Source organism: Gymnodraco acuticeps, unplaced genomic scaffold, assembly GCF_902827175.1.
Source record: "Gymnodraco acuticeps unplaced genomic scaffold, fGymAcu1.1, whole genome shotgun sequence".
NCBI lineage: Eukaryota > Metazoa > Chordata > Actinopteri > Perciformes > Bathydraconidae > Gymnodraco > Gymnodraco acuticeps.
In genome coordinates, this window is record NW_022990906.1 from 33,396 (window position 1) to 105,484 (window position 72,089).

A 72,089-nucleotide genomic window follows, 5' to 3' on the forward strand; every position below is an offset into this window, starting at 1 on the left:
TAAGGGTCATTACCAAGTGAAATAAAAAAACACACAGACATCTTTAACTACTAAAATCAAGATAATTCCCTTTTTACATTTGTGGCAGAAGTTGATGTCATGTGAGCAAAGGTTAAGAATTATAGTAAAAGGAAGCTCATAAGCTCAAAACGTCAGGTCTTGGCTTATGTTTGCCATGTCTGCAATCCTAGTTTAGCATGCAAGTATGCTAACGTTTTTAAATGAGTAATACACATCCAGTACAGCTGAGCGAGGCCAATGGGAATGTCCTTAGTTTTCGAGCTCTTTGGGAAAATATCAAAGTATAGGACCAATCAAAGTGTTGGCCTGATGAATGAGCTTTAGGAAAAGTCTGATATCAACGCAAGTGATTAAAATGTATTGTTAGGGGTCATGAATGTGTGCACCAAATGTCATGGCAATACATTCAACTAGCTGTGAAGAAACCATAGATGTCAACCTCATGTCGACCTTTAAAGTAAATGTCTAGGTATCAAGAAAGTTGGTAGGAATACCTATCTTGGGCTCAGGAGAACTGTTGCAAATATTATGGCAATTAATCCATGTTTAAAATAATTGTTCTGTCTGTCCGAAGCACATGATGAAACGTTATCACGTTTTTGACCCGTTACTAGTTGTTATCAGTTTCATTGTGTTGCTACAGAAGAGGCAGATTGGGAAGACTGCAGCTACTGCAGGTTGTTAAAATAAGAGTGAAGCTTAACAATCACAGTTCTATTTTGTCCCTACTGACCGCCAGAGGCGGTGCTTTTAGCACTGGATATGTCCATCGCACGCATGCACAGTTCGAGTACCTAATAACAACAAAGTCACCTGTGACCCACGTGACTACGGCTACATAGGCCGGCGTCACTAGTGGATCGGTTCCTTTTCATCTTCTCGCTCCGTGAGAGTACCGCGGCTACATTCTTGAGAAAATGAGAATCCTATACAGAAACTAAATCCATTAGCTCTTACTATCTTACACATGCAGAGACATTGACAAAGTTACACACATGTGTTGAAGGATTAACACAAATGTGTTAGTTAACACATATCTTTAAACTAATGAAAGCAAAATAACAACCTCTGACACAGATTTTTCTATCCTGATCTTTATAATGTTCAGCTGTTTTAACTAAATGTTTTAACATTTATGAAGGGAAAATTAGCTTCGGTATTTCCATTTTGACTGCATATTTTTTTAGTTTGTTGTATGCCACACAACTGTCAGAGAAGAAAAACATACTCCTTTACCTAAAATAAGCCTCAAAAGTGACCTTTGGATGTACATTAACAAACAAGGAGCTTCATGTGAAATGTAATATTTGTTTTTACCAGTAATTGGATGAAACCACTGACCTTTTCAGTTGTATTGTCCGACCCTGTGTGTCCTCATGTGTTCTCACAAAAACACAGGCTGTTACCATGGGTAGATATATACTCTTATTTAGGCGAGTGACATCGCTCAATTTCATTCTGGGTTTATCAACTAACAAGCTTATTTGCAGCCCCACCCATGCACTGGGCTGCTGATAGCTTCATGTTTAACCAGATTTATTATAGTAATAACATGCTTCTGTTTCCACCATGTTTATTTACATAATGGGGATTTTTTTACTGGGGGGACGCTATTTTAGTTAGGTCATCCCAAACAATGCCACACAAGTGCGCACGCGCACAGTGCACTCACAAAACGGGCAGACAGGTCCACAGAAACTACCGGTATGCTTAGTCCTACTTTAGTTACTGTACTGCAAAAAGCAGACGGCGGTGCGCTCAACACACACACAGACTCAAAACCATGGACAAACTGGCACATAAGTTACATAAACAATGTATAGGCCTAAATTGCATAAATGCTTGAGCTACAGTATTGCAACTAAGCAGACAGCGCTGCTTCTCTCTCTCTCTCCACTTTCAAAATCTATTTAAAACTCATAACAAACAAACACAATTCCCAAAGTTTTACTGAAATTAACTTATTAAAGGGATAGTGGAAATGGAACCTCAAATAGTTTCGTTTTAACTTATATACAAGCATAATTACGTACCAAAACAATCACACCTGATTAAAAAAATATAATAATTGCCTTACGCATGTTAGAAGCACTTTATTGCAGCTTCCCCGAAGTTTTTTAGAAACGAAATGTTCGACTCAGCCAAACTGGAAGTGACGAAAACGTAGGAAGACGATACGATAACAAACCATGGCGTCTATGCAGAATGAACGTGGAAGGGCAAATATACCAGACAAAGAAGAAGGATTGTACGAGGTATCCAGTGATGATAGCGAGTCAGAAACATCCTCTCGGCTTTCCTACGAAAATGTCGTTTTAGGAACTGAATCTGAATCCGGTTCAGTAAGCAACGATGGTGACAATATTGAGCCAGACGATGGACCATTACGTCCTTATTTGTTCGAGTCCGAGCCCGAGGTGATAGTTCACGGCATGGGCAATGGCGAGGATGACCAGGACCAGGCGCCAGATGATGCACCCCTACGCACAAATAATCTTGACTGGTAGGTCCCTAAGCATAGCTCACGCATCTTAAGATCACCTGTAGCCTTTACAAATATTAATCATTGTTAACCAGTTAAGCCCGAAGGTCCCCCCGGTGGACCCCTCCCACCGTTTTTTTTCTCTCACATGTCTCAGGGCTTCTTAACATTTATGAAACTATTAATGTTTCATACCCTTTTAAAGGTAAGAAACTCCGCTAACTGACAATAAGAACAATTGTTAGCTAGAAAAAACACAAGAGTAATACCAAGCCTTTGAATTAGCATTGAGCGAAACAATGCTAACGCTTTTTTACACACAACACACGGTAGAAATGCCCTTATTACTATCTTAAAAATGGTTTATTATGCTTATTTTTAATAAAAATACATAAGTTAAACCCAAAATTCGCGGATTTCCACTATCCCTTTAAATAAACAAAATGAAAAATATAGCCTACTTATGCAAACAATAGTGAATCTGGACTTGAAATTATGCTGATGAGGCCTAGCCTACATTGCAAATAAGCAGACAGCGCTGCTTTTCACACACACACACACACACACACACACACATCACACACACACACACACACACACACACCACACACCAACACACACACACACACACACACACACACACAGCACACACCCACCACACACACACACCACACACACAACACACACCACACACACACACACACACACACACACACAGCACCACACACACACACACACACACACACACACACACACCACACACACACACACACACACACACACACACACACACACACACACCACACACCACACCTTGCGTTTTGAAGACTGATACATCCAAAATGGATGAACAAACTTTGCAGCCCAGTTTCCCAGCTTTGCAGTGTTTCCACGGGTATTCCTCTTGTTTCCTCCGCCGCATCTCCTCCGTCCATGCATCTGGGAAAGGTGAGCTTGAGCTAGCTAGGGCAACGTTGCTAGCATAGCTAACGTTGACGTTAGTGATGGCATTATCCACATCTTTAGGCGGCTCTTCTGATGATGTACTAGTAGCAGCTTCACTTGTAGCTTCGGTGCTGCTAGCCTCTTTCTTTTTGTGAATGATATTCTTTTTAGAAAATAAGTCAAGTATAGAATGTTTGCCTGCCATTGTCGAGCTTTCTCGTTAGCGTTCTTGAGGGAAAGAGCTACCGCCAAATCACTGACACACCCCCAGCTAGCCACGGGGTCACAAGCGTGATGACGAATCATCATTTTTTAAGGAAATCGTTTTTATTTTTTATTATAATTACTGTGAAATGTATTATGTTTTTGTCATTATTACAACAAATACACACTTGCAACTGATAACACTGGCAATGATTTTATATTTATTAGACTATTAAAAAAAAGAACATGCTCCAAATAAGTGGGGGTACGGCGTACCCCCGCGTCCGACGCCCACTACACCACTGGTCCCTACTGACCGCCAGAGGCGGTGCTTTTAGCACTGGATATGTCCATCGCACGCATGCGCAGTTCGAGTACCTAATAGCAACAAAGTCACCTGTGACCCACGTGATTACAGCTACATAGGCCGGCGTCACTAGTGGATCGGTTCCTTTTCATCTTCTCGCTCCGCGAGAGTACCGCGGCTACATTCTTGTAGCCTACAGCGTTCAGGTTTGAACGTTTGATCTGAGGGATTTCTCTGCAAGCAGCTGGACGCGTGCAGCTTCGCGACTGACAGTCGGAGAAACGGGTTGTTAACGCGTCCTCCAGGAGCTGTGGCCGGCTGTGCGCTGTGCAGAGCCTCGACGGACAGGTTTGTGTCAACTTGTTGCTGGTGATGGCTGTGTCCCCGCACCCTCTCCCAGCTAAGTTGTCCTGATTGCTGTCTTATTTATTGTTTGGCTTAGACTTTCTGGTGACGACAGTGTTCCTACTTCCTCTCCCATAAAGTTGCCCTTATTATGTTCTTTTGAAAGTTCTGCTTGTGGCGTTGTGCCCAAGCTATCATTAGCATTTGAGTTCCAGCTTTAGCTGCGTCTCTCATTTAATTTAGTATGGAAAGCCCAGTGTGCCATATTTTGCCCGTTTTTGTTTAGATTCAGAGAGTAAGGTAAGTACTGGCCATAGTTACTACTGTAACTACGGTCCTAGGCCATGTAAGCACTGGCCATGGTTACTACTGTGACCATGGCCTATGGTTTTATGCGGGCTGTTCTATTCCATAGAAGCTAATTATCTGGTCTTAACATTTTGTTTTGACTTGGTTGCTTGATTGTTAGCAGCAGCCGCTTGGCTAACACCTTGCATGTACTGTTAAGCTTAATTATTTAACTCAGCCGGTGAGGGCAGTGCTCTCGCTCCCGCTCCCGGTAATGTATGGTTTTGATTGCAGTAGTACTATATCGTGGTATTTACTGCTCCTAGTACTATACTCTAGTCTACTACTACTGTACTAGGATGATATGCAGAGAACAATCTTCACTGTGTGTGCTGTGTGCTCTGCATGTGTGGCCATTAAAGAGGATTTCATCCTCCCAATATTATATTATCTAGGGTGCAGCCGTTGGCTGACACTTTTAGGCACCGGCCACAGTTACTACTGTAACTACGGTTCTAAGCTGTGTAAGTACTGGCCAGAGTTACTACTGTAACTACGGTTCTAAGCCGTGTAAGCACTGACCATTGTTACTGCTGTAACTACGGCTCTGTGCTGTTCTCTTCTTTGGAAGCTAGTTATCTGGTCTTAAACATTTGTGTTTGACTTGATCTCGCTTGATTGTTATTAGCAGCCGCTTGGCTAACGTCTTGCGTGTACTGTTAAGCTTCATTATTAACTAGCTGGTGAAGGCAGTGCTCTCGCTCCCGCTCCCGGTAACGTATTGTTTTGATTGTTAGCAGCAGCCGCTTGGCTAACATCTTGCATGTTTTATTAAAGCTTCTTATTTAAACTCAGCTGGTGAAGGCAGTGCTCTCGCTCTCGCTCCCGCTCCCGGTAAACGTATTGTTTTGATTGTTAGCAGCAGCCGCTTGGCTAACATCTTGCATGTTTTGTTACAGCTTCTTTATTTAAACTCAGCTGGTGAAGGCAGTGCTCTCGCTCCCGCTCCCGGTAAACGTATTGTTTTGATTGTTAGCAGCAGCTGCTTGGCTAACATCTTGCATGTTTTGTTAAAGCTTCTTTATTTAACCTCAGCTGGTGAAGGCAGTGCTCTCGCTCCCGCTCCCGCTCCCTGTAACGTATTGCTCTGATTGTTAGCAGCGGCCGCTTGGCTAACATCTGGCGTGTTCTGTTGAGCTTCGTTGTTTAAATCATCCAGTGAAGGCAGTGTTTTTCGCCCCCGCTCCTGGTAGACGTGCTGCTTGATTCTTAGCAGCAGCCGCCTGGCTAAGCTGCCCCGTTAAGCTTCTTTATTTGATCCAGCTAGGTGAAGGCACTGCTCTCGCTCCCCGCTCCCTCTGCCGGTAACATGGGTGTAGTTACATCCCTCTCTGTGTTCGGCGAGTAGGAGCATCGCTCTACTCTTTCCGTTCAGCAGGTAGCCGGTGAAGGCTGTGTTCTCGCACCCGCTCCCGGGTATGCTGCACCTGGCATTCGTTATGAACTCAACCAGTGAAGGCAGTATTCTCGCCCCCGCTTCTGGTAGACGTGTTGCTTGATTCTAGCAGCAGCCGCCCGGCTAAGCTGTCCTGTTAAACGTCTTTATTTAATCCAGCTAGGTGAAGGCAGTGCTCTCGCTCCCGCTCCCTCTGCCGGTAACGTGGGTGTAGTTACATCCTTCTTTGTTTTCGGCGAGTAGGAGCATTGCTCTACTCTTTCCGTTCAGCAGGTAGCTGGGGAAGGCTGTGTTCTCACGCCCACTCCCGGTTACGCTGCATCTGGCTACCTATAGACTGGCTCATTCATGTAGCGCCTGTATGGCTTCTCTTGAGCCCGAGGACGGCCATGATCGCTGCCCCCCTCTGCCTTGGCCTCGAGCATTTGAGGGAGGGTCTCACACAAAGCGCCTGCATGAGCTGTAGATTCATGTCTCGGGCGCTCAGAGTGGCTAGAGTCGCAGAGGTGGCACCTCTCCTCATCACAACTTCCTCCAGCTCAGTCTGACCGTTCCCGCGACTTGATGGAGGGATGGCTATGGGTTCACCCTCAGGTAGAGGGCTAGAAACAGGCTGTCCTCTAAGGTGGGTCGGTTAGCTGCCGTCATGGAGCAGACGAAGTCGCTCCTGTTGGCCCTTCAGCCAGGGGCCGGTGCGGGGGCTACTAGCTTGCCGTCTGGCCCTCCTTCGGTTGCCACACCTCTACTTGAGGATGCCATGTCGCTAGCGGATCCGGACAAACCTCTTCTATGAAGGCGGGGGGCGGGGCCCCGCTCACCCCCGAGGAGGCTTCCCACTCCTCTGCTCAGAGCTCTCTGCAGGGCACGGAGGACGCCTTCATGGCGGCCATTATTCGTGCGGCCCTGGTACGCTTGCAGCTTCAGGTTCCGCAGGCCGACTCGGCTCAGGCTAGCGCCTTTTTCAGGCATAACCCTGCCCCTTTTCACTCCCACTGTTCCTCCTTCAGAGGAGTACCTGAGGGAGCTCCATGCAGGCTGGAGAGACACCAGGGCCCTCTCCCACTCTGCTGCCAGGCAGGATCCGGCGAGGGTGGGGCTGGGTCGCTTGCCATCCATTGAGCCTGCCATCGGCTCCCCGATTCGGGCTCCTGATGCCAGGTGCCCTCGGCCTCAGTGCAGGGTCACAAACGAGCTGCTCTGTAGGGCCTACGACACAGCGGCACGGGAACTCCCTCTCCCATCTGATACTTGCTTTCTCTACCTCTCGGCAGCAGGCTCCGGCTGAGCCTTCTTTGCTGGGCCTCAGTGATGCATCACTGTAAGCCTTTGCCCTAATGTCTAGGCTAGGGAATGGGGACGAGTTATGTCCTTATTGGTGCAGACTCGTTGCCAGGTTTGGCATACTCAGTCACCACTGTCGGAGACATGTCCTCCGTAGTGAGCCAGGGGAGCTGTTTGGGGCAGCTGTCCTGTAGGCACTGGAGCGTGCTGCCTAAGCTAGGCAGACCAGGCAGCAGCTCTCGGGTCTTTATAGGCCTGTGCCCACTCCCAGCAGGCCCAGGGGCCCCTCTAGCAGCCGCTCTCATCCACCAGCTTACAGTGGTGGTCTGCACAGGTCCCAGCGCCCCACTCATCCACCTCCCAGGGGCTTTCGTGCTGCCGGCCTTCTAGGCGGCCTCGTGCCTCAGAGCCTTACCGGTGCCCCCCAGGGTGGTTTTCACCTTAACCCAGGGGTACGAAACGCAGTACCCCTGGGCCTTCGGCCAGGGGTACTGCCGGGCCAAAATGACAGTCGTCAGCGATCCGGCAGAGGCCCTAGCTTCTGGCCCAAGAGTTGTCCGTCCTTCTGTCCAAAGACGCAATCGAGCCAGTAGACCCTCTGCTTATCCCAGGGTGTTCTACTCGGCGTACTTTCTCGTGAGCAAGAAAGTCGGCGGATTTCCCCTGATCTTGGACCTCAGAGGAATCAACAGATTCCTGAAGGTGCTGCCACTCTATATGCTGACCACAGCATATGCACAGCCGTGGACTTGAGGGAAGCCTACTTCCACGTGGGCCGGGCAACATGGTGCCTTATATTCAGTTCCTTTGGCCCTTGGGCAGGATGCCTCGGCCATTGGGCCCGCTGGCGTTGCGCCCCATGCAGATGTGGCTGAACAGCCTTCACTTGGATGCCAAGTGGCACAGGCGCAGGGAAGTCAGGGTGTCGCAGCGTTGCCTCCACTCTCGGTCACACTGGAGGGGCAGGGCCTATCTCCTGATGGGCGTGCCCATGGGCGCCATCCCATCCCGCCAGGAGACCGTCACCATAGGTGCAGGTCTCTCAGGGTGGGGTGCAGTACGGCAGGGCAGGACCGTTCAGGGTCAGTGGTCTGCCCAGGAGGCTGCACGCCATGCCAACGTGCTAGAGCTTCGGGCTGTGCAGCGTGCACTCACGCACTTTCTACCCCTACTGGGGGGCAAGAATGTGCGTGTTCCTTGGGACAGTATGTACGCTGTTGCCCAGACAGCAGTCCCTTCTAAACAGTGGGTGTTCTCACTCCACTCTGAATTTATGTGGCTGCTATTTCTGCCCGACATATTCGGGTCGATGGCGCCATGGCGGGGTGCCACAGGTTGGTGTCCCTCTTCCTGAGAGGGGCTTTACGGCAGCATCCCCCTAGCACCCCGAGGGCTCCGGCTTGGGACCTGCCCCGGCTGCCGGATGCCCTATCATCTCCTCCCTTCGAGCCCCTGGCCCAGGTGGAGCTTAAGTGGCTGTCCTTAAATGCAGCATTTCTGCTTTCCATGACCTCAGGGAAACGAGTTGGAGAGCTACATGCCCTCTCCGTGAGCGATACATGCCTGAGGTGGAACTCCGATGGCTCGGTTGTTGCTCTCTGGCCGAACGTGGCGTTCCTGCCCAAGGTGCTTTCACTAGCCCACTACAATCGGCCTATCCAGCTGGCGCGCTTTAACGTCCCACAGGAGAACGGCACGCCTGAGTTGCTGTGCGCTGTGCGTGCCCTAGAGGCGTATATTGGTGCTACGGCCCATATACGACAGTCAGAGCAGCTCTTCATTTGCCATGGCGGCACGAGAAGGGGCTGTGCTCTCTCCAAGCAGCGGCTGTCCCACTGGGTTGTGGATACAATCTCACATGCCTATGGGGCCAGTGGCCGCCCCCCGCCATCAGGGGTGAGATGTCACTCTACAAGGAGCATTTCAACATATTGGGCTGCCCTGAGAGGGGTGTCCCTGGAGACCATCTGCGCTGCGGCGTCGTGGGCATCGTCTGGCACATTCTCCAGGTTCTACCGGGTCAATGTCGCTACTCCCCATCCTTTGGGCGTGGTCCTGTTGCAGAGCTCCGCTGCTTCCAGCTAGGTAAGCAAGTGTTCGGATTCTTCATGACATGGTTGGTATAGTCATCCAGTGCTCTGGCGGTCAGTAGGGACGAAATAGAACGATAGTTACGGCTGTAACTACGGTTCTATGAGTCCCGGATGACCGCCAGAGTTTCCGGTCACTCAGAATTCTTGTGTGCTCGCGAGAAGATTCTGGGAACCGATCCACTAGTGACGCCGGCCTATGTAGCCGTAGTCACGTGGGTCACAGGTGACTTTGTTGTTATTAGGTACTCGAACTGCGCATGCGTGCGATGGACATATCCAGTGCTAAAAGCACCGCCTCTGGTGGTCATCCGGGACTCATAGAACCGTAGTTACAGTCGTAACGATCGTTTTAAGCACCTGGTCAACATTGTGAATTCAAACAGAATAACGTGTTTAAGGTTTTTGCAGCAAAAAACGACTTGGTTAGGTTAAGCCGTCAAAGGCCCTGTCACACTGTCCCGAAATTGACACCCGATGGACACACGAATATGGAATTGTGAATTTCGCACGATGATGGCCCCGAACCACACACGAAGGCAACATTTACATTACATTTAAGACATACAACTGCAATGAAAGTACCAAAAACAATTGTGTTACAGTACTATGATACTGTACTGATATCTTCAGACTTTGTTCTTTACTTTATCCGTCGTTATATGTAGACTGTCCTTCAAAATAATATATTATATCCTTTTTAGTTTCACAGAACACAAATTGGGTTATTTACATAATATATTTACATGATTTTGTTGTGCAATAAAACAACCCGATGGACACACGATAAAGGAAATGTTCAAATTCGGCTGTGATCGTAACAACATCGGGCCATTCGTGAGGGCATCTTAAGCCTTCGTATGACCGCCGGTGGAGTTTCTCACGCTCCGGCAGCAACTTCGTGAGCGGTGGCAAAATCTTTGGCATGCCAAAAAATTGCCGAAGGACCTTGCGAAGGTTCATTTTCGTGTTGAATTCGTGTGTCAATTGTGCCCTTCGTAAGGCCATCGTGAGGGCATCATGTTATCATCGGTGCCATCGGGCATTCGCCCCGATCAGAGTGAGGGCGAATGCCCGATGGCACCGATGATAACACGAAGATGACACGATTTGACAAGATGTCCTCACGAGTGCCTTACGAAGTTGCTGCCGGAGCCTGAGAAACTCCACCGGCGGTCATACGATGGCTTAAGATGGCCTCACGAATGGCCCGATGTTGCTACGATCACAGCCGAATTTGAACATTTTCTTTATCGTGTGTCCATCGGGTGTCAATTTCGGGACAGTGTGACAGGGCCTTAAGGAAAGGATCCTGGCTTGGGTTACATTGGTATGTTTTTTTACGTATTACGTGACTTATAATAAGTCAATGTATTCAGTTATGTCTTCACACATGACACCGACAGCTGTCTCCTGGGTAAAATGTATGTCTTATTCGACCCGTCCATACATCCACCCATTAACCACCCATACACCCCACATACCCTTTGTCTGCATGGACTTGTGGCTCCTTTCACCACATTATTTTACATAATTTCCTCCTTCGCTACGTCATTATTAGACCACTATAGATCCACATTGTATTTGTATCGGTGGGCAAACATGTGAATAAATAACAAAGGCTTTCTGAACCTACTAGAAGGTAAAGCAGACCCTTTCTAACCCATATCCATGAGGCAGCTGACGTCAGCATACCTACAGGCATGCTGCTTGCATAATTGACAACACCAGAAGTCCTATAAAAAAACGTAACTGCTGTTCTGGAAGTCATTCAAGATACCTGAAATACTCTTTTAACCATCTGGATGAAAAGTTCAAGATATGTTTGTTGCAAGTAAAAAGATCACTGGGTTCTTTAATGTTGTTGAAATTGTTTTATGCTGAGCTCTGTGGCCCAAATAATATGGTTATAAATGGGTTGTAAAAATATAATGGTTATACATGAGAGGCAGGACTTGGGGCCGACTAACAGTCAGTTCATCCTCAATTCATTTTTGTTCAGTTTTGATCAGAATTTTTTTTCAGTGCAAGATAAAGCTTGATATTGAATTGCAGAACTGTAACTTTCACCTCACGATCCAATACTGATACAAAAATACAGAAATACACAATTCCTGTATGACTTTACAGTGAACTGAAACTGATAACATGATGACATGCACCATGTCGGCATTGCATTCATGTTCATGTGCAACCCAGTCTCACGGCATTTCGTGTTATAGTCACGACATTTGATCTATTGATTCGTGTTCACCAACACAATCTTCCCCTTTTTTCCGTGTCACACAGAACGATTTTAAAAGCAATGTATTTATATTGGTAGTGTGTTTCGGCCCTGCAACACGTCTTTTTGTCCGTTCGGGTCTTGGAAGACCGGAAGCTGTGGGGTTCATAAAAACATCTTATTACTCAATATCAAGCCACGATTATTGTTTTTATTTTAAATTGTATAATGTCGGACTTTTTTTGTCGTCTGTGAGGAAAATAAATGGGGCTTAGAGGCTCAAAATACTTAAATCTGTATTTTTTAAAATCTTTTTTTCCTTCTAATTTGTTATTCTTTTCTAAATAACACACTGTTATTTACTCAACAATAACACACAATTATCCTTGTTTTTATTTATTTGTTTGATTCCATAATCTCGGGATTTTTTGGCGTCCGTCAGGAACTGAATTTCAAAATAAAAATAACCGGAAACAGACGTAGGCCTATAAGGGACATTTCGAGTATCATCGAGTTTAGGATGGCCGAAGACACTACACTACCCATAATCCCCAGCTATCGTTTAGGACTACAGTCCCCGTGATGAATCTTCAAGCTCTGGGATTGGATGTTGGAGTGGCAGTGCGCCAAGGTTACGCAGAGCGTAAACAGCTCTTTGAAATGGAACGAAACCACGGCAGACTATCCAAAGCTGGAATCAAACGCCCCCCCCCCCCCCCCCAGAACTACACATGCTGGCTATTGTGTTTCGCAAAATGTTCTATGGGACGTCTCTATTGGGAACGTTTTGGTTTTTCCAACAATTACAAGTTGCCAGTATTAAACACATTGGTGTTATCAAATGTAAAACATATAATTAATAAATGGTTGAATGGGTGCGCAGTACAGATCGGGCAGGTGGGCAGATTGGGTAGTGACAGTGACAATCGCAATTATGCTCGAAATGTCCCTTATAGGCCTACGTCTGTTTCCGGTTATTTTTATTTTGAAATTCAGTTCCTGACGGACGCCAAAAAAGCCAGAGATTATGGAATTAAACAAAAACATAAAAACAAGGATCATTGTGTGTTATTGTTGAGTAAATAACAGTGTGTTATTTAGAAAAGAATAACAAATTATAAGGAAAAAAAGATTAAAAGAAATTCAGATTTCAGTATCCTGAGGCTCAGAGCCCCATTTATTTTCCTCACAGACGACAAAAAAAGTCCGACATTATACGATTTAAAATAAAAACAATAATCGTGGCTTGATATTGAGTAAGGAGATGTTTTTATGAACCCCACAGCTTCCGGTCTTCCAAGACCCGAACGGACAAAAAGACGTGTTGCAGGGACGAAACATACTACCAATATAAATACATTGCTTTTAAAATCGTTCTGTGTGACACGAAAAAAAGGGGAAAATCGTGTTGGTGAACACGAATCAATAGATCAAATGTTGTGACTAAAACACAAAACGCCGTGAGACTGGGTTGGCATATGCGTGTATTTTTTTTTAAAGACACAAATTATGAAAATAACTAGACAGCAATCAGTAATCTCTGCAGCACTTTTATTACAGATCATTTAGGGATATGATGACGGTCATATAATCTGCCGTTTGAACATTTGAAGAACAGTGAAATATTTGATGTTGATTCCATACGTCACAGTGTTTTTTGATTAATTACAGGGAAAACAAAGCAGAAAAAGTACGATTTTTTTTTTTGGCATTTTTCATCAGCATTGTTATTAGCAACGGTAGAGCTTGTTGATCCTCATGATGTCCCCGCGGGACATGCCCCTCCTCTGGCCGATCTGGACGTTGGGGTTTGGGATGGGGGTGATGGAGTCCTTCCCCCGCTGGATGGAGAAGGCTGTTCTTCCATAGTGCATGATGGAGCTGTAGTCGTAGGGGGTGTTCAGGTTGTTGGTGTCGTGCCTTTTGAAGTTGTAGGCCATCTGCGGGTTGATGTTCTGCCAGTTGATCCTGACGTGTGAGTCGCGGTCGCTCCTGGTCTGTTCGTGATGGAAGCCCAGAGCGTGGTTGATCTCGTGCTGGACGGTGCCGTGGTGGACGCAGCCCTGCCTGTTGAGAGAGAGCACCTGTCTGCCTCCTGTTCTGCCCAGAGAGGAGTAACATCCGCCCTTGTTCTCAATGCTGATGTAGTCGTACTGGTTCCGACGGGGGACGAAGCGGAGGCAGGTCTTGCTGTGGAAGGTATTCATAGCGTTGGTGATCTTCTGTCTCTCCGAGCTGGTGAATTGACTGCTCGTGGTGAAGGGGATCGTCACTAAGCCTCTGGAGCCTTTCTTCCACAGGCAGCTCTGGGACCAGCACTTCATGGCGTTTCTAGTTTTGGGAGCCAGCAGGTCTCCTTCCAGCAGGATCTCATCTGTGGCGTTGTTGGAGGTCAAAATCCTGGTGGTGATGTCGACAGTGTCCTCTTCGTCTACTTCTTCTTCTTCATCTTCTTCGATTCCTTCCTCCTGGAGAGGAAGTGCCTGAGAGAGGCCGAGCAGGAGCAGCAGCAGCAGGCTGGCAGAGGGAGTCATCTTCAGGGTCGGTCTGGAGGCTGTGGAGCTGCTGTGGAGAGACTCCTTGAAGCTTGATGTATGACTCAGTTCAGTCCAGGGTCTTTATACTCTCCTCTACAGGTGTGTCTGCAGGAGGATTATGGGTTGGTGTCTACACTGCTAGGCCTGAACAAACATCTGAAGGGAGGACTCCACAGACAAACCTGCTTTTTAAACATGTTTGTTATTTCTGGTCATTAGATGGATCGCCTCAGCTTTATGTTGGATTTATTTAAGGAGACACCTTTCATGTTCCTCAGACAATAAGCCCTCACATTAGAACCTCTTTGCCAAACTAACCTTAAGAAGGGTAATGTAAGTTTAAAACTTGCAAGTGAGATTTTTTCCCCAAACATTTCTATTGATTGTATTATTTCAAATTCGCTTTTTATACTAATAGACATACACTATTTGGACAGGAACAGATCATTTATGCCAAACAAATACAAACAGCATCTGAATATTTGGAGACTGATCTGTCACTGGGTCGACACTTTATATACAGTAAGGGTCATTACCAAGTGAAATAAAAAAACACACAGACATCTTTAACTACTAAAATCAAGATAATTCCCTTTTTACATTTGTGGCAGAAGTTGATGTCATGTGAGCAAAGGTTAAGAATTATAGTAAAAGGAAGCTCATAAACTCAAAACGTCAGGTCTTGGCTTATGTTTGCCATGTCTGCAATCCTAGTTTAGCATGCAAGTATGCTAACGTTTTTAAATGAGTAATACACATCCAGTACAGCTGAGCGAGGCCAATGGGAATGTCATTAGTTTTCGAGCTCTTTGGGAAAATATCAAAGTATAGGACCAATCAAAGTGTTGGCCTGATGAATGAGCTTTAGGAAAAGTCTGATATCAACGCAAGTGATTAAAATGTATTGTTAGGGGTCATGAATGTGTGCACCAAATGTCATGGCAATACATTCAACTAGCTGTGAAGAAACCATAGATGTCAACCTCATGTCGACTTTAAAGTAAATGTCTAGGTATCAAGAAAGTTGGTAGGAATACCTATCTTGGGCTCAGGAGAACTGTTGCAAATATTATGGCAATTAATCCATGTTTAAAATAATTGTTCTGTCTGTCCGAAGCACATGATGAAACGTTATCACGTTTTTGACCCGTTACTAGTTGTTATCAGTTTCATTGTGTTGCTACAGAAGAGGCAGATTGGGAAGACTGCAGCTACTGCAGGTTGTTAAAATAAGAGTGAAGCTTAACAATCACAGTTCTATTTCGTCCCTACTGACCGCCAGAGGCGGTGCTTTTAGCACTGGATATGTCCATCGCACGCATGCACAGTTCGAGTACCTAATAACAACAAAGTCACCTGTGACCCACGTGACTACGGCTACATAGGCCGGCGTCACTAGTGGATCGGTTCCTTTTCATCTTCTCGCTCCGTGAGAGTACCAGCGGCTACATTCTTGAGAAAATGAGAATCCTATACAGAAACTAAATCCATTAGCTCTTACTATCTTACACATGCAGAGACATTGACAAAGTTACACACATGTGTTGAAGGATTAACACAAATGTGTTAGTTAACACATATCTTTAAACTAATGAAAGCAAAATAACAACCTCTGACACAGATTTTTCTATCCTGATCTTTATAATGTTCAGCTGTTTTAACTAAATGTTTTAACATTTATGAAGGGAAAATTAGCTTCGGTATTTCCATTTTGACTGCATATGTTTTTAGTTTGTTGTATGCCACACAACTGTCAGAGAAGAAAAACATACTCCTTTACCTAAAATAAGCCTCAAAAGTGACCTTTGGATGTACATTAACAAACAAGGAGCTTCATGTGAAATGTAATATTTGTTTTTACCAGTAATTGGATGAAACCACTGACCTTTTCAGTTGTATTGTCCGACCCTGTGTGTCCTCATCAATCAATCAATCAATCAATGTTTATTTATATAGCCCAATATCACAAATGTTACATTTGTCTCAGTGGACTTTACAGTTTGTACAAAATATCAGTATGACAATACGACACCCTCTGTCCTTAGACCCTCACATCGTACAAGGAAAAACTTCCGGAGAAAACCCACAGTTTAAAGGGAAAAATGGGAGAAACCTCAGGGAGAGCAACAGAGGAGGGATCCCTCTCCCAGGACGGACAGACGTGCAATAGATGCCGTGTGTAAATTGAAAAGATAATACATTTGCAACATAGGTAGTCCAAATTTTTGGAAATGCATGTGTGTATAATAGGAAGATGAATCCACGAGGATATCCATCCAGGACCTATGATCCAGGACCACAGCCACGACTCAAGATCCAGGGCTCGCGATCCAGGACAGAGGAGCGCAGGATCATCCATGACTCCGGATCCCGGCGTATATAGACACCAAAAAGAAAGACATTTGGGGAAGCTGGGTTAATCGGAACATGAGAGTACACAGGTATAGACAGAGAGAAGGAAGAAGTAAGATGTCCCCCGACAAACTAAGCCTATATCAGCAAAACTAGGGGCTGGATCTAATCAGCCCTAACTATAAGCTTTATCAAAAAGGAAGGTCTTAAGCGCACTCTTAAAAACGGATAGGGTGTCTGCCGCCCGAACACAAACTGGAAGCTGATTCCACAAATGTGGAGCTTGATAAGAAAAGGCTCTGGCTCCCATTGTACTTTTAGAGACTCTAGGAACAACCAACAACCCTGCATTCTTGGAACGCAATGCCCTAGTAGGACAGTAGGGTATAATGAGTTCTTTAAGGTAAGATGGCGCCTGCCCATTAAGGGCTTTGTAGGCGAGAAGAAGAATTTTAAATTCTATCCTGTGTTCTATAGGGAGCCAGTGTAAGGCAGCCAGAACAGGAGTAATGTGGTCCCTTTTCCTAACTCTGGTTAGTACACGAGCCGCAGCATTTTGAATCAGCTGAAGCGACTTGACTGACTTCTTGGTACACCCTGATAATAAAGAGTTACAATAATCCAGCCTTGAAGTAACAAATGCATGGACTAGTTTCTCTGCATCGTTTTGAGGCAAGATATGCCTGATTTTTGCAATGTTACGTAGATGGAAGTAGGGCGGTCCTTGAAATTGATTTTATGTGGGCGTTAAAGGATAAATCCTGATCAAATATAACACCAAGATTCCTTACAGTCTCACTGGAGGCCAAATTAATGCCATCCATAGTTAGTATATCCTTAGATAATTTGTTTCGTAGATTCTTCGGGCCAAGTACAATAACTTCAGTTTTGGTCGTGTTTAACATCAAAAAGTTTAAGGTCATCCACGTTTTTAAGTCCTTAAGGCAGTCTTGAATTTTATTTAGATGATTAATTTCATCAGGCTTGATTGATAAATATAGTTGAGTATCATCCGCATAACAATGAAAGTTTACAGAATGATTCCTTATAATATTGCCTAACGGAAGCATATATAATGTGAACAAAATAGGTCCGAGCACTGAGCCCTGTGGCACTCCATGGCTAACTTTGGTTTGCGTGGAAGATTCATCATTGACACGTACAAACAGAGCGTTCAGATAGATAGGACCTAAACCAGTCTAAAGCAGTTCCCTGTATGCCAACTAAGTGCTCTAGTCTTTGCAATAAGATATCATGGTCGATAGTATCAAATGCAGCACTGAGATCGAGCAAAACAAGAATAGAGACACGTCCCTTGTCAGAGGCTATTAGAATGTCATTTGTGACTTTAACCAGAGCTGTCTCTGTGCTATGATGTGTTCTAAAGCCAGACTGAAAAGCTTCAAATAAATCATTGTTTTTTAAGTAATCACACAACTGTTTTGCGACCGCTTTCTCAAGAATTTTTGAGAGGAACGGAAGATTAGAAATAGGTCTATAGTTGGCTAAAACCTCTGGATCGAGGTTGTGCTTTTTAAGAAGCGGTTTTATCACTGCTACTTTGAATGATTGTGGAACATAGCCTGATAATAAAGACATATTCATAATATTTAATAAATAAGTGCTAATTAATGGAAAAACTTCCTTCAACAGCTTAGTTGGAATTGGGTCTAACATGCACGTTGATGGTTTAGAAGAGAGAATCATTGAATTTAATTGTTCAAGGTTTATGGCTGAAAAGCATTCTAGTTTACTATCTAGTGTAATATTAGAACTTACGTTTCCCGGAGCTGTTGATAACACTATACTGGTCAAAGGCAAGAGGTCATTAATTTTGTTTCTAAGAGTAACAATTTTATCGTTAAAAAAGCACATAAAATCATTACTACTGAGTGCTATGGGAATAGAAGGCTCAATCGAGCTGTGGCTTTCTGTCAGCCTGGCTACAGTGCTGAAAAGAAATCTTGCATTATTCTTATTCTCATCTATTAATGAAGAGTAGTAAGCTGCTCTCGCTTTACGCAATGCTTTCTTATATTCATTGAGAGTAATATGCCAAATTAAACGAGATTCTTCAAGTTTAGTAGAACGCCATATCCTTTCAAGTTGTCTCGACTTTTGCTTTATTTTGCGGGTTTCGGCATTATGCCATGGAGCTAGTCTATGTTGTTTTATTTTCTTCTTTTTCAAAGGAGCAACAGAGTCTAATTTTATTCGCAGCGCATCTGTAGCACTATCAACAACATGATCAATTTGGGGTGGTGTACATTTTGTATAAGTTTCCTCCCTTACATGCAGACATGCTAACGAGTTAAGTATTGGTGGAATCTCTTCCTTAAATTTGGCTATAGCACTAACAGATAGGTTTCTGCTGCAGGAGCTTTTGACTAATGCTTTGTAGTCTCGTAACAGTACTTCAAAAGTTACTAAGAAATGGTCGGATAAAGCAGGATTATGCGGTTCGACTAATAGTTGCTCAATTTCAATACCATAAGTCAGAACAAGGTCGAGAGTGTGATTATAGCAGTGGGTTCGTTTATTTACACTCTGACAAAAACCAACAGAATCTAATATAGAGTTAAATGCAACAGTAAGGCTATTTTTATCATCGTCAACATGAATATTAAAGTCACCTACGATAATTACTTTATCTGTTTTAAGAACCAAAGTTGATAAAAACTCAGAGAATTCAGATAAGAATTCTGAATAAGGACCTGGTGCACGGTACACTGTAACAAATAAGATTGGCTGCAAAGTTTTCCAGGTCGGATGCGTAAGACTAAAAACGAGACTTTCAAAGGAGGTATAATTTAATTTTGGTTTAGTATTGATAAGTAAACTTGAGTCAAAGATGGCTGCAACTCCACCTCCTCGGCCCGTGCCTCGGGCAATATGAGTATTGATATGGCTGGGTGGAGTGGCCTCATTTATGCTGACATATTCTTCATGTCTCAACCAAGTTTCAGTGAGACAGCATATATCAATATTATAATCTGATATTAAATCATTTACCAATATTGCTTTAGATGCTAGAGATCTTATGTTTAAGAGACCACATTTAATATTCCTGTTTTGTTGCACTGTAGTAGTTGTTACATTTACTTTGATTAGGTTATTATGTATGACACCTCTATTAGGTTTTACCTTAACTTGTCCTTGGGCAGACACACACACCGCTAATATTGGGTATTTTATTGGGTTCGGGATTCCTATGGATGACTGCCTAGGAGAGAGCGCAGAGAAGCGTGTAAGACTGCGACTCCGCCTCCTGGTCTCAACTCCAGTTTGTCATGGATTAAGTCCACAAAGCCCTGAGATGTTTGCCGAAATGAGATCGGCACCTTCCAAAGTAGGATGAATGCCGTCTCTCTTAATCAGACCAGGTTTTCCCCAGAAGGCTGTCCAATTATTTACGAAGCCCACATTGTTTGCTGGGCACCACCAAGACAACCAGCGCTGAAATGATGACATGCGGCTATACATGTCATCATTGATCAGATTGGGGAGGGGACCAGAGAAGATTACGGTGTCCGACATTGTTTTAGCATAACTACACACCGACTCCACATTAAGTTTGGTGCATTCTGATCGGCGTATACGAACATCATTACCACCGACGTGAATAACAATCCTACTGTATTTACGTTTATTTTTAGCCAGCAGTTTAAGATGCGCCTCAACGTCGCCCGCTCTGGCCCCCGGAATGCATGTGACTGTGGAGGCTTCGGTCTCTAATTTCACGTGTCTCATAATAGAGCTACCAATAACCAGAGTTGGCTTCTCAGCGGGTGTCTCGCTGAGTGGGGAATATCTGTTAGATACGTGAACGGGTTGGTGGGGACCTGCGGGTTTCGCGTTATGCCCCTTCTGAACAGTCACCCAGTCTCCCTGCTGCTCGGGAGTTGCCGGGGGACGGCTAATAGGAGCTACCTTTTGCCGATCCGCACCGGCTAACATGGGCTTTACTGTAGCTGAGTTTCTTTCTAAGATGCGGAGGAGGGCTTCTATGGCTATGATTCCCGCCTCCAACCTAACAACTATACTACATTTAACACATGTACCGGTACCAGTAAAGGAGGTAGGGAAGTAACCAAACATGAGACAGTTAGAGCAGGAAATAGAACCCGAGGGTGGGGAAAGAGCCATGGCTAGCTATCAAGCTAAAGTAGCTACCGTTAGCAAACCCGAAAAGAGTGTAGGCAACTGTGGAGTTACAGTCGCTAAGAGAAGGAGAGTTGTGAGAGCTTAAGTTATAGTAACGTGTGATTACAACGTCAGGCAGTTGCCGTGATCAAGAGTTTTAAAACGATCGATTAAGTTAAGATAATAAGCTATCAGCAACAGAACGGGCACACGGGATACCCGGAGATGACAACAACCGGAAGTTACAACATGCTTACCGCAATAGTGGTCCGTGTAGAAACTGAGATATATCCCTGTTTTTAATGAGCATACATTATAGTATTGTGTTCTCACAAAAACACAGGCTGTTACCATGGGTAGATATATACTCTTATTTAGGCGAGTGACATCGCTCAATTTCATTCTGGGTTTATCAACTAACAAGCTTATTTGCAGCCCCACCCATGCACTGGGCTGCTGATAGCTTCATGTTTAACCAGATTTATTATAGTAATAACATGCTTCTGTTTCCACCATGTTTATTTACATAATGGGGATTTTTTTTACTGGGGGGACGCTATTTTAGTTAGGTCATCCCAAACAATGCCACACAAGTGCGCACGCGCACAGTGCACTCACAAAACGGGCAGACAGGTCCACAGAAACTACCGGTATGCTTAGTCCTACTTTAGTTACTGTACTGCAAAAAGCAGATGGCGGTGCGCTCAACACACACACAGACTCAAAACCATGGACAAACTGGCACATAAGTTACATAAACAATGTATAGGCCTAAATTGCATAAATGCTTGAGCTACAGTATTGCAACTAAGCAGACAGCGCTGCTTCTCTCTCTCTCTCTCCACTTTCAAAATATATTTAAAACTCATAACAAACAAACACAATTCCCAAAGTTTTACTGAAATTAACTTATTAAAGGGATAGTGGAAATGGAACCTCAAATAGTTTCGTTTTAACTTATATACAAGCATAATTACGTACCAAAACAATCACACCTGATTAAAAAAATATAATAATTGCCTTACGCATGTTAGAAGCACTTTATTGCAGCTTCCCCGAAGTTTTTTAGAAACGAAATGTTCGACTCAGCCAAACTGGAAGTGACGAAAACGTAGGAAGACGATACGATAACAAACCATGGCGTCTATGCAGAATGAACGTGGAAGGGCAAATATACCAGACAAAGAAGAAGGATTGTACGAGGTATCCAGTGATGATAGCGAGTCAGAAACATCCTCTCGGCTTTCCTACGAAAATGTCGTTTTAGGAACTGAATCTGAATCCGGTTCAGTAAGCGACGATGGTGACAATATTGAGCCAGACGATGGACCATTACGTCCTTATTTGTTCGAGCCCGAGCCCGAGGTGATAGTTCACGGCATGGGCAATGGCGAGGATGACCAGGACCAGGCGCCAGATGATGCACCCCTACGCACAAATAATCTTGACTGGTAGGTCCCTAAGCATAGCTCACGCATCTTAAGATCACCTGTAGCCTTTACAAATATTAATCATTGTTAACCAGTTAAGCCCGAAGGTCCCCCCGGTGGACCCCTCCCACCGTTTTTTTTCTCTCACATGTCTCAGGGCTTCTTAACATTTATGAAACTATTAATGTTTCATACCCTTTTAAAGGTAAGAAACTCCGCTAACTGACAATAAGAACAATTGTTAGCTAGAAAAAAACACAAGAGTAATACCAAGCCTTTGAATTAGCATTGAGCGAAACAATGCTAACTAATGCTAACGCTTTTTTACACACAACACACGGTAGAAATGCCCTTATTACTATCTTAACTGCACAAACAAGATATACGATTTAAAGCTGAGACTCCACAGATTCCACACATGTAATGTCATCACTGTAAGACCTCAAATTCCTGGAGCTATCAGCCAGAAAAGAGAAAGTAAACAACATCCGGTTCCAAAAATATTACAATAATTACGTCTTACCTTTTTTGATTTGTGATCAAAAGTTGTGTTCAACGGAATAAAAACGCATCTCAAGGTTAATCCAATGTCGTTGTGTCACGTAGAATTTTTTACTGATAATCATCATATTTATGGCAATATACTCGGTATAAAGTATTGCCGTCTTACAGTCTTATAGTATTACCTATAGTGAAAATTCTAAGTAATAAAATGATGTTTACAGTGAAAAAGGTCAAATGGAACTGTTGGTTCCCAAATTACCCAGAGGTGATACGTCGATACGCCATTCTCTGCATTTGCTGTCGCACTACAGCCATACAAAACACATCTATTCACCATAATAAAGGTCAGCTATTCACATGCAAATGCTATTGAATGTCCGCCATTGTTTGTGCCCGTCTTCCTATGCTCTCGTCATCACCCGAAGATTCCCGACGATTCCCGAAGTATTTCATTTCATTGAGAGGGCGCAGTAAAATTGAAAATAAAATGAAACTAGGCACATGAAATTAAAAAAAATGGTTTATTATGCTTATTTTTAATAAAAATACATAAGTTAAACCCAAAATTCGCGGATTTCCACTATCCCTTTAAATAAACGAAATGAAAAATATAGCCTACTTATGCAAACAATATTGAATCTGGACTTGAAATTATTCTGATGAGGCCTAGCCTACATTGCAAATAAGCAGACAGCGCTGCTTTTCACACACACACACACACACACACACACACACACACACACACACACACACACACACACACACACACACACACACACACACACACACACACACACACACACACCTTGCGTTTTGAAGACTGATACATCCAAAATGGATGAACAAACTTTGCAGCCCAGTTTCCCAGCTTTGCAGTGTTTCCACGGGTATTCCTCTTGTTTCCTCCGCCGCATCTCCTCCGTCTATGCATCTGGGAAAGGTGAGCTTGAGCTAGCTAGGGCAACGTTGCTAGCATAGCTAACGTTGACGTTAGTGATGGCATTATCCACATCTTTAGGCGGCTCTTCTGATGATGTACTAGTAGCAGCTTCACTTGTAGCTTCGGTGCTGCTAGCCTCTTTCTTTTTGTGAATGATATTCTTTTTAGAAAATAAGTCAAGTATAGAATGTTTGCCTGCCATTGTCGAGCTTTCTCGTTAGCGTTCTTGAGGGAAAGAGCTACCGCCAAATCACTGACACACCCCCAGCTCGCCACGGGGTCACAAGCGTGATGACGAATCATCATTTTTTAAGGAAATCGTTTTTATTTTTTATTATAATTACTGTGAAATGTATTATGTTTTTGTCATTATTACAACAAATACACACTTGCAACTGATAACACTGGCAATGATTTTATATTTATTAGACTATTAAAAAAAAGAACATGCTCCAAATAAGTGGGGGTACGGCGTACCCCCGCGTCCGACGCCCACTACACCACTGGTCCCTACTGACCGCCAGAGGCGGTGCTTTTAGCACTGGATATGTCCATCGCACGCATGCGCAGTTCGAGTACCTAATAGCAACAAAGTCACCTGTGACCCACGTGATTACAGCTACATAGGCCGGCGTCACTAGTGGATCGGTTCCTTTCATCTTCTCGCTCCGCGAGAGTACCGCGGCTACATTCTTGTAGCCTACAGCGTTCAGGTTTGAACGTTTGATCTGAGGGATTTCTCTGCAAGCAGCTGGACGCGTGCAGCTTCGCGACTGACAGTCGGAGAAACGGGTTGTTAACGCGTCCTCCAGGAGCTGTGGCCGGCTGTGCGCTGTGCAGAGCCTCGACGGACAGGTTTGTGTCAACTTGTTGCTGGTGATGGCTGTGTCCCCGCACCCTCTCCCAGCTAAGTTGTCCTGATTGCTGTCTTATTTATTGTTTGGCTTAGACTTTCTGGTGACGACAGTGTTCCTACTTCCTCTCCCATAAAGTTGCCCTTATTATGTTCTTTTGAAAGTTCTGCTTGTGGCGTTGTGCCCAAGCTATCATTAGCATTTGAGTTCCAGCTTTAGCTGCGTCTCTCATTTAATTTAGTATGGAAAGCCCAGTGTGCCATATTTTGTCCGTTTTTTGTTTAGATTCAGAGAGTAAGGTAAGTACTGGCCATAGTTACTACTGTAACTACGGTCCTAGGCCATGTAAGCACTGGCCATGGTTACTACTGTGACCATGGCCTATGGTTTTATGCGGGCTGTTCTATTCCATAGAAGCTAATTATCTGGTCTTAACATTTTGTTTTGACTTGGTTGCTTGATTGTTAGCAGCAGCCGCTTGGCTAACACCTTGCATGTACTGTTAAGCTTAATTATTTAACTCAGCCGGTGAGGGCAGTGCTCTCGCTCCCGCTCCCGGTAATGTATGGTTTTGATTGCAGTAGCAATGGTATGGTATTTACTGCTCCTAGTACTATACTCTAGTCTACTACTACTGTACTAGGATGATATGCAGAGAACAATCTTCACTGTGTGTGCTGTGTGCTCTGCATGTGTGGCCATTAAAGAGGATTTCATCCTCCCAATATTATATTATCTAGGGTGCAGCCGTTGGCTGACACTTTTAGGCACCGGCCACAGTTACTACTGTAACTACGGTTCTAAGCTGTGTAAGTACTGGCCAGAGTTACTACTGTAACTACGGTTCTAAGCCGTGTAAGCACTGACCATTGTTACTGCTGTAACTACGGCTCTGTGCTGTTCTCTTCTTTGGAAGCTAGTTATCTGGTCTTAAACATTTGTGTTTGACTTGATCTCGCTTGATTGTTATTAGCAGCCGCTTGGCTAACATCTTGCGTGTACTGTTAAGCTTCATTATTAACTAGCTGGTGAAGGCAGTGCTCTCGCTCCCGCTCCCGGTAACGTATTGTTTTGATTGTTTAGCAGCAGCCGCTTGGCTAACATCTTGCATGTTTTATTAAAGCTTCTTATTTAAACTCAGCTGGTGAAGGCAGTGCTCTCGCTCCCGCTCCCGGTAAACGTATTGTTTTGATTGTTAGCAGCAGCCGCTTGGCTAACATCTTGCATGTTTTGTTACAGCTTCTTTATTTAAACTCAGCTGGTGAAGGCAGTGCTCTCGCTCCCGCTCCCGGTAACGTATTGTTTTGATTGTTAGCAGCAGCTGCTTGGCTAACATCTTGCATGTTTTGTTAAAGCTTCTTTATTTAACCTCAGCTGGTGAAGGCAGTGCTCTCGCTCCCGCTCCCGCTCCCTGTAACGTATTGCTCTGATTGTTAGCAGCGGCCGCTTGGCTAACATCTGGCGTGTTCTGTTGAGCTTCGTTGTTTAAATCATCCAGTGAAGGCAGTGTTTTTCGCCCCCGCTCCTGGTAGACGTGCTGCTTGATTCTTAGCAGCAGCCGCCTGGCTAAGCTGCCCCGTTAAGCTTCTTTATTTGATCCAGCTAGGTGAAGGCACTGCTCTCGCTCCCGCTCCCTCTGCCGGTAACATGGGTGTAGTTACATCCCTCTCTGTGTTCGGCGAGTAGGAGCATCGCTCTACTCTTTCCGTTCAGCAGGTAGCCGGTGAAGGCTGTGTTCTCGCACCCGCTCCCGGGTATGCTGCACCTGGCATTCGTTATGAACTCAACCAGTGAAGGCAGTGTTCTCGCCCCCGCTTCTGGTAGACGTGTTGCTTGATTCTAGCAGCAGCCGCCCGGCTAAGCTGTCCTGTTAAACGTCTTTATTTAATCCAGCTAGGTGAAGGCAGTGCTCTCGCTCCCGCTCCCTCTGCCGGTAACGTGGGTGTAGTTACATCCTTCTTTGTTTTCGGCGAGTAGGAGCATTGCTCTACTCTTTCCGTTCAGCAGGTAGCTGGGGAAGGCTGTGTTCTCACGCCCACTCCCGGTTACGCTGCATCTGGCTACCTATAGACTGGCTCATTCATGTAGCGCCTGTATGGCTTCTCTTGAGCCCGAGGACGGCCATGACCGCTGCCCCCCTCTGCCTTGGCCTCGAGCATTTGAGGGAGGGTCTCACACAAAGCGCCTGCATGAGCTGTAGATTCATGTCTCGGGCGCTCAGAGTGGCTAGAGTCGCAGAGGTGGCACCTCTCCTCATCACAACTTCCTCCAGCTCAGTCTGACCGTTCCCGCGACTTGATGGAGGGATGGCTATGGGTTCACCCTCAGGTAGAGGGCTAGAAACAGGCTGTCCTCTAAGGTGGGTCGGTTAGCTGCCGTCATGGAGCAGACGAAGTCGCTCCTGTTGGCCCTTCAGCCAGGGGCCGGTGCGGAGGCTACTAGCTTGCCGTCTGGCCCTCCTTCGGTTGCCACACCTCTACTTGAGGATGCCATGTCGCTAGCGGATCCGGACAAACCTCTTCTATGAAGGCGGGGGGCGGGGCCCCGCTCACCCCCGAGGAGGCTTCCCACTCCTCTGCTCAGAGCTCTCTGCAGGGCACGGAGGACGCCTTCATGGCGGCCATTATTCGTGCGGCCCTGGTACGCTTGCAGCTTCAGGTTCCGCAGGCCGACTCGGCTCAGGCTAGCGCCTTTTTCAGGCATAACCCTGCCCCTTTTCACTCCCACTGTTCCTCCTTCAGAGGAGTACCTGAGGGAGCTCCATACAGGCTGGAGAGACTCCCTCTCCCATCTAATACTGGCTTTCTCTACCTCTCGGCAGCAGGCTCCGGCTGAGCCTTCTTTGCTGGGCCTCAGTGATGCATCACTGTAAGCCTTTGCCCTAATGTCTAGGCTAGGGAATGGGGACGAGTTATGTCCTTATTGGTGCAGACTCGTCGCCAGGTTTGGCCTACTCAGTCACCACTGTCGGAGACATGTCCTCCGTAGTGAGCCAGGGGAGCTGTTTGGGGCAGCTGCCCTGTAGGCACTGGAGCGTGCTGCCTAAGCTAGGCAGACCAGGCAGCAGCTCTCGGGTCTTTATAGGCCTGTGTCCACTCCCAGCAGGCCCAGGGGCCCCTCTAGCAGCCGCTCTCATCCACCAGCTTACAGTGGTGGTCTGCACAGGTCCCAGCGCCCCACTCATCCACCTCCCAGGGGCTTTCGTGCTGCCGGCCTTCTAGGCGGCCTCGTGCCTCAGAGCCTTACCGGTGCCCCCCAGGGTGGTTTTCACCTTAACCCAGGGGTACGAAACGCAGTACCCCTGGGCCTTCGGCCAGGGGTACTGCCGGGCCAAAATGACAGTCGTCAGCGATCCGGCAGAGGCCCTAGCTTCTGGCCCAAGAGTTGTCCGTCCTTCTGTCCAAAGACGCAATCGAGCCAGTAGACCCTCTGCTTATCCCAGGGTGTTCTACTCGGCGTACTTTCTCGTGAGCAAGAAAGTCGGCGGATTTCCCCTGATCTGGACCTCAGAGGAATCAACAGATTCCTGAAGGTGCTGCCACTCTATATGCTGACCACAGCATATGCACAGCCGTGGACTTGAGGGAAGCCTACTTCCACGTGGGCCGGGCAACATGGTGCCTTATATTCAGTTCCTTCGGCCCTTGGGCAGGATGCCTCGGCCATTGGGCCCGCTGGCGTTGCGCCCCATGCAGATGTGGCTGAACAGCCTTCACTTGGATGCCAAGTGGCACAGGCGCAGGGAAGTCAGGGTGTCGCAGCGTTGCCTCCACTCTCGGTCACACTGGAGGGGGCAGGGCCTATCTCCTGATGGGCGTGCCCATGGGCGCCATCCCATCCCGCCAGGAGACCGTCACCATAGGTGCAGGTCTCTCAGGGTGGGGTGCAGTACGGCAGGGCAGGACCGTTCAGGGTCAGTGGTCTGCTCAGGAGGGTGCACGCCATGCCAACGTGCTAGAGCTTCGGGCTGTGCAGCGTGCACTCACGCACTTTCTACCCCTACTGGGGGGCAAGAATGTGCGTGTTCCTTGGGACAGTATGTACGCTGTTGCCCAGACAGCAGTCCCTTCTAAACAGTGGGTGTTCTCACTCCACTCTGAATTTATGTGGCTGCTATTTCTGCCCGACATATTCGGGTCGATGGCGCCATGGCGGGGTGCCACAGGTTGGTGTCCCTCTTCCTGAGAGGGGCTTTACGGCAGCATCCCCCTAGCACCCCGAGGGCTCCGGCTTGGGACCTGCCCCTGCTGCCGGATGCCCTATCATCTCCTCCCTTCGAGCCCCTGGCCCAGGTGGAGCTTAAGTGGCTGTTCTTAAAGGCAGCATTGCTGCTTTCCATGACCTCAGAGAAACGAGTTGGAGAGCTACATGCCCTCTCCGTGAGCGATACATGCCTGAGGTGGAACTCCGATGGCTCGGTTGTTGCTCTCTGGCCGAACGTGGCGTTCCTGCCCAAGGTGCTTTCACTAGCCCACTACAATCGGCCTATCCAGCTGGCGCGCTTTAACGTCCCACAGGAGAACGGCACGCCTGAGTTGCTGTGCCCTGTGCGTGCCCTAGAGATGTATATTGGTGCTACGGCCCATATACGACAGTCAGAGCAGCTCTTCATTTGCCATGGCGGCACGAGAAGGGGCTGTGCTCTCTCCAAGCAGCGGCTGTCCCACTGGGTTGTGGATACAATCTCACATGCCTATGGGGCCAGTGGCCGCCCCCCCGCCATCAGGGTTGAGATGTCACTCTACAAGGAGCATTTCAACATATTGGGCTGCCCTGAGAGGGGTTTCCCTGGAGACCATCTGCGCTGCGGCGTCGTGGGCATCGTCTGGCACATTCTCCAGGTTCTACCGGGTCAATGTCGCTACTCCCCATCCTTTGGTCGGGTCCTGTTGCCGAGCTCCGCTGCTTCCAGCTAGGTAAGCAAGTGTTCGGATTCTTCATGACATGGTTGGTATAGTCATCCAGTGCTCTGGCGGTCAGTAGGGACGAAATAGAACGATAGTTACGGCTGTAACTACGGTTCTATGAGTCCCGGATGACCGCCAGAGTTTCCGGTCACTCAGAATTCTTGTGTGCTCGCGAGAAGATTCTGGGAACCGATCCACTAGTGACGCCGGCCTATGTAGCCGTAGTCACGTGGGTCACAGGTGACTTTGTTGTTATTAGGTACTAGAACTGTGTATGCGTGCGATGGACATATCCAGTGCTAAAAGCACCGCCTCTGGCGGTCATCCGGGACTCATAGAACCGTAGTTACAGTCGTAACTATCGTTTTAAGCACCTGGTCAACATTGTGAATTCAAACAGAATAACGTGTTTAAGGTTTTTGCAGCAAAAAACAACTTGGTTAGGTTAAGCCGTTAAGGAAAGGATCCTGGCTTGGGTTACATTGGTATGTTTTTTTACGTATTACGTGACTTATAATAAGTCAATGTATTCAGTTATGTCTTCACACATGACACCGACAGCTGTCTCCTGGGTAAAATGTATGTCTTATTCGACCCGTCCATACATCCACCCATTAACCACCCATACACCCCACATACCCTTTGTCTGCATGGACTTGTGGCTCCTTTCACCACATTATTTTACATAATTTCCTCCTTCGCTACGTCATTATTAGACCACTATAGATCCACATTGTATTTGTATCGGTGGGCAAACATGTGAATAAATAACAAAGGCTTTCTGAACCTACTAGAAGGTAAAGCAGACCCTTTCTAACCCATATCCATGAGGCAGCTGACGTCAGCATACCTACAGGCATGCTGCTTGCATAATTGACAACACCAGAAGTCCTATAAAAAAACGTAACTGCTGTTCTGGAAGTCATTCAAGATACCTGAAATACTCTTTTAACCATCTGGATGAAAAGTTCAAGATATGTTTGTTGCAAGTAAAAAGATCACTGGGTTCTTTAATGTTGTTGAAATTGTTTTATGCTGAGCTCTGTGGCCCAAATAATATGGTTATAAATGGGTTGTAAAAATATAATGGTTATACATGAGAGGCAGGACTTGGGGCCGACTAACAGTCAGTTCATCCTCAATTCATTTTTGTTCAGTTTTGATCAGAATTTTTTTTCAGTGCAAGATAAAGCTTGACATTAATTGCAGAACTGTAACTTTCACCTCACGATCCAATACTGATACAAAAATACGGAAATACACATTTCCTGTATGACTGTACAGTGAACTGAAACTGATAACATGATGACATGCACCATGTCGGCATTGCATTCATATGCATGTGCAACCCAGTCTCACGGCATTTCGTGTTATAGTCACGACATTTAATCTATTGATTCGTGTTCACAAACACAATCTTCCCCTTTTTTTCGTGTCACACAGAACGATTTTAAAAGTAATGTGTTTATATTGGTAGTGTGTTTCGTGCCTGCAACACGTCTTTTTGTCCGTTCGGGTCTTGGAAGACCGGAAGCTGTGGGGTTCATAAAAACATCTTATTAATCAATATCAAGCCACGATTATTGTTTTTATTTTAAATTGTATAATGTCAGACTTTTTTTGTCATCTGTGAGGAAAATAAATGGGGCTTAGAGGCTCAAAATACTTCAATCTGTATTTTTTTAAATCTTTTTTTCCTTCTAATTTGTTATTCTTTTCTAAATAACACACTGTTATTTACTCAACAATAACACACAATTATCCTTGTTTTTATTTGTTTGATTGCATAATCTCGTGCTTTTTTGGCCCCCCCCCAGAACTACACATGCTGGCTATTGTGTTTTGCAAAATTACAAGTTGCCAGTATTAAACACATTGGTGTTATCAAATGTAAAACATATAATTAATAAATGGGTGAATGGGTGCACAGTACAGATCGGGCAGGTGGGCAGATCGGGTAGTGACAGTGACATTCGCAATTATGCTCGAAATGTCCCTTACAGGCCTACGTCTGTTTCCGGTTATTTTTATTTTGAAATTCAGTTCCTGACGGACGCCAAAAAAGCCAGAGATTATGGAATTAAACAAAAACATAAAAACAAGGATCATTGTGTGTTATTGTTGAGTAAATAACAGTGTGTTATTTAGAAAATAATAACAAATTAGAAGGAAAAAAAGATTAAAAGAAATTCAGATTTCAGTATCCTGAGGCTCAGAGCCCCATTTATTTTCCTCACAGACGACAAAAAAGTCAGACATTATACGATTTAAAATAAAAACAATAATCGTGGCTTGATATTGAGTAAGAAGATGTGTTTATGAACCCCACAGCTTCCGGTCTTCCAAGACCGGACAGGACAAAAATACGTGTTCCAGGCACGAAACATACTACCAATATAAATACATTGCTTTTAAAATCGTTCTGTGTGACACGAAAAAAAGGGGAAAATCGTGTTGGTTAACACGAATCAATAGATTAAATGTCGTGACTAAAACACAAAACGCCGTGAGACTGGGTTGCACATGAATGCAATGCCGACATGGTGCATGTCATCATGTTATCAGATTCAGTTCACTGTAAAGTCATACAGGAATTGTGTATTTCTGTATTATTGACCAGTAAAGTTACTGGTCAACACTACTGGTTTTTTCAGCAGGAACGCAACCACACACACTTGTAAAAAAATAACACACTTTATAAAGTCAGGCAACACTATAACCAGGCTTCATGTGATTCTGTTTATTTGTACCTTACTTTGACCATCCGTTCACTGTCATTGATCATTGTGGAGAGAGGCAGACGTTTTGTTTTGTAGTTGTTACGGTGTGCAGGAAGCAGGACCCAAATGCAGATTTAAGTGACAAAATAATTCCTTTATTTCAAGGCTACAATATTCATACGTATCCCTAGGCCACCAGGGTGGGTGGAGGGGGACCGGAGGAGGGACACAAAACTAGGGCCAACAGGGTGGGTGGAGGGGGTCTGGAGGACGGGCTTGGGCTGACAGCCCAGGGGCAAGGCAGAGCTTGAAAAGGGGGTTATGGAGGGGCGAAGGCAGTGGCAGGAAGAGTCAGGGGGCCGGGCCCGAGGGCGAGGACCGCGGCACTCAGGGGGCAGGGCTCGAGGGCGAAGACCGCGGCTCTCAGGGGGCCGGGCTCGAGGGCGAAGACCGCGGCTCACAGGGGGCCGGGCTCGAGGGCGAAGACCGCGGCTCTCAGGGGGCCGGGCTCGAGGGCGAAGACCGCGGCTCTCAGGGGGCCGGGCTCGAGGGCGAAGACCGCGGCTCTCAGGAGGCCGGGCAGAACCCGGTGTCGGCCGGACAGGAACCGGCGCTGGTGGAACAGGCCTCGGCAGGATCCCCCACGGAAGAGGACCAGGAGTTGGCAGGACCCCCACCAGGAGGGCAGTCGGCGGGACCCCCAACGGGACAGGACACAGGATTGGCAGGACCCCCGGCAGGAGAGCAGCCGGCGGAACCTCCAACAGGACAGGACACAGGGTTGACAGGGCCGTCGGCGGGACCCCCAACGGGACAGTACACAGGGTTGGCAGGACCCCCGGCAGGAGAGAAGTTTGCGGGACCTCCAACAGGACAGGATACCGGGTTGGCAGGACCCCCGGTAGAAGGGCAGTCCGCGGGACCTCCAACGGGACTGGACATGGAGCCGGAAGGACCCCCAGCGGAACCTCCATCGGCATAGGACATGGGATTGGCAGGACCCCCGGCAGGAGAGTAGATGGCGGGACCCCCAACGGGACAGGACATGGGATTGGCAGGACCCCCGGCAGGAGAGTAGATGGCGGGACCCCCAACGGGACAGGACATGGGATTGGCAGGACCCCCGGCAGGAGAGTAGACGGCGGGACCTCCAACGAGACAGACATGGAGTTGGCAGGACCCCCAGCGGAACCTCCAACGGCCCAGGACATTGGGTAGGGACTTGAGACGTGACTCAAGTAGGGACTCGAGAGGAGACTCGAGAGGAGACTCGAGAGGGGAACCAAGGGGGAACTCGAGAGGGGAACCAAGGGAGAACTCGAGAGGAGACTCGGGAGGAGAACTAGAGAGGGGACTCCAGAGGGGACTAAAGGAGAGACTAGAGGAGGAACTAGAGAAGGGAACTCGAGAGGGGACTTGAGAGGGGAACTAGAGAGGGGACTAGAGGAGGGACTAGAAGAGGGACTAGAAGAGGAAACTCGAGAGGGGACTGGAGAGGGGACTCCAGAGGGGACTAGAGGAGAGAGGAGGGACTAGAGAAGGGAACTCAAGAGGGGACTCGAGAGGGGAACTAGAGAGGGGACTCGAGGAGGGACTAAAGGAGGGAACTCGAGAGGGAACTCCAGAGGGGACTCCAGAGGGGACTAGAGGAGAGACTAGAGGAGGGGCTAGAGGAGGGACTAGAGAAGGGACTCGAGACGGGACTCGAGGGGGAACTGTGGCAGCTGGGGCCGGGACCATGGCTGCTCGGGCCAGAACTGGGGCTGAAACCATGGCTGCTGAGGACTGTACTAGGTCTGGAACCATGGCCGGAAATATGGCTGTATGATCCAGTTCTGAAGCCGGAAACATGGCTGTATGGGCCGGCTCTGGAGCCGGAATTGAAGCCAGAATCATGGCTGTAATGTCCGGTTCTGAAGCCAGAAACATGGCTGTAAGGTCCGGTTCTGAAGCCGGAAACATGGCTGTAAGGTCCGGTTCTGAAGCCGGAAACATGGCTGTAAGGTCCGGATCTGAAGTCGGAAACATGGCTGTAAGGTCCGGTTCTGGAGCCGGAAACATGACTGTAAGATCCCGTTCTGAAGCCGGAAACATGGCTGTATGGGCCGGCTCTGGAGCCGGAATTGAATCCAGAATCATAGCTGTAATGTCCAGTTCTGAAGCCGGAAACATGGCTGTAAGGTCCGGTTCTGAATCCGGAAACGTGGCTGTAAGGTCCGGTTCTGAAGCCGGAAACATGGCTGTAAGGTCCGGTTCTGGAGCCGGAAACATGGCTTTAAGTTCCGGTTCTGGAGCCGGAAACATGGCTGTAAGATCCCGTTCTGAAGCCGGAAACATGGCTGTATGGGCCGGCTCTGGAGCCAGAACCATGGCTGCTAGGACCGGTACCTGAGTACGAGCTGGCTTCCTGACCTTGCGTCTTTTAGAAGTCTTTTGGAGGCTCCGTGGACCTCCAAACGCCAGGCGGGATCCCAAGAAAGGGTCAGAGAATGGAGACTGGCACTCAGGGCTGCGTGAGAAAACTCTGAGAAACTCAGGCAATGAGCCTCTCAAACATGGCATGTTGTCCACCTCCATGTGTGCCTTTTTGAGGACAGCCTCTTTGTCCCTTTTAGCCAAGGTTCTACTCCATTCAGCATAATGACACTGAAGAATGTACTCTAGGGATAACAAGTCCAAATCAAAATGAAAATCCGCTGGGTCCATTGTTGGTCGGTTCGTAATATTACGGTGTGCAGGAAGCAGGACCCAAATGCAGATTTAAGTGACAAAATAATTCCTTTATTTCAAGGCTACAATATTCAGAGACAGAACAGAACACTCACCGCAGTTTACTCACAACACAAGACGAACCGACACTGAACACAGGAAGAGACTAAATACAGGAAGGGGTAATCACAAGACGAGACACAGCCGGGCAGGGGAGGAGAAACACAAGGGCCATAGGTGAAAACAATCAGACAACTAGACACACCAGGGAAACTAACGACGGGAGGAAAAACACAGGAAGAAGGACCAGACAATATACAAGGATGAAAATACCCATAACCAGACATACAAAACTACAACACAGACAGATCCTAACAGTATTAGCAGCTATCGGATAGAATCAATACATGGGCTGCACAGGTTGTGTTGTCCGACTATCACAAGTAGAATCATAATGAAAAGGTAAAATGTGCCTGTAGAAAACGGCTTATGCCACAATAGGATAGCAACAAGTAGTCAAGATAGTCAGTTTAGCTTTAGCGGTTGCTGTTGCATAACTGCGGTCAACTCAGCCGTCTCTCGCTTTCGCTTGGTCAAATCAGCAGCTATTCATTTTTGAGTGCGCAATGAATAGCGCCTTTACGGTAATCGCTGTACAAGAGTAAAATAATGCATTTTTGTTTCTGCTTTATTTGCAATACAAGTCATTTATCAATAAAATGAAGTTTTTACTGTGTACTTTTTGGATAATACTCTCTCAAAGTCCCCTCCTGAGAACACAATCATGCCACTTCTGCTTCCGCCTTATTTTCATTTAGTAGTCCTTCTCCTTTTTCTTCCTCTTCTCGAGTAGTCAGTGTGGTGCTGTTGCTTTGGTCTGGGTCTCTGGATCTGTGAGCTAACCACGCCCCATTCATTTGCATATAAGGAATGGAAATTAGTCATTATGAAATACAAGTCCCCTGAAATAAATAAACGTGTGATTATGAAATACAAGTCCCTTGAAATAAATAAACGTGTCATTATGAAATACAAGTCCCCTGAAATAAATAAATGTGTCATTATGAAATAAAAGTCCCATGTAATAAATAAATGTGTATTTAAATGTACATGTATACATATTTATTGCCTCATTTATTTATTTCAGAATTTATTTCATAGGCATATTTATATATATATATATGTTTATTTAATTAGTTATGTATTTATTTATTTAATTTTGGCTTAAATGGCATTCCATAGAATATATAGCTATTTCATTGTTTTACAATTTGTAACCTGATTTAAGTGTAGAATATTATTCTAATGGCCCTTTGGTACTGCAGCATATCTAGATTGAGTGAACTGCCTTAAGTGTATAGTAATATAATTTAATTTACCTTTACAGACGGTTCTGTAGTGCCCTCTGGAGGTCATTTAAGTTGTTTATCTGTAAACACATACATCAATCCATCAATCCATTAGTTTTACTCGCTCATCATTGAGGGTTGTGTTAGATTTAGAATCAATCGCAGCTGACATAGGGCGGGAGGCGGGTTACACTCTGGTCAGGTCACCAATTAATCACATGGCAGACACATTCTCATCACAGTTAATTAAATTAAAAACAGATTAATTAAATTAGTCAACAGAATTGATATCGATAATCAGTGTTTTGAATTACAATTCGAAATGTACTTTATTCTGAGGAAAAAATTGTATGAACTCAGACACTCAGGATATAGGACCCAATTGCACGACCCGGGAGACAGAGGTAAAGTATTTGTAAGATACTTTATTTTTCCAACATATGAACAAAAAATTATCACTATCTAATCTCAGGATGAGATGACAAAATGAGAACAAAAGAAAATCGCTCACGTTGTGAGGAACAAAACTTTCTTGATAACAAAAAGAGCATAGACCTGACTTTGGCATGAGACAAGACGAACTGACAATGAACACTGGGAGACTGGGGAATTTAAACACACAACAACAAGACACAATCAGGGGCGGGGCTGGTGCTGATGAGCACAGGAGACACACAAGGGGTGGACAATCAGGAAGCCTGGAATGAATGAATGAAGGTAAATGGTGAGTGACAAAACAAACATAAAACAACATGAAAATGAAACTCTCTTAACATTTCTGTCGGTGCACAACAAAAAACATCATCCGTGTCGTATTCTACAACCCTATTCTATACTAATCCATCAATACTCAATAAACAAAAGTATACCACTATTTTCATCCTCATAACAAATAATAACACCGCCACCCAATCAAAGGATGTACATTCCCCTTGCTCATTCTATATCTCGTAAAAATATGTATTGGTCAATGTTCTTAATTGACTGTGAGGTAAACTGGTGCGAACACAAAACGGTTTAAAATGTAATCTTTCTCTCAAATTATAAATCTGCTCTCTGTCAAGGAAAATAGGAAAAAAATTACTTTTTATACTTGTATATTGTTTTTTCACCTATCATGCTATTTCTAGGCAATAGCATAGGTCTATATCTATGTCTAGGAAGTGTTTTGCTCAAAATACCAAACAGATCACCCATTCTAGCCATGCCTCATATCCCTCTATTTCACTTCCTGTTTCAAAAGTGCTGATTTGGGGTATAAAGCTTTACAAAAAAAAGATTATAAAAAAAAAAGAAGGAGGGGGCTGAGCTAATGCGGGAGATGCTTCCGGAAGCTACTGCAGTGATGAAACGCCATATCATGGATAATCAAGGATTATTTCTGAAACAGTATGGAGTAGTGATGGTGATTCCATAGTAAGGAAAGTAGCTATTGGCTGTCCGGAAAGTCGCCAGAAATCGCTAAATGACGTCATCGCCTAATTTGCATATCATGTAATGGCGGCTGTAGGAGAGAGCATGGTCGAGGGGAGTACAAAAAACGTTCCCAACCCTTCAAGGATCAAATTCTGGACTTCTCCAGGAAAGCATCATGATGTTTAGCTTGTCACAGAGATGTTTAGCTTGTCACAGAGAGGCACACACACAGTGGACGAGGTGATTGAGTGACTGAGGCTGTGTGAGTCAAAGCAAAGCAAAGGCAGTTATTTATTATAGTTTGAAAGTGAGTGAAGAAACATTTACATTTTAATCCCGCTCAAAACCAGGACGGCTTGGCAGTTGGCGCATGCGCAATTCATTTGCAGTTTCGACGCGGGGGAGTGTGGTTGTCTCTGTCATAGATATATATATAAACACTAGATGACTCACCCGCGCTGCTGGCCAATGGAGACCGAAGTTGCCACTTGGCCGCCATCTTGCTACAGGTAGTGCTCTCATTCATAACATTATGGTTTACTATTTAAATAACCATAGCTTGCTCAATTTTCAAACGGTTTGGTTTTTTATAAACATCAAAGATGTAGTTATGATACTGCATACTTATAATCATGGACTTTCATATGAAAATAACATTAATCAGATAAAGCAATAGCTATACACACACACAAGGTATTTATATTAAATATTTGTCGGTGTATACATTTCCATTTATTTTATTATATTGTTAATATTTAAAATAAATTATAAAATTAAAATACATTTATATTTTATATATAAAAATCGGTCTCATGTTACCACTCTGTAAGCCAAGAGTTGTTAATTTTGCAATGCCTTAGCTTTAAGAACAGGGACACAACTAATGACAATAGCATATGTTGGTATATTATTTAGATATTCACACCTTTATCAGAAGAACCAAACCAACATAAAATGTGCTCACAGACAGGCCAGTTCTGTCTAATTTATCACAATTATTTTTGACATGAGATCTTCATATTACTATACTAGTTTTGTATTTAGTTTCTAGATTTGTAAACAAATCCAGAACCTTTGAAATATGTTATTGAAAAAAGACCAAGAATAATATAAACTGTACCATGTGTCCTTTTGTGTCCTTCTGTAGTCCATTTGTGGGTTGTCTTGTCTCACCGCCGCTGATATATCACAAAATCCACTGTTTAAATTGTTCCCTATATTGTCCCTATGGTGTCCTTGGGTCCTTGGGAAAGGCGGCCTCCCAAAATAAATGTATTATTATTATTATTAAGAAGAACAACTTGGTGTGGTGTGGAGGGGATGTAGGAAGCAGGAGCAGGTGGGGAGAGATGGGGCTTCAAGGTTCAAGGTTATTTGTTTTAAATGTGTCTTGTAGATAAGGACCAGCTGCACACAATAAAATACAGTATAACACAAAACCAATAAGACACACGGTGACACATGGCACACCAACAATCAATCATCGTCCAGCCTCAGCTTTGGTATTCTTTCACAACCATGTTATGGGTTTATTAGACTGAGCAAACATAAACCTATGTGGGGAACATAGTGCTGCGTCTCATGGAACATGAAGATTTAATAAATACATAGTAGGTGGCGATATATGCTCCTAGTGGTAGCGATTCGCCATTAAACAAAGAAGAAGAAGAAACATCAGGGGGAAAGAGAGGGAGACACACAAGCACAAAGGGAAACGACACGACCAGAGTAGAATTGGTATGTGTTACCAGCGGTTTATTTGTAACTGCAAGTAAGTAAAATGATATGCACAAAACAGCTTGGCCCAACAACGGGTCAAACTGTTACTATCTGACACAACGGGTCTCCAAAAGAGAGTTGCCCAGTACTATACAAAAGGAAAGAAAATCTCACTTCTAAAGTGGAAACAAAACAATAAGCAAAAACGGGGCTGTGGGAGAACACAGCTGGTGCGGGTCTACAGGTGCTAATCACCTGGATCTACGCAATGTATATACAAGTACTGGTCTACAGGTGCTAATCACCTGGATCTAAGTACGATACACACAAATACTGGTCTACAGGTGCTAGTCACCTGGATCGAAGCAATATACACGGGAATGCTAAACACAAAGCTACTACAATACACTGCTAATCAGTGTAACTAACACAGAGCCCTACTAAACACACTGCTAGGCAGTCTAACGAATCACACAATATTGCGGTAGTATAGCGAGAGGCTTGAGGCGTCTGTCCCATAGTACAGACCCTCCCGAATGATGTCCTTGCCCGGCCTTTGTACTCCTCCCCCGGGTGACGTGGCAGAAGCGGGCGGGGATTAGATGACATCAGTCCAATCACGCGGATGTTGCGAGGGCGGGACGGCCAATAACAGCTGATGAACTGCACAGCTCATTCACATAACACAGAGTTAACGGCACAAGGTAAACAGCGGCTGTAACACATATGCACACACAGTTGGAGCTAATGCCCTTTGAAAAGGACTGTTTTTGTGAGCTTCTGTCTCATGCTGCCACTCTGTAAGCTCAGAGTAGTTATTTTTGCAATGTGATGCAGAATATGCAGAGTGTCTCTCAGGTAGTGATATGCCTTTGGACCATGCAGATGGAGCGTAAGAGCAAAATCTCTCTGGGCCTTGGTGTACTCTACACCCTGCCTCGACAGGAGGTGAACGGGAAGATCTGAAATTCAATTAGCAAAAGTGATTTAGTATGTCTCCTTTTAATAGTAACTAGGAAGTCTAACAAAGAACATAAAATACACAAAATATTCAATGCAATATTTTTTATTTTACCTGAGTAGCATTCAAGCTTGTCTTTCAGCTCTTCGTTTATGAGATTTTTCTCCTTCAGTTCCTCCAGAAGAGCCTGCATGTTTTTCTTGGCCCTCCTTTCTCTCGCCAAGGCATTGGTCTTCTCCCGCTGCAGTTTCCTCAAACTCGCTGAGGCTCCGTTGAGTTTGGCCTTTATAGCCTCGGGGCAAGTAGGCAATGCATATGGGTGGTCAGTGCCCTGCCGCTTGCGGCTCTTTCGCCTCTCTCCAGTGGCTCCCTGTTGCTTTGGCAAAATATACGAATATATAAATAATAGTAATATGGAAATTAATATCCTTCTTCTAATATCCCTTCTTGTGCACAGCGTCAGTGTTGATCCTCCAGTTCAGCCCATTGTCTAAGTGCACTCCCAGGTATTTGTAGTCCTCCACAACAGCCACATCCTCTCCCAGAATGCACAGGGGTAGAGGAGACGTCCTCAACCTCCTGAAATCAATGACCATCTCTCTGGTCTTGGCCACATTCAGAATACTCACAACATTAGGCTGAGGTTCATCTTCCGCTCTTCTTGAAGTGGTTGTGCTTCTTGTTGCTTCCGGCTAAAATAAACATTAAAGACATGTTGAGTGTTTAAAATGCTGTAATACACAACACATTATTTATTCCTAAACTTGCAGAAAGAAAAACTAAAGTGTGACATTTGATCACATATTTATATATCAATCTTATATACCTTGAATTGTTGTTGGCCAATGATACACATACCCTTTGAAGATGAGCTGGGAAGTTGAATATTGTTGGCACAACACCATCTTTAAGCCGGACAGTCTGCCCCGTCCTGTCAAAGTCCTCACTCCTGAAGTACTCACTGCAGAGCAGCGTCCTGCCAGAGGAAACAAAACCGTCGCTTCTTAGGGCGAGTTCCCACTGAACCTTAAAAACATGAGAAAGGTAGCCAGACAGATAAATTATTGTCAACATTTTCCTCCCTTCTTTCCTTTAACATTAAGGGTAAGGACAAAAATACACACCGAAATTATCATATTTTTGGTATGTATGCATGTATGTATAGCCTACTTTAAGAATAAGACAACCACACTAAGAGTAATAAAAAAGGTGTCCAAAAGAAACATTAAATAATTGTGTAAAGAAATGGTAACAACATATTCTAAAGAGGCTGGGTCAACAACACTCTTGCAATACTATTATCTCACATAGCTCCACTGATCCTGTGTAGCAGGACTTGTAATGTACATACATCCACTAAGTAATTAACGATTATCCTAATTTTAGTCATAATATTGTCATATCTTACACGTGAAAGGTGATTCCACGGGTTCTTGTTTGCAGACTGCGGTGATTAGAGCATCCGTAGGCTGCACAAAAGTCCGGCATAGTCAGGTACTTCTGTAAACACAAAGCCAGCAAATTCCTGTATCATAATGCAAGATGTTTTTAACAAGCCAAACCACTTGGAAGAAATCATGTGTAACTTAAGTTATGTTGAAAAGAAAGAGCAGTTCTGCCTCTCCCACTGGTGTAAAGTTGCTGGGTCAACTTTGTAATACTAGGTCTCACTCACAGCCTCTTGTTATTAGCCAGCTAATAAATACAACCACATACACAAAGAAAAGCTGCAATTTCAACATGTCCAAGCATCCTGTATCATAGCCATGCTAATAATGTTTATAATAAACCAAACCGTTTGTAAATCAGTCAAGATTTCAGCGAGTTAAGAGTATTTTTGTGCAGATCACTCACCTTACAACAGCTACCATAACGCGAATCAGAGTAACTGTTGACTGTAGCAAGATGGCGGCCGGTCAGCTACGCTGGAAAATCTCCCATGAGCCATCTAGTGTTTATATTAGGGCCGGGACTTTAACGCGTTAATTAAGATTAATTAATTACACAAAAATTAACGCCTTAAAAAAATTAACGCATTTTAATCGCACTTATTTTTGCACCGCGGAACGTTTCTCACTGGATGAGTTTCAGGCGTACCGATTATACTGGAGCACCAACTAACGTTCATGACTTCAGACAACAACAAACCACAGTGAACAACAGTGGGAAATGTTGTTTTAAAAAACGGACGGATGGAAGCGTCGATAAGAGCACGGTTGTGTGCAAATCAGTGCTTGAATTGGAATGAAAAAGGTGCCAGTACTCTAAAATCAGCAACTTTTTCAAGTCAATTTTATATATACAGCCCACAAACAAGAATTTGGCTACTATAATGCTGGTGGGTTTGTCTCTTTACTACTGTATATTTTAGAAAGGTTCACTGTACTTAACATTTTTTATGATAGGCAGCGGATATGGCTAAAGCTCAGTAAGGTCAATATTAACTGAAAATATAGCAATCAAAGTCTAGATCTTCTGCTGAAGACACATGAAGCAGAGACCTTTCAGGTGAGAGCCCCTCTGGTGGTGTTCAACATTAATGACAAGGAAACAAAGCTCTGGTCAGAAGCATTTTTTATAAAAAGCTTTAACAAAATTAAGTATTTCTGTACATTTTGAATGCAATCTAACTTTCCAACTCAGAAAACGAAAAACGAAAAAGTGCCAAAAGTCTTCTCACATGGCTGAGCTGCTTTGCAATATACTACACCACTGAAGAATACAAATATGTATAAAGTAAACTATGATGCAATCTAACTTTCCAACTCAGAAAAATGATAAAGAGCATGAACAAAGAACATGTAAAAACAAATGCAAAATTTGCACAATCTAAAATGAGAAACTGTAACTGCAAGTAACAAAGTCTGAGCCATGGTAAAGAGTTACATTGAACACCAAGCTGATCAGATAACTCCCTGGTTGGTCTGAAGTCCTTCTATCTCCAGGATCTGTACAAATCGGCACATTATGCCAAAAGTCTTCTCACTGGGTGAGCTGCTTTGCAATATACTTCACATTGTTAGAAAAGGCTCCAGAAGGCCTTGGGGACATCAGTATCAGGGGCTGGAGCTGGACAGGCTCTTTCATCAGCACTTCTCCTTCCCTTTGCCAGCCAGGACCTCACATACTGTTCCGGATTGAACTGTCCTAGTGATGGTCCATTACATTTAATGAAAACCAGGCTGGACAGTCGGCTGACAGAGAGAGCATTCCTTTTTGCAGTAAGGATATCGTTCATGCAGCTGAATGCCCGCTCACACTCACTAGTGGAGACAGCGATGGTTCGGACTGCTTTGAGTAGAGGCTCCATGGCAGCAGGTGTACGGGATGCCCTGGTTTCCTTGTATTCGCGAAAGCCCTGAACAGTCTCTCTTCTGTCCACTTTCAGCACTTCGCACAAACGTAGCACCTCTACGTCCCCATACTGTACGTCTAACTCCTCTTCAGGCCAACTTCCAGGATGGATAACTTTCATGTCCTGGATTAGCTGATTGTCCCGGGCCTCCCGGCCATGTAATGGGATTTCTCTTGTGCTGACATGAGAGGAGGTTGTGGAAGTCATTCTGTGTCTCCGATTCTCTACCATACTGCGGAAAAACTGACCTGCATGAATCTGTACAAGCCTGCCATTCTCACGCAGGGCAACACCCTTGAAGGACTTCTCAGCTAGAGCTGTATGAACTGTAGTCATGTGTGGGCCAGGCATGGTGACCATGGATTCAAAAACTCGTATTTCTCGAGTTAAGAGCCTATCTGCTGTAGGCAGTGTCATCTCTCTTTTTTGGAGTTGCCGAGAGAGGTCGCTGAGCTCTGTGAGCGCATCGTACATCAGTCCCAGATTGCTGACAAACGTTGCAGATGTGAGCACATCATCCAGGCCCTTGTACTTTGCTCTGTCTCTGGAATCCCTGCTCGTGTCGTTTGCAGCATTTGTGAAGTGATCATGAAGCACTCAGTAGTTTTCCCAGACTGCTCTGACGCTCCTTTCACTTGAAGCCACCCAGCGGATGGACAAAACACGCCCTATCACCAGGAGACGCTGTCCGACTGCTTGCGCACACTGCGCTAACTGCCTCTGATTTTTGGGGGAGGCATGGAACAAGGAATAGAGTTTGTCAAAAAAGATCTGGAAATGATTGAGCCCTGAGACCTCCTTGACCACATCCCCAACTGCCAGCTCTAGACGATGATTGGAGCAGTGCCACACAAACAGGCTTGGGAATTTACTACACAACTGGGTAGCAACGCCTGTTCTCTTCCCTAGCATGACTGAAGCCCCATCACATGCAAAAGAAACAAAACACTGACCTAAAAAGTCCTCGTTAAAATCTCTTCCAAGACACTCCATTAACGCCTTTGTGATGTCATCAGCCGTTGTTCCATCCAACTCGATCAGCTCCCAAAAAAACGTTTCGGGCTCAGCATCAGCTAATGCTGAGCGTAGACACACAACAAGCACCGTTTTACCACTAATAGTGGTAGATTCATCGACCAAAACACAGAGTTTTCTTTGGTTTTCTGTAATGTCTTTTGCCATTTTTTTCTTCAGCTCATGAGCTATGTGGTCGATGATTTCGCCACAGGTTTTATTGGAGTGCAAAACCCTGCCCACGTTCAGCCCATTCAGTTTCTGTACATTCAAATCAATTGGCATGTCTGTGAATGGCCGGCTATGTTTGCCAATTTTATATGCCGTTCGAAAAACTCTGATAGTGGTGTCTAATTCAGATTTATGCATAGACTGCACTTGATGTTGAATAGTTTCACGTGAAGCAGATGTAAGGATGTCAGCAGCTTTTACATGGGCTTGTGATTCTTTATGTTCTTTGATTTTTTTTCTCAGGCTAGCTTGTTGTTTGCCCTTGTCAACACCGAAATGAGACACTGCACACTCACCCCATTCATTGACAGTTTCAGTCCTTGTCCAGTGTGTATTCCCAAAGATTTGACATCTCTGCATATCCGACATCCTAGCTTCTTATCTTTAAGAAGGAGCCATGCATTGGTCTTGCAAAAATATTGCAGCTTGTCCGTTGTCCAGCAGTCAGGTGCATCGCTTTGCCCGGTGTTGGTGGTGGCAGTTGCGCCAGCAGCAGCTAACTTTAGAGGCTCTGGAGGAGGCGGCGGAGCTAGTGCTAATGCTAATGCACTAGAACTTGGAGCAGGAGGATCAACCAAAGAAAGCTCCCCATCAGACACAATTTCCAACACAGGCACAGCATTCTCTGTATTTGAAGTTTCTTCCGGCGACAACCGCTATCTTTTTGCACTTTTATTAATCCACCCTAACATTTTAGAAATGCTAATTTGTGACGTGACTTGCTTTCCTTCTCTCGGGGGCGTGCCTGCTCTGTTCTATCACTCTACATAGCCACCCACTGGGTGGGAGTTGCACTGCATAAACACAACACACGTGCATCTAGGTATGTAAATTGTAAAGCATTAAAACATGGTTTTACTAACAGTTTTCAGTATGTTGTTACTTCGGCATTATTATTATTATTATTTTGAAACGTGTATTACTATTAAATCACGGTCAAATAGGTTAATTTTGACATAGTCGTTTCCACCACAGTATTTACATGGAGAAGATAAGCCCCGCCCCCTCTCCAGCACGTTCTGTTTGAATGACAGGAGTAAACAGCTGACAGCCGCTGTGAAACTCCAGCGGTTAGAGCGATGAGAATGTCCGTTCGGCACCTCATGACGCATCTACTGAGTACCGGGCGGCTGTATATATATATATGGATGTATAATAAGAACGGCGGGAGAGTGTTGAGTACTGGCACGGTGCATGAGTACCGGAGTACCGCCAGCATGCCGGTACTGAGCAAGAAGTGCCGGTACTCCATGGGTCAGAACCAGAAGTGCCGGTACTGCGTACCGGTGAGTACCGGCCCAATTCCAGCACTGCAAATTATGCAAAAAGGAATTCGCATATCACCGCAGCACATCAAGCCTCAAGTATCACCTCAATGCAAAACATATAGCAGCTAGCGTGGAAGCTAGCGTGGACGTTAGCCTCTTTTATCGCGTTCACACCAAAAAGAGCTGGTACTAAAATTAGTTAATGAGAACCATTTTACCCCCACGAAAGTCCCTGCTAGAGAGCAGAGAGCTGCTAGAGAGCAGGGACTTTCGTACGGCTCTCTTGTGAGAAAAGAGCTATATGTCTGATTGGCTGGGCGGATTGCAAACCACGCCCCGTAAAACTCCCAAAAAGTTTTGTGAAGCCGCCATTTTATTATCCTCGCATTAGCATTAGCATTAGCCCAGCGCAGAAACGCAGAGAGACTAACTTATGGCAACACAAAATAAAACATGGGAGCGGTGGAGATGAGGAGGTGTCGGCGTTCTGGCGATTTACAGTCCCCAACTCCGGGGACTTCCGGCCGGGGACTTTGGGCGGCAGTATACGCCGTTTGCGGCCTGCCAGTAAACCCAAAGCAGAAGAAGAAGAAGTGACGTCAGTGGCTTCATTTGCCTAATCCACCCCCAGGTTCAAAGAGTTCTCATGAACTAAATTCTCATGAACCTTTGTGGGAAAAGTACTGCGGTGTGAATGCGCCTAATGGTATACTAAAATCCATGTGAAAAAAATTGCTTCTCACTGTTCTCAGGTCAAATATTTATATGTGATTAAAAATGCGATTAATTTCGATTAATTAATTACAAAGCCTCTAATTAATTAGATTAATTTTTTTAATCGAGTCCCGGCCCTAGTTTATATATATCTATGGTCTCTGTCACTACCCGATCTGCAGCTCTGCCCGATCTGCAGTGCGCATGTGCGAGATGGTCCGCCAACTCCGGACGGCAACCCAAGATGGACACTTGACACAGTGGCTTTTAGCAAAGCTCAAAAATAAAACGAGAGAGAAAGATGAGTTATTGTTATTACAACGTGACTTCACTATCATTTAACAACTCTTTTTATTGGGTTCTTTTATTTGGGGTTAAGTACATTGTCAGAATAAGTGAGCAATGAATTTAACTTCTGTTAGACAGCTATATGCCATACACTTTTGGCATACATTCACAGTAAATATGTATTCAGTATGATAGCTGTCTAACAGAAGTTAAATCCATTTCTCACTTATTCTGACAATGTACTTAACCCCAATTAAAAGAACCCCATAAAAAGAGTTGTTAAATAATAGTGAAGTCACGTTGTAATAACAATAACTCATCTCTCTCTCCTTTTATTTTTGAGCTTTGCCAAAAGCCACTGTGTCAATGTTGTCCTACTTGGGTTGCCGTCCGGAGTTGTCCAATATGGCGGACCATCTCGCACATGCGCACTGCAGATCGGGCAGAGCTGCAGATCGGGCAGAGCTGCAGATCGGGCAGAGCTGCAGATCGGGCAGAGCTGCAGATCGGGCAGAGCTGCAGATCGGGCAGAGCTGCAGATCGGGCAGAGCTGCAGATCGGGCAGAGCTGCAGATCGGGCAGAGCTGCAGATCGGGTAGTGACAGTCTCCTCTCTGCTCTGACTGCAGCAGCAGCTCTGCTGCGGCCAGGCAACTGTCAGTCTGAGCTAGTGATGGGAATTCCGGCTCTTCTTGGTGAACCGGATCATTTGGCTCGGCTCACCAAGAAGAGCCGGCTCTTTCGGCTCCCAAACGGCTCTTCAGTTTACCACATATTATACATTTTAATTAAATCAAATGTAGCCCTGTTTTGACTAATGATTTATAAGTGTACACACATATATCACTTAAATTATTCAATACATCCTTTGTACTGAAGTATTCAAAAGTAAAAATGACATGTTTAATATAAATGATTTGCTGTGGCAAAATGTTTTCATTGCATTTACAGACCCGTGTAACTCTCTGATACCACCCAATGAATGCACTGACTTGCTTGTCGAACCACGCTACACAAAACAGATAGCAACACCTATAAAAACTATTTAAAAAAAGGGGCTACTGTATCGACATTTTAAAATTATATTTAAAGAAAAGGCCCTGACAAAACAGCAGGGCTCTATTTTAGTAACTATTACCTATAGAAAAAAAGACAGCAACAGCTGACATCAAATCTTTGCTGAGCCTAAGGATAATCATAAATAAATAACATAGTGAAAATAAATATATTGCAATGCTCAAAACAGCAGCATCCAACCGTCTCTAATCCTTGGATATTACATGTCACCTGCATGCATGCACGGAGCAGCTGTAGCACGGAGATCATCATCATCATTCTGTCTTGTATTACTTAAAGTGGACCTATCATGCTATATTTGAACAATATATTGTAGGCCATATCTATATAAAGTATATGATTCTGTGAGCTGCAGCTGACCACGCCCCCCTGCAGGAGAGGGCAGCATGCTCTGAGATCAGCTGCTGGGCTGTCAGAAGAGGAGGAGAAAAAGAGATCTGCCTCCTCTTTTTACGCAGCGGTCCAGACATAGACATCAAACGGCGACACATATTCAGTTGCCAGTTACTTTGGCATTAGGGCAGGGATATCTATATACTTTCCAAAGTTTGACATAATGAATTGTGCTACTTTTATAGCAAGCAACGATGTTTTCAAATCTGTAATCAAAAAGCTCCTCAAAAACACTCTCGAAGCAGTTCCTGCCGTTGCTACGTTAGTTCAAACAGTAACAACGGACTATTTTTCTTAGCGGATGCATGTCAATTTAAATACATACAACTCAATAAATCAATACAATCATTTTCTAAATCCATAAAAGCATTTCAATTAATATTGGGAGTCATGTCGTTAATTTGTTGAGAATGTGGCCATGTAATAAGCGGGATAATGTGCACATTGCATAATGTACCTTCATGCCGATCTAGATGCAAAACTGGCCCCGGTAATGGTACAAATCTCAACCTGTCGTTCAATGGACAGCTTCCCCCCCCATCTATGTATATACTCGCATTTTAGACTCTGTTACTAACTGTATATCTGTAGACTTGGTATGTCTTAAATGTCCGGTTAGGATGTATTAGAACGAAATCTAAAATGAAAATTGTAAATAAGCAATCTGTATGTAAAAAACCACCTGTATGTAAATTGTAAATAAGCCATCTGTATGTCAAATATGTCTTATATGTCTTAAATGATATGATGAATTGGAAATGGGGGACCCTGATGTAAACAAGACGAAAGTCTTTCTCTGGTCTGCATCCCCTTAACAATTGTATGTTTTGAGCTGTACTGTACTGTACCCAATATACAAGCTGTACCCAATATACAAACTTTTCAATCAATCAATCAATCAGATCCCTCCGCAAAACAAAAAAACCGGCTCGTTCGCGGGCGTGAGCCGGCTCCCGTCGTTCACTTAAAAGAGCCGGCTCGTTCGCGACCGACACATCACTAGTATGGAGCTCAAAGGCTTTATACCACAGGGTGAGTTCATTTTTATTTCCTGCTTCTTCACACACATGCTCTCTCCAGTACAGGTTAGCTCTGAGTGTTAGCGATGCTAATGTAAACCAACACACTCTCACTCCATAATGGTCAGGTCCCGTGGCGTGCAGTTGTGACGCTCCTAGGCTCCTTCAGCTTCATAAAGGGACGCAAATAGCTTTCAACTGATTGCAATGTATTCCCATCTGCGGCGGGATTTGACGCTCATGGAAGCACGGCATTCGTTTGTGTCGGCTGCCCTTAAAGGCAATGTGAGCGTCCATTCCCATTGGATAACGGAGAATTGTACACCCGGAAGTAAGTATTCCCCTTACTGTCGATTGATTTTACAATGATATCTGCACTACTCATCGACTAAAAAACACCAGATTATCCTTGTTAATTACACAACATTGATTGGTTTAAATTGTGTGCAATGCTTTTGTATTTTTCCCCTTCGATTCGGAGAAACAAATATTTTTTCGGAGTAAAGGATGGCAGAAGACACTACACTACCCAGAATCCCCAGCTATCGTTTAGGACTACACCATGTGCTCTGTTTGACAAATCCCGTGATAGTCCTCAAGCTCTGTGATTGGAGAGTGTGCTCCGAGGGTTACGCCATTCATTCCAATGGCTGGCGTCTATGTCACGTGATCTTCAAATTTCTCCCTGCAGAAAAAAAAAACATGGCCGAACTTCGTTTTATTCTCGGTGGAAAATGCCTATTTTAAAGTTAGTTTGGCCATTAAAATGCGTTTTGATGTCATTTGATGCGAGAAATATGAGTTGTTTTTTCAGATTATGTGTGCAGTGGATGTACATGATCTTTAGTTTGCTAGTTATTATGAAGATTACTTCAGGAAATTGCGTCCATAGAACGTTTTCATTGTTACCAAGGTGGTTGCTAGGGACGCTGCTATCGATATTATTTTTGTTATGTTGTGTAACTGTTTAATGGTGTTATCTTTATTGCTACCCCCTTCCCCGTCATTGTATAGTGTTGGTCCACAGCGCAAACGTATTAGTTTAACAAAATCCGCATCTAAAGATACGTTATTTTCCCCTGTGCAATTCCAGTCTCACATCTCACAGCACATCGTCATTAACAAATACCGGAAACAGACCGAAAACATTGAAAAAAAAAATAATAATACTTTATTCCGAGTGTGCTTGCTTTTCTCTTTGAAAGTCATCACATAACGTCATTGTAATACACGGTTCGGCTGCATTAAATATTACATATCTGCCATAGTTCTGTATTTATAGAGCCCTGATGAGAAGACTTCTAGACAAACATGAGGAACTGAAAACGTGACGTGGATCATAAATATATCAGCAGTTAAACAACATCTTACATTTCTTTTCACACAATACGTCTCCTTGCAGTATCAACACTAATTCGGCGGACTTTTATATTTGATCCAATTGGTAGCTGTATTTACTAGGGCTGTCAAGTTAACGCGTTAATAACGCATTAACGCAACAAAAATTAACGCCACTAATTATTTTAACGCGATTAACGCATGCGTATTTTTTTTCCTCGTCTGCCCCGTAGTTTCAGAGCGCATCGAGTTTAAAATACCATCTACAAGCTGATGCTGACAGCCCCGCTCCTGCCGCCCGCTTGTGGCAGACCACACTTCCACGCTCACCCGCAGGCACCGACTGGCTATTGGGAGGACCGGGAGGGTGTGTGTATGTGTGGCCCGAGCGAGCGAGAGAGAGACCTTACGTGCATTGTTGTTGTTAGCATCTGGTGCTAGCTAGCTGCGCTAACGGATATAAGGAGCTGTTTAAATGAAAACAGAGGAGCGACATTTCACCACAACTGCACCGAGCACTTGACTTTATGCAGGAAGCCAGACAGTGGGACATTGTACGAAAAGTCAGCACACTCAGCACGGATAGTGCGCGCAACATGATTGCAGCGTCCAGGCAGCTCCCGTTCGAGCATATGCCTTGAGTTGCACATAGCTCCAACGATCCATCACACACACACACACACACACACACACACACACACACACACACACACACACACACACACACACACACACACACACACACACACACACCATTTGTATTGTATTATTGTATGAGAGAGGTTCCAGGTTGAATTGAGGCGAATATTTGTAATGTTCAGAGGTTGTTGTGTTTAATATTCATGAGAATATTTGTCATTGTTCAAATGATAATGAACATTAGCATAAAGCATATTTGTCCACTCATATGTTGATAAGAGTATTACAAACTTGAAAAATATTCCTCTAAGGTACATTTAGAACAGATAAAAAATGTGCGATTAATTTGCGATTAATCGCAATTAACTATGGACAATCATGCGATTAATCGCGATTACATATTTTAATCGACTTGACAGCCCTAGTATTTACACCATAAAGGTGCACAGCTGATATAAAGGGACACCTAGTGGTTAAAGCATGTTATTGAATTTCATAATTTTTATTATTAGATATTAATAGGATCCCTATAAAGTATATTCATTACTCGTTATTCTCTACTAATAGTTAATTAAAGACTGTATATAATGACTATTTTGCACATCCCTTTCAAGATTTCAAGATTTTCTAAGGTTTATTGACATATCATATACACAAACGGTGTAGTTATGCATTGAATGAAAAACTTGTGTCGCAGGTTCCTCAATAGTGCAGACATCTATCAATATTTGTGCATACCTCCAGCAATGTTAACTATGTTGAAGCACTTATTTTAACTGATATTATACATATGTATTATACTCTTATAAGATGTATGTAGATATTTAATCTCCGGCCTTGTCAGGTATTGAACAATCAATAAATAAAGAACACAGAATTGTTAAATATAAAACACAACATGTGTGTGATTATACTAAATGATTTACAAATAAACACCATTGCATATTTACAACCGTTACACATGCTGATGTAACGCAAATGTTTCCAACTTGGGACGAATAAAGTATATCTTATCTTAAGCTGATCGATGGCTACTGCCATATTTGCAAAATGTGCCTCTGAACCTTGACAAGTGCATGTTTCAGGCTTATCAATTAATGTAATGTAATGTTATCAATTAACAACAGGAGGGGTCACAAACATAAGACCAGCTGTTAAATAAAGCTCTTCTGACCTTAGCTGTCATGTGGGTATATATATTAATGCTGCCCATTATGGGCACAAGCAATTTTCACCCATTTATTAATTATATGTTTTAAATGTGAGTGTTTACTATCCCCTAAACCTCCAGGGATGTACACAGTTTAATACTGGCAACTTCTTATTATGGGAAATACGAAAACGTCTTTTAAAACTACAGTAGAGACGTGCCATAGATAGAGAACATGTTGCGAAACGCAATAGCCAGCATGTGTAGTTCTGGGGACAGGGTGGGGGAGGGGGGGGACGCGGTGGACCCGTTCAAATCCAGTTTTGGACAGTCTGCCGTGGTTCCATCCCATTTCAAGTGCTGTTCGACGCTCGGCGTAACCCTCGGAGCACACTCTCCAATCACAGAGCTTGAGGACTATCACGGGGTTTGTCAAGCGAAGCGGAGTGAATACTTACTTCCGGGTGTAATATTCTCTAAAGCAAATGAGCTGCTCCGACCCTCGGTCCTGACGGAATCCAACTTGTGTTTATTAATCAAACAAATAAATAAACACAAGGATAATTATGTGTTATTGTTGAGTAAATGGAGAATTGCACAGGGGAAAATAACGTAGGCTATCTATGCCACAATTTTAGATGCATATTTTGTTAAACTAATACGTTTGCGCTGTGGACTATACATTGACGGAGAAGGGGGTAGCAATAAAGATAACAGCATTAAACAGTTACACAACATAACAGAAATAATATCGATAGCAGCGTCCCTAGCAACAAGTAACAAGTAGTTAATAATAATAAAATACATTAAGAAAAAGGCATTTTAAACAGTCATTAAAAAGCAACACAATCTACCTGCATTGCATTACTCTAAACGTGTAATAACGTGCTTTAACCAGTAGGTGGTTTGGGTTAAAAAGCTGTCAAGTTTACAGTGTTAACAAAATAAAATATACTGCTGTTTCTGGTTTAGTTTACGACGGATATATTTAGTTATTGTTTTGATATTTGTAACACAAAAGCGATGGAAAAAACCCACAGCAACACAGAAAATATGGTCTTAACATGACCCAGCGGTCTAATAAAAAACAATAATATCAAAACAAAATATTACTACTAACTTTATTGTGAAATTCAAACTGAACGGTGAAAGAATAGTTTCCGGTCTATTCTGAGCCCGATCGCTGTAGATAAATAACAATAAAGAACTACGACAGATGTGTAATATTGAATGCATCCGAACCATTTATTACAATGCATTCATGTGATGACTTTCAAAGAGTAAAGCAAACACTGCTGAATAAAGTATGATTTTATATTTTACGAAACGTTTTTTATATGGAATGCAGTTGGAGGTCAACCAATCACAGAGCTTGAGAACTAATCACGGGGTTTGTCAAACAGAGCACATGGTGTAGTCCTAAACGATAGCTGGGGATTCTGGGTAGTGTAGTGTCTTCTGCTATCCTTTACTCCGAAAAAATATTTGTTTCTCCGAATCGAAGGGGAAAAATACAATAGCATTGCACACAATTTAAACCAATCAATGTTGTGTAATTAACAAGGATAATCTGGTGTTTTTTAGTCGATGAGTAGTGCAGATATCACTGTAAAATCAATCGACAGTAAGGGGAATACTTACTTCCGGGTGTACAATTCTCCGTTATCCAATGGGAATGGACGCTCACATAGCCTTTAAGGGCAGCCGACACAAACGGGTGCGGTGCTTCCATGAGCGTCAAATCCCGCCGCAGATGGGAATACATTGCAATCAGTTGAAAGCTATTTGCGTCCCTTTATGAAGCTGAAGGAGCCTAGGAGCGTCACAACTGCACGCCACGGGACCCTGACCAAACGTCGCTCCTGGACGATTATGGAGTGAGAGTGTGTTGTGTAAACATGCACTGACCATATTACGTCCTAAAGAGTCGGGCATTGTTTCTGATAGCAACGTTTCTGATAGGGCCGTGGGTGTAAAGCCAGCCTACATTTCCGATATTAAGTCATATCGGACGCAAATCTGGATCAGCTCCGTTGTAGCCCCATTTTTAGAGATTTGGGTACGGAGGAAAAGAGAGAGAGTTTTATTTTCTGACGCTGCGTGAGTTCCTTGACACACCGGGGACACTTATTTATGTATAAAAGACATAAAAAAGTGCATTTTGCATGATAGGTCCCCTTTAAATACCACCAACATTTTTCATTCTTAGCAACAATTTCCCGATCTTCTATAACGACATCATCCATAACAACATAATATTTTAGATGCTTGTAAAATGTTCCATTCGTAATATCTTTATCCAGTAAACGTAGCGGAGTCAAAAGAACAATATTCTCCTCTAAAATGTAAAGCAGCCTTAAATAGAAATAAAAAAGTACATGTTTTTGAGCTCGATACAAAGAAGAAAATAAATAAAGTGATGTATAAGTTATGATTCTAATATTCATACAGTAAGCATTTATAATCAAATTATACATACCTACATAAAATTGCAGGTATTAAAACAGCCAAATGCATAGAATTTGTGGATTCTTCTTCTAAAACACAGGTAAAAGTGTTAAGTGTTGTGTGGGGTTGAGACTTAAAGAAATGTCTTTTGAAAGAGCAGCACATTACCACCACTCACAAAAGGCTCAAACACGTTTATGATAGCCTCAATTCTAAGGGCCACCAGGGTGGGTGGAGGGGGTCAGGAGGACGGGACTGAGCTGACCGCCCAGGGGCACAGCAGAGGACCAGGAAGGGATCTCGGGCGGACGGCCCGGGGGCAAGGCAGAGTCCAAGCTGGGGGTTATGGAGGGGCGAAGGCCACTGCGGGCGTAAAAGTCAGGGGGCCGGGCTCGAGGGCGAAGAATGCGGCTCACAGGGGGCCGGCCTCGAGGGCGAAGACCAGACAGCTCCAGAGGCCGAGCAGAGCCCGGTGTCGGCCGAACAGGAACCGGAGCCGGTGGGATAGGCCTCGGCAGGATCCCCCACGGAAGAGGACCAGGAGTTGGCAGCACCCCCGGCGAGACAGAGGATGGTGGGGCCTCCAACGGAACAGGACAAGGGGTTGGCAGGACCCCCAGCGGAACCTCAAACGGGACAGGACACAGGGTTGGCAGGACCCCCGGCAGGAGAGTAGTCGGCGGGGCCTCCAACGGCACAGGACATAGGGTTGGCAGGACCCCCGGCAGGAGAGTAGACGGCGGGACCTCCAACGGGACAGAACATAGGGTTGGCAGGACCCCCGGCAGGAGAGTAGTCGGCGGGGCCTCCAACGAGACAGGACAAGGAGCTGGCAGGACCCCCGGCAGGAGAGTAGTCGGCGGGGCCTCCAAAGAGACAGGACAAGGAGCTGGCAGGACCCCCGGCAGGAGAGTAGACGGCGGGACCTCCAACGGGATAGGACAAGGGGTTGGCAGGACCCCCGGCAGGAGAGTAGTCGGCGGGACCTCCAACGGGACAGGACATAGGGTTGGCAGGACCCCCGGCAGTAGAGTAGTCGGCGGGACCTCCAACGGGACAGGACATAGGGTTGGCAGGACCCCCAGCAGGAGAGTAGTCGGCGGGACCCCCAACGGGACAAGACATGGAGTTGGCAGGACCCCCAGCGGAACCTCCAACGGCACTTCAGTAGGGACTTGAATAGGGACTTGAGTTGGGACTGGAGAGGGAACTCGAGAGGGGACTCGAGAGGGGGCTTGAGAGGGAACTCGAGAGGTGACTTGAGAGTTGACTTGAGAGGGGACTAGAGAGGAAACTGGAGAGGGAACTAGAGAAGGGACTAGGGAAGGGACTAGAGGAGGAACTAGAGAAGGGACTAGAGAAGGGACTAAAGAAGGGACTAGGGAAGGGACTAGAGAAGGGACTTGGGAAAGGACTTGAGAAAGGAATAGAGTGGGGACTAGAGAAGGGACTAGAGAAGGGACTTGAGATGGGACCTGAGGAAGGACTAGGGAAGGGACTAGAGAAGGGACTTGGGAAGGGACTAGAGGGGGAACTCGAGAAGAGACTAGAGAGGGGACCAGAGAAGGGACTATGGCCGCTGGGGCCGGAACTGGGGCCTGGACCATGGCTGCTGGGGCCAGAACTAGGTTTGGAACCATGGCTACTGGGGCCGGCACCATGGTTGTATGGGCCGGTTCTGGAGCCGGAAACATGGCTGTAAGGTCCGGTTCTGGAGCCGGAAACATGGCTGTAAGGTCCAGTTCTGGAGGCGGAAACATGGCTGTAAGGTCCGGTTCTGGAGCCGGAAACATGGCTGTAAGGTCCGGTTCTGGAGCCGGAAACATGGCTGTAAGGTCCGGTTCTGGAGCCGGAAACATGGCTGTAAGGTCCGGTTCTGGAGCCGGAAACATGGCTGCTGGGGCCGGCACTGGAGCCGGAACCATGGCTGCTGGGGCACGGGCTGGAATCCTGGCCCTGCGTCTCCTACAGGCCCCTTGGAGACATCGTGGACCTCTACCAGTACAGTAGTCGGATCCCAGGAAAGGGTTAGAGGCTTGAGAAAAGTTTCCAGGACTACTGGTAAAAAGTTGTAGCCACTCAGGCAACAAACTCCTGAGCCAGGGCTTGCGAGCAACCTCCTGGCGTGCCTCCTTCAAAGCAGCCACTCTACCCCGTATAGATGAGGCGTCATCCCACGTATAAAAAATGTACTCCAGAGAGCACCCAAGACGGTCCGCCTGTAGCATCAAACAAGCTGAATCCGCTGGGTCCATCCTGGTTGGTTCGTTCTGTTACGGTGAGTGAAGCAGGCAGGACCCAAATGCAGAAAAAACTGAAAATACCTTTATTTCAAGGATATGGCACACGGACAATCAGAACACTCCCCGGTGAACACAGTCACAGACAAACGACGAACCAACACTGAACACAGGAAGAGACAAGACTAAATACAGGGAGGTGTAATCACAAGACGAGAAACAGCCGGGCAGGGCAGGAGAAACACAAGGGCCACAGGTGAACACAATCAGACAACTAGACACACCAGGGAAACTAACGACAGGAGGAAAAACACAGGAAGAAGGACCAGACAATATACCAAGAGCAAAACATGACAGGGAGAACAGCAAAACACCCAAAACAAGACATACAAAACGTGACATAACACAATAATCGTAACACCTTTTCTATCCTACGGATACCTATCTAGCCACTCCCCCAGCCACTTTCCCTGCCAAAAAAGACATCTCACACCGTGGCCGTTTCTCAATCTCGAGGATACTGGCTTCCAAGCCAATATTTCAAGGATGCTACGTCATAGAGTGCCGCCGAAGGACTGTTCCAATCTCCAGCATACTTGGAATTCCACCGAGGCCGCGTCCTTGGTTTGGGGGTAATTTCGAGGCTGCACATGGGTAGCTGATGGGTAGACTTTGCGTCCTTAAAATCCCCACAATGCTTTGCGCACGGACCAATTTCCCCAAATCTATGGGTCCTTTCTTATTGCGCATCCGTAAAGATAAACGCAACTCACATTGGTTTCTCAAACAGCATCTCTGTAAACTACGTGTATTCACTGAATTTCACTCTCTGCCTTTAACGGCTCGTTGTAGCTCCAATAGCTCCAGCCCCCACCCTCCCTGTGAGCACAGTGTGCTCTGATTGGTCGGGACACATAACATGAACGTGCCGGGCAGCGCGGTCCCGTGAGTTAGATGCGCGTTCATAATGCCGAGGAAAATAACTCTCAGAATAACGTTATTAGCACATTTTTACAACTTGAGGACCGAATGTTTTTAATAAGGGCTATACAAACGTTCATACTGGGTAGTTTATTTAGTTTAAAAAAAATTATCCAACGATTTACAGACCACTCTTTCCCAATGTTAGTCAATGGGAAAAAGTGTTTCCGGGCCCAGCAACCTAAAGGAAGTGTAGTACCGCCGTTTGGCCACAACGAATATTCTCATCAGAGTCCGGCGCATTTCCTGGGGGCTTGGTCTGACCGGACATGGGGAGGGGGCCTCCACTCGCAGATTTCATTTGTACATCACCGGATCTTTTGTGTAATTAAATGCTGTTAACTTTTATAGGCTTCCCTTGACTCTTTTCAGTATGTCCTGCTCTCAGGGTTCAAGAATTGCTAACAGTTTACACAGCCAAACATCAAGATAGACACACAACACATAAAAGGCCAGCTAGTAATCATAGTATGCTACTTACGTTAAGTCCGTAGAGGCGGCTGAAACGGATTGTATTGCCCGCAAACCCGGCTCTATCTCGGCCATGACACCGGAACTGCTCCCCCACCACGGGCCTGAAACCTCCTCCAAGCGGTCCAAAGCTCCAATGTTATCGGTGTAAACACCAACACAACCTCCGGTGCTCCCAGTCCTGACAGCACGACTACCTAGCTTAGACACAACTGTTAGACATTAGCTCAAGCTCATGTTAGGCTAACGTTGCCTTGGTTAAAGAGCATGTTGCTGTGTTGTTTATTGCTTTGAATTCTTTCAAACAAATATTATCTTCTTAAACTTGTATAGTAGTCAAGAGCATCACATCCTAATGTTTATTGATATATTTAGAGGGAGGGGATGGCAAGGAATGCTTCAAAAATAATTGAGATTAGATACATTTCTACCATTTCTTTAATTCATGGTGGTTTCAGTAATCCCATGGTAATTGAGGACCTAAGTAATCTAAATGACTAATGTAATCTTTATGACTTTCAGAAAGGACAGGAGACCGACAGGTGACTATCAAACAGTGGTGAACTGTCAGGGCCTTCAAGGTACCACCTTTTCAATTCTAACCTCCTCTGTGTCGTCCTCCGCTCTGTGCGCTGAATCTTTGACAACACTGAACCACATCCGACTGCATGATGATTAAATCTACAGTTTATTTTGGCTACAAGAACATCCCTCCTTACCTACTCCCTCAATTATTCTGTAAAAGCCTCCTGGATGCAGTCGTATTGAGCTGTACCACACCGCTACACTGACTTCAAACACAAACCAGGAAGTGGAACAAGGAACAAGCAAGAACACAAAACACCAGCATTACGAATGGGAACTATTGAGAGGCTACACGATCCGCCATTGCTGTAAAAAAATGGTCCACTGGAGTGAGCGGGGATGACGCAACTCTCTCTTTATACAGCTTTGGGGTGACCCAAAGCCAATGCCCTATGCCCCCCCCATTAAACGTTAAATGAAATGGATTCTAAAGTTGACACAGCTTCTCTGTGGCACATTTTCGCTGAGAAGTCATGCAAGCACACAATTTGCATACATTTGGTTGTTCTTTGAATCATTAAATTGTGTTTGAAGACAATGACAGGGCATTTCCGAGACAAAAAAAACACATTTGCGGACAGATGGTATGAAAGCTGATTTTTTTTCTTAACCAAATGTACTTTGGACAAATCTTTTGAATTGATTTATGATCAGTCAAATTAACATCCGGAACATTCTAATGGCTGCCAACACAAATCTTTTTCTAAAGGTAAATCAAAAAGCCCCTAATATGTCCCAGCACACCTGGTAAAGGCCCTGGGGTAATATGGGCAGTTAATTCTAATCTAACTATCTAATTATAGATACTGAGACACACTTGGGCAATGCTTAAGGGACCACATACCTCACTATATGTGGGAGGAGGAGGAGTAAGAAATTAAATGTCAAAATAAGACGCATGTCTTTGCATTGCTTCCACTTTGTAGAGGAAACTTCTGTGTAGCATGTGCAGTGGAGTCACCGACTCAGGAAGGAGACACGGGAAGAGTCGGAGCTTTGATGTCAAACCCTGATGGTTTATTTGGAGTTAACGGCCGGAGGATTCACATCACAAGTCCAAGAGCCAGAGGTTCTGACTTCACGGTAGAGTTGCCACGTCAATTCTGGAGAGCCTCTCTCTTGCCAGCCCATTTAACTGGTTCCACAGAGAGTCATCAACATGTTTTGATAAGATAGCTTTAGATAGTTTGGGCACACTAAGTTACCAGCTTCCGCCACTTATGGCCTTGGATATGTCATGCCCTGGAGTCCTCAGACAACAGAGAAGGAAGTGTCCCAGTGTACCCACAATTCAGACCATCTGTGACCCAGTATTGACCGGTCACAGAATGGGAACAATAACATTATTGGCTGAAACAGCCCGTGTCCTTAAAGAAGGTAAACAGACGTCAGGGTTGGTCCTGTACGTCATATCTAGGAGTCTAGGACAATTATTTCCCTAACACACTTTATATTCAACTTTCCTGACACAAATATTGAAACACTGCTAATATACATTACATTACATTACATGTTACTTGTTAGACGCTTTTATCCAAAGCGACTTACATACTCAATACTGTGGACAATCCCCACAAGAGCAATTTGGGGTGAAGTGTCTTGCCCAGGGACACACCGACATGCTGACTGCAGTGGGGTTTGAACCTGTGGTCCCCTGATCCGAACACCAACGCACAACCCACTGCACCACACGCCTAAAATACACATTTTATAATAGCATTTGCATCGCTTTGTAAATTATAACTGTAATCTGACATGACTGAATCAACGTTAATTCACAAGCTGCAGCAGAACTCAAAGTGTAATTCAGTTCCTGATAGTGACGACATATTTGAAAAGGTCACTATTGATGTGTTAAATGCCACCTTCACATGACAAAAACGAATTAACAATGATTGAAGCTCTCTACATCTGTAAATGGTGAATTACTGTAGCTGTGTCCTCAGCTATCTCTGCACTTTATCTTTACCAATATTTGAAATAAATAATCCATTAGTCTGTACTATAAAGTAGTTTAACTAAATGCCAAGTCTTCAACCTTTAAAACCTGCTGGTACATTGAAACTGGAGTGCATTAGCTCCTAGCGTTGAATTTAAAGCAACTGATGAAAGATAAATGTTGTTGTGCCCAAAAAGGGGCAGCACTTAATGATGTGGTGGTGTGCACTTAGAAATGACTCATTCCTCTGCTCCCGTACTGCAAAACAAGGGCTCATAACTCCACTGAGCTCATTCAAGAGTGACTGAACAAAGAAGAAATGCAGTTTGACTTACAAAAAGTCAGTAAGAATAAGAGTGTTACTCACAATGGAGCTTCTTTTTGTCTCTTGCACAATACAATTATAGTGCCACTGCCACAGCTGAACTGCAGATGAGGTGGTTTGGCCTCAGAAAACTTTAATAAAGGATGTAAAAGTACCCGGTTGATAAGGAGGAGTAGTGCAAAATAACAGAAAAAACATTAGGCATCCAAATCACACAAAGTTAAACATTTCAATAATAGAAGATAAGTTACAGCTGAAACATAACTTATCCAGGGGCAATCATTAAATATCAATGAGTTCACCAAAAATAACAGAATGTCTGAATAACTGCAGAACTTTATTTTTTATGGGGCACCCCAGTAGTTTTAAAAAGATAAAAGTAACTTTAATATCCACCCGTTTCTTTACCTTGTACAGCAGCTGGTTCTCGCAATATCAAAAGGCTTCCTAAACCTCATTATAAGTAGAGTAAAGCACAACAAGACGTGCTTCTCATGAGGGACAATACTTTTTTAGCTCTTCTCTAAAATGGTTCCGGCAAGAGTTTAATAGGCGGATGATTGATACTTAAACCTGCCAATGATTTCTTTAAGTACCTGTAGCTTCTCAAATGTTTCTAGACAAACAAACCATCTGGTTCTTCAGAGTGCCCATTCCCGACTCTGCTTTAAATTCTCAATTTTCTATGTGTGTCAGAGAGCACAGCACCACCTTACCTATCTTCCCAAACCTCAATAACGCCCAGCCCCTCCCTGCTATGAGCAAATAATGACACACACCTGTTGCAACTTTTTGATTGAGCTGTTGAGAAGATGATATACCACTACTCCCAAGCACCTTAATTGACAATGGATCAAATACACTGAAACATTGGACTAATAACTAAACTCTGCATATAAAATGACAGGGCCTAACTTTACTGGCCACGAAATTCATGAAGCTACTGTGGGCCAAGGATTATTTTCAGGCTAATCATTTCTCCGTCAGAAATGTCATCTAACCCTCTGAATGAGTAGTGCTGATTCACCAGAGGCTGAGATTCAGATTATCTATGAAACAGCACAATTATGTAAGGAATGAGCACATATTTCCACAGAGCCACTGGTCCGTAACACTGTACTGTCTTCAATTTGCTATTCTTACTCAGTATATCTGTGGTGGTTTCAAGTGAGGATATTAAATTGTCGGCTGCAATAAGGTCAAACGGAAAACATGTACCTTTCTTGGCTTCAGCAGCTGTCTTTTAGCGCGATACAGCTACTTGCATCTGTTCTGTGATACATGTTGAAAAGCCTGTGTGATGATGCGCTCATCTGACCATGTGCTGCCCTCCTACTACCAGAGACGTAATAGGGTTGGACAGGCGTGGGAAGGATCACTGAGTACTGAATGAGTTGGCAATCTCCAGCTGAGATAAGAAGAGAAAGTAATGTGGGCTAAGTCCAAAACAATGAAAGCAACAACAAGTCATTGAATCTTTGTATGAAGTTTTTATCTTTCAGTCTTGACTGATATAGGAATAGACTGATATGGCTGTGTGTTGCGTTTTATTCTTCATTATGGAAATGGCCAGTCTGTCATTCATTTAGTTTGTCACATCAATGCCCTTGATCAAATGTGCTGACTGCTCGTATATAAGAGGTACACAGCTTTGGGGTCTCCAGAGTACTCAGTGGGAACAAGATGACAAACATCAGTGCTAAAATGTTACGGCCCCAACGGAGACTCTGACGGATACTTGGACCTTCTGTTCAACACAGCAGCCAGAGGAAAACTCCGTGACTGCAATAAGCATAAATGAGGATGGCACAAGGGGACTCATAACAACAACATCTACTTTGTACCAAGATGGGTCATATCATTATTCTACTACATCAAGATGTATGATATATTGGCTTCAAAATGGTTTAGCAAGTTCTCTATTTATATCAGGAGTAAACACATCTTCCATCGCTGACTGAAAACCAACTTGTTTGGACTATACCTTGACAAATAGAACCAAACCCTAACCCTAACCATAATCATATAAATGAATAAGTATTTGCATACATTTGCATTGAAAGGTCAGTTAGATGAAATGTTATGTAATCTAATGTATTATGAGAAATACAGATTTGGAGGTGTCATGGTGGATTGTCTAACTTGATTTGTCCTGGTATTGGTTATTGGGTTGGGGATTTGCCATAGTTCTGCCGTGATGAAATACGTGTCATCATGGATCCACTTTTGCATCAGATTGGCATAATGTTGTCCATGTGATTTTGGTACCACTAAAGGGTGGGGGATTGGTCAGAATAAAGATATATACTTTAGACCAGGGCTCTCCAACACGTCGATCGTGAGCTACCGGTAGCTAGCGGGCAGCTTTTCAGTAGTTCGCCGCTCGATTATCGATTATAGCGTAGTGGTTGCTTCTTGATTTTTCGGCAGCGGCTGGACAATAACGTTTTTTGATTTTAGAATTTAGTCACACGAATATCAAATTGGTCGGTGACGCAGTGATCAAGGAACAGATGTGACAGCGGCACAGCGACACCACACACGGACCAGTCTACTTTCTCCAGCAACACCAATCCAGATCGAACCAACAGCAGAATGACCCGCTCTGAATCAGTCCGTGTCGCTGCGGCTCAGAGACACACAGGGAGGGATTTGTGTTTTTTGAAAAACACTCGTTATCGTCATGTCAGGTTTTTGGTGGATTTAATCAAGTCTTGGATTGCAGAGTATGAATGTCCTCTTGCTATTTTCAATTGATAAATACTTGTGTAAAGTTTGTGAAGGCAGGAGGAAAGCTTCCGCGAACACCGTCTCCTCTCCGTTCATCCAAACCCCGCCCCCTCCCTGAAAATAATGAGTGTCAGGCTGATAATAACCAGTGGCGTTTTCTCCCGGAGGCCAAGGGAAGCCAGGCTTCCCCTGTTTTTTCGGATTGTAGTTATAATTTAAATAAATAAATAAAAACACTTTGTTTTGTTTCGATAATTCTCCTTTGATGTGTGTTGCTGCCGGCCGTCTCTCCCCCATTCTCATTGAGTATTTTACAAAGAGTGAAACAAACAGCGCCCCTCTAGATGTTATGGTGAAACAGTATATTGCACTCACTGTTGCGAGAGGAGGCCAGCCGAATCTGGCTTCCCTTGGTGAAAAAAAATGGAGGGATTGACCAATCAGATGAGGCTCACGTGATGCCCCTGCCAACCTGTGATTGGTCAGGGCCATGCCAAGGGAAGCCAGAGGCGGCTGGCTTCCCTTGCCTCACAATCCAATCAAATCACATCAACTTAGTGTTGCAGTGACACATCCTAAAACCCGGAAGTATGCTGCGCTCGGTTTCCCTCGACAAAAAAGCAATGGGAGTTCTCCATAGGATTTTGGAAAATAGCTCGAAATAAGGTCAGTGGAAAACGAACCTGTTAGATAAATGCAAGTTTTGTTCAGTCGGATAATATCCACATGTTGTAGAGTTATATTTGTATTTATTCATGTTGGCAAACTATGGATAAGCTTAAAATGAGAATAATTTGGGTAAAACTGTGAGCTGCATTTGGGGCCTGTTGACATGTGTTTTTGAGGACAAAGGAAGATGGGGGAAGGGGAGAGCATGTCCTGATTTGCATTCAACTTAGATCTAGCTGCAGTGGTTGTGATGTTAAGAGAGGTCTCTTGGGTTTCTCTGGTGCTTATCAATAGTAGCAGTTAAGTGAATACTGTTCAAACAATACCTGTGTTTGTGTTTTATATTGATTTCTCCGTTTTATCCTTTCATAAATGTAAGGACTACAAATGGCTATAAACATTCTGGGCTGGTTGGAGTAAACAGGGTTTTATGGCTCTGTGGGGGAGGTGTAGGTATGCAGGCCTTGAGACCTTTGGTTGTAAAGTGAGCCTGTGTGGTTTCCTGCTGCGTTTCGTCTCCCAATGAGATGACCTGAAAAGATGCTACCCTACTTTTATAATTTTCGAATCATAAATCTAATCGATAGAAGATAGATAGCGTCACTGCATCACTCTCACCGCCGTTAGAAAGTAGCAAGCAACTGAAGCAAGTGCAATTATGGAGGGTGGAGATTTGGAGTATTTCATCAAAAATAATTGTACTAAACTTCCGCTACAGCAGCAACAACAAATACAATCGGATGACAGGCCAATGCCCAAACTGGAGTTGTGTACAGCGAGGAAAAAAGGAGCGAATCGGACGTAAAACGTTAAAGGTCTCCTGATTTAGTTTGTGAATGAATGCTTATTAGAGTTTGGGCTGGAGAGTGCGTGCGGACCTGTCGGTTAGATAACAGGCGTGTGTAAGTCCTGCATCTGTATGATCCAAATGTGTGTAAAATGATACCGGGTGCTGTAATCACTCATCTGGTTACGTTATTACATTGACCACCACACCCCCGACCCAAAAGAAAGGACGTATTATTGGCTTCCCCTCATTTTTTTCCCACGCCACGCTACTGATAGTAACCCGAAAGAAAATGTATTATTCACTTAATCACTGATTGAGATATGATGAAGATAAGTTAGTCTCATACATTCATGGGATTAATGTAACAGTAAGCCAGAGAATGTAAGTGTGCACCCACATGCACTATTTTTGTTTTTATGCTGTTGTAAATACACCTGTTGTCTGCTGTGTTCAGACTCAAGTCATGTGTGTGATGCCTCATTCAGGACATTCAGTATCCTTTTTTTAACAGAAGACCATTGCTAGAAGCTGCAGCTAGACTGCAGAAGTATTCGTTTTTTGTTTTGAGGATGGAACAATTTCACACACCGATATAGGGAAGCTAGACCTATACAGTTGATTTATTATGGTTTATAATTTCATGTCAAGACGAAGAAGAAAAAGAAGAAGATGGCTGAACTGTTCAGTGTCAATCCTGTGGAGATGGAGATGGAGGTTATAAATCTCCAAAATCATGTTCAGCTTAAGTCTCAGCAAAACTCAGAACATTTCTGGAGCCTTGTAGACCCAGAAAACTATAAGAACATCACCAAGCAGCACTGAACACGTCTGCTTTATTTGGCTCTATTTGCCTTTGTGAAGCAGCTTTTTCTGACATGAATGTCATGAAATCTTAATACAGAACAAGACTGACTGATCAACATTTAAATGACTCTATTAGAGTGAACCTAAGTGGGTACACTCCAGCAGACCCCTCTATGGTGGACTCCATGCAGCGCCATTCATCTCACTAACTGTGAAAAAGAGTGAATGCACTTATTTGACCATAAGTGCATACGATGCTTGTCATGGTGGTTAAGGACATTTATGTGAATTTTCAGTGAAGTACTTACTATGTGGACTATGTGGACCATAACATACGTCAACCCATGACACGTATTTCATCACGGCAGAACTATGGCAAATCCCCAACCCAATAACCAATACCAGGACGTGCTTGTCTTTCCGATTATCAGACGGCAGTCAAAGCAGCCAAAACAGAGTATATTTCTCTGTTAATCTCCAAAAACAGCCATAAACCTCAAGTTCTTTTTAATGTCCTCAATTCGATCATTAATCCTTGTGATGCTTCTCCAATTGTGCCATCAACTACTCTCTGCCATACATTTCTTACATTTTTTATCAAAGAAGTATCTGCTCTTAGGCTAGCCTACTAGTGCTTCCCCAGATCCTGCTCCCTTTCTGTGCCCTGCTGTCCTCGACCATTTTGAGCCTGTATCCCTCTCTTCTCTTTCGGAAGTAGTCAAGCACCTGCGGCCGACAAACTGCACCTTAGACAGCATTCCCTCTCCCTTCCTTAGAGATGTTTTTGTTGGAGCAAGTGTTTTATTGCTTGTAAACACTTCTCTTAGCTCAGGATGTGTCCCAGCTGCCTTCAAACATGCCGTGGTTAAGCCACTACTTAAAAAGATTTCAGGCCCATCTCCCAGCTACCCTTTTTATCTAAAGCCCTGGAGCTAGTAGTCTACGCCCAGCTGCAGTCATTTTTAACCACGCATGGTATCCATGAAAAATGTCAGTCTGGCTTTAAACCTATGCATAGTACTGAAACAGCCCTTTTAAGAGTTTTTAATGATCTGCTCTTAGCCGCCGATTCAGGCAGCCCAACTGTTTTGGTGCTGTTAGATTTAACTGCTGCCTTTGACACTGTGGATCATAGTATCCTGTTGTCACGGCTTGAACAGTCTGCAGGCATTACAGGCTCTGCCCTTGCATGGTTCAGGTCTTATTTGACGGACCGTAGCTTCTCAGTGCAGTTAGGTGTCTTCTCCTCTGCCAAAGCCCCTCTTACCTGTGGGGTTCCCCAAGGCTCGATTCTGGGCCCCATCCTTTTTCTATTGTACATACTGCCCCTAGGTTCAATTCTTACAAAACATAATATCCCCTTCCATTGTTATGCTGATGATGTACAGATCTATCTGCCTCTCAATCAAAATGCCAACTCATTACAGCAGTTGAAGGACCGCTTAACAGAGATTAAATCCTGGCTGAGCCAAAACTTCCTCACCCTTAATGAGAGTAAGACCGAGGTCATCTTTTTTGGACCCCAACCAATAGTCTCTCCGGTTGATATTCTGGGCTCCCTCAATAAAAAATATCCTCCCCTCTGTCATGAACCTTGGAGTGACCTTCAACAGCGCCTTTACATTTGATAAGCAGGTTAGCACTGTAGTCAAGACCTGCTTTTTCAAAATACGACTATTGGCTAAGACCAAGTCGTTTTTATCTTTTAAAGACCTAGAAAGGGTTATTAACGCCTTTGTTACCTCGAGACTGGATTACTGCAATGCTCTGTATGTGAGTATGGATCAGGCTTCAATTAGACGCCTCCAGCTAGTTCAGAATGCAGCTGCACGTCTTCTCACTGGCCATAAAAAGCTTGACCATATCACCCCAATTCTGGCTTCATTGCACTGGCTTCCAGTTCGGTTCAGAATAGATTTTAAACTCCTTTTATTTGTTTTTAAAGCCTTAATGGGCTGGCTCCTGCCTATATAGCCGAACTCCTCCATCGCTACACCCCAAGCAGAGCCTTAAGGTCGGCTGATCAGCTGCTGTTGATAGTGCCTAAGACCAGGCTTAAAACCCGAGGGCATCGAGCTTTTGCAGCAGCTGGCCCTAGGCTCTGGAATACTTTGCCCCTCCATGTGAGGTCGGCCCAGACCCTGAGGGTTTTTAAATCAACACTTAAAACTCACTTTTTCTCTTTGGCTTTTGTTTAATTATCTATTTATTTATTTATTTAGTTATTTATTTATTTATTTATTTATTTATTTATTTATTTATTTATTTATTTATTTATTCATTTATTTAGTTATTTATTTATTCATTTAGTTCTTTATTTTAATATTTATAACATAACATAGGATTTCATAAAGTATTTTTAAAATAGTTTATACATTATTCAAATATAGGAATAGTAGATAGGATTACTTAAAATATAGTACCTTATATTTCATCTTTTTTCCCTTTAGACCCTTGCGGTTTATTCTTAAAAATCCTTACCCTTACACACCCCCCATTTTCCCTCTGCTGGTCTATGGCCTTGTAGAGGGTAACGGGGTACAGAGTCGCTTAGATAAGCGGGGGAGTGCATCTGACGAAGAGATAGGTTGTTATGCTCCCTATCTCTGTTTCTTATCCTATATCTAATAGAACTGCTCGGGTCTTGATAGATTGAGTGGGGAAGTTCATGAGATCTTTCTAGAGGGTTATCAAGAATAACTTTTATCCAATGACCTTTTCCCTCTCTGTCTGTGTCTGTGTATTCTCTTGTTCCGATTAACCCAGCCAAATCTTTTTTCTTGTTTTGTATCTATATCTACGCCGGGATCCGGAGTCGAGGCTGATCCTCTTGCTGTAGTCCTGTGTCTTGGATCCTCTATCCTGAGTTCTGGATTAAGTCGTGGACTTCTGGTCGTGGCTGAACCTGTCTCTGCGGTCCTGCCTTGGGTCTCGTCATGCTGCTTCCCTGATGGCTTCCACAGGATTGTAGCTGACATCCTCGTGGATTCGTCTTCTTATTACAGACACATGCATTTCCTAACATTCGGTCTATATGCTGTGAAATGTATTATCTCTTCGATTTACACACGGCATCTATTGCACGTCTGTCCGTCCTGGGAGAGGGATCCCTCCTCTGTTGCTCTCCCTGAGGTTTCTCCCATTTTTTCTCCTTAAACTGTGGGTTTTCTCAGGAAGTTTTTCCTTGTACGATGTGAGGGTCTAAGGATAGAGGGTGTCGTTTTTCTCATACTGATATTCTGAACAATCTGTGCTGTTGTATTTGCTGTAAAGTGTCTCTACTGTAGGCTATTTTTATTATATGTACAGCACTTTGGCTCGACCAAAAATCGTTTATAAATGTGCTATATAAATAAAACTTGATTTGATTTGATAATAATATGTGAGACATTTTCGTTTTCTTGGACCTTGAAGTGAAGTTAAGATTTGTGATAAGCTTTAGGTATTGCAATTTCACACGTGTACAAAAGTATAGCGTAATTCAACTGATGAGGGCTATGTGAATAAATGTAAGCGATGTGATGCAAGTAGCTCTTGGCCACTTTCATTTTTTCAAAGTAGCTCTCAGATGAAGAAAGGTTGGAGACCCCTGCTTTAGACTTACCTCATAAACATCAAGATATACATGACAGCTCAATCGTTTGGAATCCGCTTTGCAATTGAAGTTCCCTTTTCTAGATGGAAACTGTTTGATTCATGCATCAAATATATTATTAACATTTTAAATAATGTTCAAGAGGAAGAATTTAATTATTATTCGTTTATCCAATTTTCTTTTGACCCTCTGACCCAGACACTGCTGTTTTGATGATATCCCAACAGTGCTAACCCTACACTAACCTTCTCTTTCTATTTTGAAGTTTGAACAGCATGGCTAAACAAACATGTCTACTTTTATTCCATCTTGTTAACAGCCGTATTGTGCATTCCTCAAAAAGGAGCCTGTTCAATCCTAATTTGTACCTTTTTTTTTTTGCTTAACTTCCAGTTTATTTGTTTGCCCTTTCTTTTGTAAGTCTTGCTGCAAAGTCTTTTGTTCCCCTTGTACAAAACAAACCCTTCAGATATGTGTTCTTTGTTGAGGCAAATGTCACAACATTTTTAATTTAAGATGATTCGTGTTGCACTGTATTTTTGACAATTTTTTTGCAATTATGCCTTTAAGAATTGCTTACAGTATACTGTAGTCTGCATTTTACCTGTGGCCCTTTGCTGTATGTTGTCCCCTCTCTCTTTCCAATTTGGTGCAGCTGTACTGCATTTCTATAATGTTGCATACTGTAAAGCAGGGGTATTCAACTAAAATTCAACGAGATCCAGTTAGAGGAAATCTCCCCATGCAAAGGTCCGGAACATCAAAATGTCTAAGTTGCTTTATGAATTAGTGTGATATATATTGAAGCTTTATCAACGTCTGCATGTAATCAACAACTGACTGCCAATCAAATAAAGAAAGTACAATTCATAAACAACAATATTTATTGTCAATTAACATTGAACTATACAGATATACAGTAAATACTGTGGATATATGTAATGTTCCTCTCTGGCTGCATTTAAAAATAAAATAGGAGAAAATAAATAAAATAGCTTTTGAAAATATGTGCATCTTAAAAGTGCTTAATTTTAGATAAATAAAATAAAGTGTAGCAGCAGCTTGAGTGTCCCTTTTTCTTTGTTAACCGTTTCACATCATGACTTAACAGTTTCAGACGATTATAGAACAATATCAGTCTTTACACATCATAACAATTGAACAGTTTTAAAGTTTCTCTTTCTTTCCCTCTTATATTGCAGTCCCTCACTCATTTTTTTTTAATTCAGTGCGAGAATTGAGCTCGAGCTTGTCCTGCCAGGAGTTTGTAGATCTGGGCTGAAATGGTGTCAGGGCCATTCTCATACACACATGCAGGTGCTCATTGGTTAGCCTCGGTTAGCCTGCGCTGGAACGATATTTAGTTTTAATTTTGATCCTAGTGGACTGATCATATTGGGCTCTGAGACTGCTTATTTTTTGTGACCTCAGTTCTGACTTGAGAGGGAATGTTTGGTCAAACACTTTGTGTTTTGTCTCATAGTGGCATTTTGGCACTTTTAATGAGACACACTGGTTCTGTGCTCCCAGTGGGCAGGATGAACATTAATGAGTCTGTCCACTCAGGGTTAAAAGCTCTGTTCTTCTCACTGTCCACTTTCCTCTTCTTGGATAGCGCCATGTGTAATTATTTGTCTCTCCCTGTCTACCGCTAACTCGCCTGTTCACTCTCCTCTCCGTCTTCTCTCCCTGTATCGCTAATTATTCTCTTCTCTCACTTTCCTCTCCGCTTCTCTCTGCCGCGCTCTCGTCTCTTCTTCTGTGTTTCTCTCCCTGTATCGCTCACTCGTCTCTTTTGCCCCCGTGTCGGCAGCGGTTAAAATAGATTCGCCCCGTCAAAATT

The 72,089-nt window shown here is 44.2% G+C and overlaps 1 protein-coding gene across 1 annotated transcript; it reads right to left on the reverse strand.

Moving 5' to 3' along the window:
• Positions 1-13,179: 13,179 nt before the first annotated feature.
• LOC117557843 (high choriolytic enzyme 1-like) lies at positions 13,180-14,230 on the reverse strand. Its single transcript, XM_034233821.1, has one exon. The coding sequence runs from the start codon at positions 14,175-14,177 to the stop codon at positions 13,374-13,376; it is 804 nt and encodes a 267-aa protein (XP_034089712.1). The 5' UTR covers positions 14,178-14,230; the 3' UTR covers positions 13,180-13,373.
• Between the last annotated feature and the right edge of the window lie 57,859 nt (positions 14,231-72,089).

Excerpts from the sequence above, each read along its gene's own strand:
- LOC117557843 (XM_034233821.1), bottom strand. The coding sequence starts at position 14,177 with ATGACTCCCTCTGCCAGCCTGCTGCTGCTGCTCCTGCTCGGCCTCTCT.